Raw genomic sequence first — 56,545 nt, 5'->3', positions numbered from 1 at the left:
AGTCTACTTGGTGTGGTGTAGGGAAGTCTCCATTACCTGTAAAGTGCTTTGAGTGGAGTGTTCAGAAAAGCGCTATATAAGTGTAAACAATTATTATTATTACTTGGCATACTGGATATTCAGAACTCCCCCTATGAATAAATTCATAGACATAAATGCACAACAGTGTTGCTAATTAGGACTCCAGCCAACCACTGCACCACTGGCAAATATGAATTAGCTGTATCAAGGGTTTAATCAAGTAAAAGAATGCTCAAATGGAACATAAATCTGCAGACATGAAATTGATACTTGTCTTTAGCAAGGTTAGCCCAAACTGTGCTGAAGCCTGAAGACCATCTTTACTACTGGATAGACTGCCTCGGATGATTATTCCACACATCCACCTCAGTGAAATATAACGATATAAACTAAACTAATCAGCACAAGTTTTCACAGAACAAAGTACAACGTGGATTTAAAAAAAATGCAGAACGATTACGCTTAGAATTCATTATTTAAATAGATAAAATATCTAACTTCACAAAAACAAACATCAGTCAAAAGCAAATCTATTTATCTGAACTCATTGCATTGAAACCTGACGTCCCTCCCTAAACAAACTAAACTTGCCAGAATGAAATTGCAGGCACACCGGATGGACAGTCACTCAGCATGTGACACATACTGTATAGGCCGACTCTACAAGTCAACCTTTTTAAACCGTTGCAACATATACCATTTTTTCTTGTTTACTGTTGCAAAATAAGGTCAAAAAAAGGTCAGCTCACACACTGATGTAACAATAAAATGAAAGATTTGGTTATATAAAATGGTAAAACACATTTTAAAAAAATTTTAGCATGTTATGTTTATTTTAAAAATATAGTGCCAGAGCTGTGTAGGTTTTTTAGTAGCTGTCACGTCATTGCTTATAAGTCATGCTTGTCTGCACATATTGCTTTGTTTTGCCAATCACTATTTGTAATCAATTCGAATGGATATATTCTACTCATACAGTCTATGCCTGTTTTTCTTCAAAGTGTGTTAATGTAAGAAAGATTACAACCCCAAGGAAGCCCATCTAGTCCATTCAGTGGTGAGTACTGTAGGTGCGTGATCAGATATCCCTTCCGGTCATTTCTCGACAAGTAGTCAGGCAAACATGAAAAATGGTGTGGTCAGTGTAAAGTCAGCTTAATCAACGTTTTTTCTGCCAGTTGTATGTCTTCAGAAACTATATAACAGAGTAAGAATTTTAAAACCCTGGTAATTGAGTGAGCCCGTGATTAAGCTAATCATTTGTTAAATTAATATTTGCCATCATTTACTTTTGCCAGGGTAGCAAATATTAAATATTTAACCTGTTTAAGTGTAACTTCTGATTAAATGTGTACGTGTTCTCCCTGTGTTCCTGTGGCTTTCCTCCTCAGTCCAAAAAATATTGGTAAGTTAAAAGACTTCTGGGAAAATTGGCTCTAAGCGTGAATGTGTGTTTGTGTCAGCCCTTTGTGGACTGGTGTCCCATCCAGGGCATATACTGCTGTATCGCCAGTTAAATTTGAAAAGATTTCATAGAATTTACAGGGGAAACTTAATGAGTATAAGAATGTTTGGGGCCCATTAGTACTTGCATGGCACTGGATGTTAAGCATATTAGTAGGACGTTTTTGAATTATTTTTTTTTGTAAATGTAAGGTTTTTTTGTTTATGTCTAATAACAATGAGAGAGTGAAAAAAATTAAAATAAAGAAGTACTCCAAAGTTGGGGGGTGGGGGTGGAGGCGGGTTAAAAAAACTGTACTTTACACTTATTTTAAACTTCTGTGAAACACAGCCTGGGCCACAAAAAGTAACACAGGGTTTTATTTCCATGCCGGCTTGGCTTCTGATGATATTTGAGGCCCAGTTTAGAGCTCTCCTGACCTCCTTTTCTGTGTTGTTCATTGGCTCTCCTGGATTGTTGTTGGTGCTCTACAGGGCAGATGTAACCCGAAAAACCACCATTAAAAAACAAGTTACAACAAGCTACACAATAATACCAAAGGGTCTGATCTCATGGGGGCTTTCACTTTCACCTAGGGGTTCTTTATCTTTGCAGGCCTCCACCCAAGAGCAAATTTAGGGCGGTTGTTTAGTTCACACTTCAGCATGAAATCGCATGTGGTTTAGGGTGAAATACAAATATGCTAAATTACTATAACAGAGTCATATTAACAAAACATAAAATAATAGAAGTCTTACATTAGCATTTAGAAGTCTTACATTTATAGTAGAAACATTTTCAATATAAAATCAAAAATGCAAAAAACTGTAGATAGGAATGAAAACACTTTATTGTACATATCACAGAACAGACTAGAAACTGTAGAAATATACAGTGAAGGTTTCCTAAAATCATAGGTAACCACAGCAAACCTAAACACGTGCACAAATATTATTTTCATCTTTCATAAAGATATCTCTAATCCAAGTTCAGTGTGTCTGAAATTCTTGTATTTTTGTATTCTTCAAAATAATAATGTAAAGGCTTGGTTTTCTACTGAATGATTGGATTGAACTTAATTTTTAAATTATTTTTATCCATTTAGGTGTGGAAAATGGGGAACCATAAACCTGACACTCGGCTTGTGTCAGAACTGTCAACTTGCACATTAAATTCTGCAAGATACCACATTATAGTCTTGATAGAATTCACAAATGTTGCAGAAAATATCCAAATTAAACAGAATTTGATCGCATGTACTGTATACTGCATAAAACATGACAATATTGCATATGTTTTGCAACAGGAACAAGCCTTTCACAACAGGATGCACAAGTTTGCAAATACTACATTAGTAGGGAACTGTCTATAACAGCATTACAATGACAATAATAAAATAAAAAAGAATATACACTTTTTGTTAAATGGAAACTATACAGAATTTGGATGTAACTTATGACCCTAAGTTTATAATGATACAGTGCAGAAACTTTGATAATCCCTGTTACGCTACAGTACAATTCAGTTCCACAGACCAATTAACCATGTCCTAACAATCCTAAACCAGATTGGAAGGGAATTTTGACATGATATGTACCATGAAACCTTCAATGTACTTAGTGTTACCAGGATCTCAATTTAAAATACCATCTGAAAGACTGTCCCTACCATAACATGATGCCCTCTGTCATTGTACTGTGACATTAGTCTCAAAATCGGCTCCATTTGGAAGAGCCTTGTCCATCAAAATCACTTGTAAAACATGGAAAGTTTAGATTTCAAGGTGGAGCACAGTTATTTAACTGTAATTAACTTCGAAATATTGCCGGTACATGCGTCTGCGCCCATACCATTCAAATGTACATGGCCCAAGATGGAAGCCTGAAATATTCTAGAAACTAATTGGTATTATACAAAGCATATATCTATATCTTCAATATGATCTTGTTCCTGTCCTTAGAGTCCCAATAAACAACAAGAAAACTACATACCTTCAGAATGCACTGTTTGGAATCAGTTGTTCATATTCAATACTAAGTATTGCTAGGTATTTTTCTATAATTTATTTTTTTAAATACACATTTACCTGTTGGGTGAGTGGGCAGATTAACTAGCCCTGTTACATTGCCATGTGTGTTGCAGTCAAAGCAGGAAATCCTCTTTCTCTGAGGCCCACTGGGACTTGCAGAGCGTTTATAGTCATTGAGTTTTGTCTCTCTGAGCTGCTGCTGGGCAGAATGCTGTCATGAAGGAGCAATTTGATCTTAGCTGGTGGGTTGGAGTCCACAACACATTGACAAGTCACCCCGTTGCTGTTACACTGTCACACCGCTACACTGGCATGTCTGAAATGTAATGTGGAAGTAAAGTGAAGAACTGTGAGTGATGTGTGGAGCAAAATCAATTTAATTCTAATGTTTCACAGCACTACGCCCAAAGAAAATATATGCGTATTAATTTGATTAAAGCTTTCAAGCAAGAGAAAGCCTTCTATTTACTTTTGCCTTTTGCTCTACTTGCAATTTCTTAATTTGAGGATCTCATTAATCCCTGTCTTTACGTATCCCTTAATATTCCAACAACATGGAAAGGTGGTAGAGTAATGCACATTTTTCTAATGTAAGTACGAGAGAGGAAGAATGGGTTTGTGACCTCAAAATAGGTTGATTGTGATGTGGAAGAGGCCTTGTCCTGAAAGAAGAAAAAAACGTCTTATGTGGAAAATTTGGATTCAGGTGTGTGTGTAACTGGAAGGTGCCAGTACTTATATTCCACTTTTAAAATCACAGAGCTCTCTGATCGATTCCCTCCATGGTACTGAGCTTTGCATGAAAGAAGCATTTTGTGCTCCGGGGCTGTTGGTATGAAACGAAGGACTGAAGCCATAGCCCATATAGCTCTTGACACATTTATCTGTTGAAATGATGTAGCATTTGAGAGACTCCAGGTGATATTTGGAGGGTATTCTGGACATGTGTATGGAACTGAACAAACTGCAGTAATCTCAACTCCAGCCATTGATTTAGTAGGGATGGACAAATTAGGTTTTTCTGGTGTGCCTAGAAAAGCAGAAAAAATATCTATTTCATGATGAAGTATTATAAACTTGTAATGTAATTTATCAAGATTAAAAACAGCCCATTTAAACTGCTCAAGTAGGTAGCTGCGCCAGCATGCGTAGGCTAGAAAGGAACAAGTAAAGGTTAATTCCATATTGAAGAGAGAAGAACAGAAACAATGTTTCAGCTGTGGAGCTGTTTCACACTCGAAGAAGGCTCCACAGCCGAAACATCGTGTTTCTTTTCTTCTCTCTTCAGCATCCAAACTGTATTCACCGTGAAAACCTTTACAGTATTCCTGAAAGTGTTAGATATGTTAGACAGATTATGTACCTGTGCATGTACAGTATATACGACAGAATAAAATTTTATTATCATCATCGTCCAAGCTAGCAACCGGGAAGTTCCTCTTTAGTTTTACTTTAATTCAAGACTTTTTAATGTTCGTTTCTTCTTTTTCCACTAGAGGGCAATACCACATGATAAATTCCTATGCATTGGCCAACAGGCATGGAGGTTTTCTGCAGTAAGAGTAGAACTTTGTCCCCTGATCTTCTGCTCCCTGATTTAGGAAGTACTTAATTCAGAACAATAATACTTTTGGCGTATTTTATCATATTGCTAATACAAGAAAGGTTCTGGTAATTTTACTACATTTACCTCAAACAAGAAATGCAACCTTGTTTTTTATATAGCAGTTTTTCATGTCTTTTGCCTCAAGTCTGAGATACTATGCATTTTGGTCCTCATGCTGAAGGTTTGAAATCTGCAGAGTGCAATTTCTCTTGATATCATCTCCAATTAAGCTTGTTCTTCCTACAAATCTTGACAGTACATTTGATCCACGAGAGTGGTAAATGGCTTCATGTTGGATGTTTCACCATATAATGGTCACTTCACGTTATTTTTGCCATTCATTGGGTTAGTCAAAATCACAGGGTATAATCACACATGATCCCCTGTGTGCTTTTTTCCAATGTGGGATCCCTTTCACAGTCCATTTAGCACAGAAAATACTACTGTACTATACAAACCTGAACAATGACAATGAAAAAGACTTTTCTTAGCAGGACAGGTGTGCTTTATGAGTAGCAATCAATTTCAATGTGAAATCATTTGTATTTTATTGTATTTAAAATTAGATAATGCTGGTAAAAATATAATATTCAGAAGGACATAAACACATCTTACACATCTTAAGCTCTAATAATGCAAGATGCAAATGAATGACTTTTAATGTATAAGGTGATAGGATAAAATATGAATAAGTCAACCAGGCACTCTGAGATAACGGGCTTATATACAGACATACTTTCCCTATCAAGTTTTACTGAGCAGAGAAAATATTTTATAGAGAGATATTCAGTTCATTGAAGCATTGGAAGAAAAGTCTAATACTCTCATAATATGTAATAAAAATTACAGCATGTGTATTTGGTTTAAAATATAATATAATAATATAATCTAGTTTGATTCTTGAAGGTTTTTAATTATTTTTAATATATCATCTCACTTCTACACTTACTATACTCTAAGGATTGAGCAATAGTTTTTGTCAGATTGTTACATGTGTCTCAATCACTTACATGTCTTGCATTTCTTTATTAAATTAGGGTAGAATTAAATCTAATTTATGCCCGAGGGAAATGTTTGTAAAAATAACAAAACGACTTTCACTTTACTCTTAAATGCTGCTATGACAAATCATTACTATTATTTTTAGTGCAATGTAGTTTCCAAATTATTGATTTCCTTTATTTATTTACAAACAGTGAATCTATAAAGAAATAGCTTTGAAAAATGCAAAATGTACAGTATCAGAAGATAAAATAATTAAACGTAATAACCAAAACAAAAAAAGGAACAAAATTATCACAATACTAAGTTCTAAAGATTGGTGTGAAGGGCACTGCTTAAAAATACATTGCACTTACTTAAAAACATCACGCAATTAATTTTGAATTTCAAAATATGCTGAAATACATCTTCAGTCGTTAGTATGCAGAAAAGTCATTGTTACAGCACATTCACTATTCAAGATTAGCATAGAAAATGTTTTTTATTATACATATTGAATGATTTTAGGTTCAAGAAAAGAATGATACCTTTGAGTAATAAAGTAATAAAGTAATAAAGCAAGAACAGTCTTTCTTTTCCCAGCATGATCATTGACTTGCACTGCATCTTTGTCACTCTACAGAAATACTGTAAGAGAGTAATGATACAAGTTATTTATGACTAATATCAAACAGATCCCAGAGGTATACAGTATGTCCCTAAAACATCTTATATGTTTGAAATAAATATATGTAATATATATATATAATACACACACCTGAAGAAGGCTCCAAGGCCGAAACGTTGTGTTTTCTTTCTTCTCTTTTCAGCATGGATAAAACCTATTACTTGTTCCTATGTAATATATATATACTGGCAATTATATTAGCAGAAGTCAAATGGGGCACACACAGTAAATCATGCATTCATGTACAGTATTTAGGTTTATGGTTGTGCTGTACCGGATTGAAATACAAACTTTCAATATACAGTATACAGTACTGTAACTTTCAGTAATGTTTGATAATGCCTTTTGAGTGGTATAAATTAACATTAAATTTACAGAGACGTTATGTTCATATCAAAATTTGGTTTCCTACTATGGACTATAATGTAACATAGATAATTCAACTCAATATTCCCTTAACAAACAATTTGGGATGTTTAATATTTTAGCCTCTTCACACATAAAAGGAAATAAAAATGATAGCACACATCAAAGCACTAAGACTAATTAGGATACACATATAACATTAGAAGCCAATCAAGAACACTATTACCTGTACGTTTAGTAAATGAGATAACAGTAGTGTTATTTCTTGTGCAAAAGTAGATCTTCCTATTATTTTACTTTCTGGGTATCAACATTAATGACCATTTTAAGGGTCCTTTTTGGGGGAACATAATTTTGACTTAAGCATTACATTTCAGTATCATTTACTTTTAAAGAATACAAAAAAAAACTAGATCAAAAATTAAAAAATACAAAGAATGTGAGTTCAGACCCTAAATAAATATAAGGGAACACATTTACTAAATAAAAATGTATTTGACCACACTGTCGCAGTTTTGCACTGGCAAAATGTAGCCTACCCTTCCTTCTTTGAAAGAAAATATGCAAATGAGCAAACCCACATGAAAGCTATCTTAATCTGCAGCCAAACCTTATTTTGTTTTACTAGCAGTGGTTAGACCCAAAAGTCATGGTTTCTGAAGACTGATGATAATTTGAGAGTCACCTCTCAGGACCACTCAAGCAGCGAGCTTGCCAGTGAGCAGTCGGGGGGTTGCCAACACTATCACAGCAGTTACATCTGTAACAGGAGCTGGTCCAGGCTCCCGCAAAACATAGTTCAGGACCCTATGCAGATGGTATAATCCGGAAGTAAGTGGAGAAGGACATCAGGGGAGGAGACGAAGAGGATCAGGACAGGCTGACAGACAGGGGTGTGTGACTACGGTGATCAGGGTGCGTGGCGTTGGCAAACAACTTCAGGGAAGTGCAAAAGGGGGAAACTGGGGTGCTGTCCAAAGTCCAAAACCGGGGAATCCAACCAAGATGAAACAGACACAGTTAAAAACCGGAATGGGATCCGGAACAGGGACAGGGAATAACACCAGAGTGACGAGGCCAGGCACTCCGAGCCCTGGACTCAGATGGTCAGGACGCTGTGATGAAGCCTATGCTGTCTGGTCTCTCCTGGACCAACTGGTAGGCAGGCTTCCAGGCATCAATCTCCCAATGCTGAGCCAACCGCAATGCTTAAATAGTGGGACAAAACAAGAGGCAGCTGCACATAATCAACTAAAATACAAAAAGGTCAGAGCACCCTTTAAGAGGAGGGATGCCCATTGTGACAACATCAGAGAGAGCACAGTTCTGTTTCCAAAAAATGCTCTATTAGAGAACACTCTGTATATGTATCTACTGTGGGTACCTGAGGTACAGGATACAGTACATCCATACCAGCCTCTGTGAGAGGGCCAGAAACAATCTTCATCTGAAACTGCTAGTATGATTTTGTGTATAATCTAATTGCAACAAAAGTGAATTAGATGTTTAATTAGGTGTTAATTAGCTTAACAGCTAATTAGCTGTGCACTTAATTAGCTAATAAATGAACAGAAAGCGTGTCATTCTGCACTCCAATCACTATCCAGCATGACAAAGTCTTTATCCTACATACTGTGTAGTAGAGTTGGAGAAACTTCATATAGGAAAAATCAGTAAGTGAGTAACTGTGGGTTCAGAACCTGAAATGTTTGAAAAAACATTGTAATTAAACATGTGACCAAAACCATTATCATTCCTTGTTTTTTTGTGTATATCCTAGTGATTTTATTATCACTCTCTATCTGTTTTATTGCAGAACTTGAGTGGTGGTCTTTACTGTCTGCCTTAATTTCTTAGAAACTTCAAACATCCAACAACAAATATCCGTGTTCAGCATTCTTATAGAATTACACAGCTGTTATTAACTACCTAGAGTTTTCTATCTGAGTATGAGTAGGTTAACATTATGAGAAAACAACTGCTATGGAGTTCCCACTATTGAAAGATTTGAGAGCCTCTTTCCTTGAGAGTCAGTGTCTTTACAGTCCTTAGTGACATGGAATTCTTCATAAACATCATCGTCATCCTCTTTGCAACGTCCATGCATTTCCATATAAATATTATCGGCATCCACCTAGAGGGTGGCACAATAAAAAAAAAACTTACAGAATTAGATATTACAGAAAATATATTGTATATGCTACAATTAGAATCAGATTACTAGAGTAGGGAACAAAAAAAATCCAACACAGCTGACAATACCTCAATTAACTTATATATTATCTCTTTAACAATGTGATGCAGATGTCATAACAATAACAATCAATACAGCCATTATCTAACAGTCATGTGCTATAACAAGGTTACAAAAGGATTGTGATCTTGTACATTTTCCCTAGATGGAAATTCAGGCGAACAGAGTGAAATGGGCACTTCAGAAAAGATAATCAAACTTGTCCATTAGACCTTTGCTGGGTGAAGAAAACAGTAGCACTTGGGGAAAAAAAAATCATATTAATAATATGAATCCCTGCAAATTGCACACAGAGGACAAAGCAGCTTGGAATCAAGACTCAACATAACACTAGTGCTGTCACGTTTTGCCACACCACCAGACTTTTAAAAAGGTACTGTAATCATTTGAAAATCTTGAAGATTATGAGGAAAACAAAAACACTTTCTCGAAAACAATTATAAGCTAGAAGTGGAAATAAAATAAAAGTGGACATTAAAAAGAAGTGTTCAAAGTCAGGGTACACATTTATAATTGTTATATATACAGTATACTGTATACATTTTCCCACCTCCTCACTGGACTGACTCTGTGTGTTGTGAGTCATTCTCCTTTCACATTTAGATGTCCTTTTTTCTTGTTCTTCATCGTCCTCCTTTAAATGAAATGAAATCAGAGACTAAGAAGTAAGAACAAACCTTATTTAAAAAGATAAAACTCACAATCATCCAATCCTGGGCAACCAAGGTAATGCAACCTAAACACAAATGTATTCCTGTTAGTTTATGTTGCCTAAGCAAGATTGATTGCCATACCTTCTGCCAAACAATGCCGATAGTTGCGGGTCGACTTTGAAATAACTCCTCTCCAGCTGAGTTGCTGTGGAAGGTCTCCCTGGCAGAAACACTGATGCATGTTGGGGGTGGAGACACTCTTGTCATTGCAGGCTTCATGATTGGAGGATGACTTATTTCATCTTGCTCAGACACCAGAGCTCTCACCTTCCTGAATTAAGTGACAGCATAGAAATGTTGAATGCTATTAACATTTTCAAACAGTTACTGTACCTTAGAGGCATTGGATTTATACCTAATTGCAACACACTTTTTTTTTCCATAGCAAAGAAAATCAGTTACTCAGGAATGTAGGTTTAAAAACCGTGAAACAGAACTTTGGATAGTTTATAAGGTAGTGCTTAAATTGGATTCTGATCTTTTACTCACGCTTTCCAGCAGCCCCCTACAGTTACACATTAGTGGGCCTCTGACTACTCTGCCATATTTGAGCATATCAACAAATGAAATATTACAAACAAAAGCTGGCTATTTAGCCAATATGGCAGTATTTTGCTCGAACTGGTGCCGTTGAGCGGTTCCGCATACTGTACCTCCCGGCGCTGTCAGGAAACGCTCAGGCGAATTTTCACAGCTGTCTTCTAATTAGTTTATTGTTTCACTAATTATTTCATTATCAGTTCCAGTTGCTTTAAATATTTCCCTCGACCTTCACTCAAGGCTCTGTCATTAGTAGGTTTTCCACCAGTTGTCTTTCTCCCTATTTTTTTTTTGCGGTTGCTGTGTTGTTTCAGCGCTTCCCCCCTGTTCCTACCCGCTACCGCTTTTCAGCCGCCCTGAGTATTGGGTTTATTTTGCGTAGTTTTATTTTTTTTCCCACTTCGTTGACTCAACCTCCGTGTGAGCTCTCAGTCAGACTGTTTTTCATCTCGCCGCGTCATTAACAAAGAGTTTATTGATTCAAGGATCTCATCCAGCCGTTTCTTAAAGGAAGCCGAAGTATCGGCTTCAACCACATGGGGGTAGCATATACTGTACAGAAGTCAAATTGAAACCAAAAATGAAACGCTGCCAGTTGCGTCTTAATCTTACCAGTTGTGAATTCTTCTCCATGTGAATGCTAGGACAGCAGTCAAAGCAAGCACAATAACAAGTGTTACCAGTGCAGCTATCCACCATTGCACTGACTGCTCATCTCCACTCCGACCTGAAATAGTATGAAAACAAGTGCAAAAAACTTATTTGAAAGTAGTAGAATTAGAAATTGACATTCAAAGGCAAAACCTTATGTTTTTATTAGCATGCGGTATAATTATGCCGTTGACTTAAACTCAAATGGCGTCACAGTGTCATTATTATTTACAACAATGCTTTTCAAAATCAAAGATCTTTCTGTAACCTGGGAAATAAAAAAATGCTTCATATTAAAAGAAAAATCTGTCCCGTTTCCAAATTGCTGGTATTTTTTTTTACCAGCATTTGATTGTATATCCAGTTCATATCATTTACTGTACAATGATATGCAATGGTGAACCATTGACATACAGTATATGAACATACAATAGGACACATAGGGAAGAAACAGTTTACCTTTAAATACAGTGAGGAAGTAAGAAACATTTCCAAACTGGTTAGCGGAGGAACAGGAGATATTATCCTCAATTCCTGTTCTCCCTATGAGGAATCCTCTAATTTGATGATCATGAATTGCACTGCTGTGGTTGAACTCTGCCAAAATGCGGTTTGCTCCTACATCCCACTCAAAATCCACTGGAGAGCTTGAAACCCCCCAACACTCACATCTCACCATGTCCCCATACACAGTGCAACTAGAGTTAGGAAATATACGGGGCTTATCTAAAACAGAAGACATAAGAATTATCCAAAATTTGTTTAACTTTATTTTAAAACACAGTTATTATCCGATTATCTTCATTGAGAATGTAACATTGTCCATTTGTGATTAGGTGACATATTGTTTACCCACATAGCATCATACAGTCATTCACTTATTATACAGTAGTTACAAAACAAGTAAACGTATTTTACTGTACATGAATGCTTAAATTGAGCAGCAGGAGTACAAATAATTAAAACACTATACTGTACTACCACTTCTGTCCCATGGAATCAGTATTTTTGTTTTGCAGTCTATCAGAGAAGTAAAAATCACTATGAGCAAGATACAGACTTAAAATCTTTCAACTGTCTGACAACCACAAAATGACATGACAATGAACTGGCCATTGTGAATTTGGTATGTATGAAACATAAATGCCAGTTCCAGACTATTTAAAACAAAAATAAACCAGCCTTTTTGACATTAAGTCTCAATTTTAAGTTTTTGATCCTGACATAATCTTACGTTCACATCTGCAAATTGGATAGATTCAGTGCTATTTAATCCTCTGTCCTATAGAAGCCACCTGAAACATTATCAACTTGAAGACAATTGAGAATTAACCTTGAAAATCAAGCGTTTTGGAAAACAAACCAGATATATGTCCGTCATACACTTGTATTAAATGTGGTGACTCCCTGTTTAATTTTAGGGATACTATTCTAAAATTTTGCACTTCCGTATAATCATTTTTCATCTGTCACATTACTCAAGATAAAATATCAGCCTCAGTCTGCGTGTGTACTGTACCTCCATTTACAGTATATCATACTCACATTCAACAGTCAAGTCAATGGCTGCTGATGCATTCTTTCCTGCATGATGAGTAGCGACACATTGCAGTTTTTTTCTGTGGTCACTGAAGGATGGGATGAAGGTTAGAGTTGCCGTCTTCTCCCAAATGCCTGAAGATAATTCCTTGTGGTGGACACTGACCATACTGTGAGAGATCCATTGCAGGGAAGGTGGAGAGGTAGGACAACCATGAACCACACTGCAGATGATGGTACTGGGGACACCTTCCCTTAAACCTGCTGTTGTAGATATCCTGGGTACACCTATTCCATCTTTAGAAATGAACACATAAAACCATTATAGCGGCTTTATCTCTCTATTGCCAAGAGTAACGGTTAGGATTAGGGAGGGAGTGTGAGTTTCACTGGGTTAACATGACAGTATGCCTGGGTTGGGAACACAAAGAAATTCAGTCAGTGTCTTCGAAGTGATGTTATACTAGCATAAAATTATTGTAGATTGCAGTTTTTCCTTTTATGCAGTGACACACAGAAGTGTCCATGAACATAAAAAATATATATTCTTTTTCTTCATTCTTAAATGGAGCTGTCTTTGATTTCTGAATAACAACCAAATATTTTTTTATATTTATTACCATTAGGAAAGAGATAACATTCCCATTACATAACAAATCCCCAACATTTAGACCCCACATCTGTGATTACCTGAAACATATAGCGTTGAGCTCTTCATGGTAATGTTTTGTATGTCATCTAACCATATCAAAATGGAAAACCTTTTTAGATGATCCGAGGGTGTCGTTTTATCAATTCTCAAAGTGCAGTTATTTTGGGTCAAGGTCCCAAGGAAATGGATTCGGCCTTTGAAGTGGGAGCTCACTGCTTCTGTGTTCCTGCTGTCATACACCTTCTCCCGCTCTGCTGTGTACCACACCACACTGGTAATTGTTCTTCTGGGACCAGAGTAGTAAAATTGACAGGGGATGACAACACAGGAGCCTTCCACAGCAAAGACTTTCTCTGGCATAGTGATGTGCCATGTTTGACAAAAGGCACATAGAGACAAGCCTAAAACAAATGAAAAGAGTAAACAAATACACATACTCTACCAAACAGGAAGCCACTGAAAAGTACCCTGAAGATGTCAAGTGGATAAATTATAAGAATTGCAACTACTGTATAGGGTTCCTGGTTCAATATTCAAATTTGTGAGCAAAGACAGAAATGGAAACCATTGGTTTGCAAACCACTTCTGCCTTTGTGTGTGCTCAAAACTCAATTTTAGGAACAGTTGAAAATATTAAGGATCATCAGGAGACAAAAGGAAATTAACGTGGAGGTTAGGGATTTTGAGTAGCAAGTAAAGCCAAATTTGCGTATTGTTAATTTGTACCCTATATCCCTTATACAAACTCCTACAGTAACACAATATATTATATATAAGTATAGAAATAGTAAATAAGATGAGTGTATAGGCTCATTAACTAGCTCCCGTAGGTGTGCTTGACATTTGTTTCGTAGAATAAAGCAGGTTTTTTTAAACATTTTTTTTTTCGGATCTGACTGCATAAAGCTGTGACCGCATAAGTTGAGAACACGTACTGTAAGTTGTGAATCTACTGTATTTACAGTTCCTGGCAGCCCTCTGTGGAGGGAGGCAGTATTACATCCCTTAATTTCTTTGTGCAGTATTGAATACAGCTTGCCACCCCTGTATCAACACTTAACAATCATGCATGATTGTAATGCTACTGTAATTTGACTTGCTTTTACAATCCCTGTACAGTGCATTATGGCTATATACTATGTTTTACCACGGCATACCCGAGTAAGCTTTTATATGGAAAACATTCTTTATTAATTATTATTTCATTTTAATAGAATTCTATTGGGATATTTTTTGTATTATAAATTTGAACATACTTCCACCTTCCATGAACAGATCTCCTTTAATTAAATCATTTGCTTAATTGACCATTTATTTTTCAAATGTTCCCAGTGTTCAGACACAGGTGATTTGGGGCTGAAATATTAAACTCACTGAATTTAATTAAGCTTTCCAGGAACAGGGTCGGAGACGTCCAAGTCAAAGTATAACATTTTATTCCAGGAATAGGCACCTTCAGTCCCTAAGAGTCCTGCAGGCTTTATTGGGACTTTCAAATTAGGATTGTAATCCAATTTAGGATTTTAAAGCCTTAAATGGAGAGGAGTCCATTTAGATCCCTCATTTAGATCACAACTGGAATGAAAAGCAGAAGATCAAAAAGCAGTCCCATTCAATTGAATATTTCTATGTAATATGTAATATCTTCATTTAAGCAGAGCTACATTGTATTGACCCAGAGTGAGAACTCTGAAGTTATCAACCTGTTTAAATAATGGTGTGACTCGCTTGTTTTAAACTACTGCTGAAATCCCACTGACAGGGAAGTGGTCAGTGGTCTTGTTTACCCTGCTTAGGAAGTACAAGTGTGACCTTACCATATGAATAAAACATGGATAACATACAAACTCAAGATTGAATAACTTACATTTATTCATTTTGCAGATGCTTTTATCCAAAGCGACTAACAATTACATCCGTTGAAGATGAAAAGAGTATATATATATATAACTGCATATCAAAACAAAAGACCCTTGAAAATAGTAAGCACAACATTAAGTTGCTTAGACTTGCTTATTCAGATAGAACTTATTGCTCATTACAAACAGGAGCAAGAGCACAAGGAACAATTTAGAAACATCATTTAGTTTAGCCAGAATGGCTTTGGAAAGCAGAGGGAATCTGGAATACAAGGAAAAGATGCAAACTCTACACACAGCACCTCAATATGAAATTGATCATACTGTAGGACCCAAGCGCTGTAAAGCGGCAGTGCTCATTGGCATTCAATTTAACCTCAGACACCCAATTTTTTCTAGTTCCAGTGTAAAGATTTGACATCAGGTTTTAACAATGTAATATGTATTTATTAACAAAAAAGATCTCTTTCATTGCATATGGATGATGTTGTACGTTTCTCATCTGTTAAACATTTACTGTAAGTACTAGATAATTATGCTATTTAGAACAAATTATTACTTTTTTATATGTACTCAAAAGCAAAGTTGTTAAATGTTCGAGTTACAGTAGAACATATACTGTATAATGTTTTAGGTTTTTTAGAAAAATTACCTGTTAGAAGAAAAGACACTGCTGAAATCCTTGTGGCTTGATCCATAGCTGATTCACAAGAGCAAAGATACTGTATGAAGAGGAACCTAATTTCTGTAGCAGAAATGACTTGTGAAACAGCAAGCATTTCTGACTGGTCTCTTGAACCATCATCCCTACCCCACTCACTCTGGTGTTTATCACTCTCAGGATGTTATTCTCACATGGTTTTAAAGTAGTAACCATTTTCTTCTTGGTACAATCCTAGTGATGTCCACGTTCTCAGTGGAGACCAGTTTATTTTAAAATAGCCAAATTGTGAAATGGTGCCTGTTTCAGTTACAAAGACAATAAAAGGGCTTTGAAATAAGAAGTGTCAACATAAAGGAATCTAACAAAAAACACAAATGATAACCTAGATGCAGACTTGATTTTGTACATCTTCATTAAAATAAAACAAAATGTTCCTCTGCAATACGTTAAGGAAACCATATTTCCATTGAAGAATTTTCTGATACCACTCATCCAGAAGACATTAGGATGTCTGGAAACAGCATGTAAGGCAGATTTTTTTTTTCATTTATTAAAACTGTAGTACAGTTGACATTCAGGATATGTAAGTGTGAGAATCTGAGAACTGTATAATTATGATACTGTACGTGGGCAGTGTTTCCTCCTTCTGAAGTAAAGGAGAAGAGGGATTGTCGATGCCAACTGATTTGTTCCACTTTCAGGGCCAGTGGTTACAGAAGTAATAAATACCTGCCGCCAGGAAGGTGTTGCTGCTATGATAAGGCTTCTTGTAAAAGCAAAACTTTCAAAAGGAAAGAAAAACCCTTATTCTTTCCTATTGATGTTCACAATGATATTTGATGTTTACAAATATTTTATGTATTAAAGCTGGGTTATCTTTTACCTAATGGTCTTAGATGAGCCAAATGACCATGACCACCACTTCTTTGTAACTGTTCTCATGATCTGTATTGGTGGTCCTTTTGTGTGATGCTGAATATGGCACTGATCTGCTGAACCGTCACAGAGATGATAAAAAAATAAAACAAGGGATCCAGTTCAACATATGTACTGTACGAAGGTAGTGTCTGCAGATACTGAAGAGTACTGTACATGCATACCATTCTGCACAGCAGGAAAGAGGAAGTTCTGTAGTTAATCTCTGCTTCAACAACTTTTCTACAGGTCTTCTTTTGTGTGTGATCTCTGGTGGCACTGATACGGTTGAAGATATAAAAAGAAGCGAATGTGAAATGAAACCCAAGGTTTATGTAGTGCAATTAGTTGTCTCATCTCTCGCATTTGAAGTCAGCAGAGACTGTGTGTCTCGGAGGAAGGGAACCACATTTAATCCCACAATCTAATTAAACAGAGCAGGGGGTGCAGGTCATTATTTTTAACAAGAGTTATCTGTGCATCCTTTCTTTGCTCAACAAGAGCTACTTTAGCATTTTGTTCATATTGTGTTATGAAAAGAACAACAGCAAGACCTTTCTATCTCAGATAGCATTGCCTGTGTCAGAGATTACAAACATTTATAGCCCAGAAGGCTCAAAAACAAAATTCCCAATAAATTGCAGCGTAAAATCAAGTGCATTGTGGATATTACAACAGCTACTACAGTTAGGCTGTAGTATGTAGAGTTTTTTTTTTAGATTAGCTTTTTCTTTTTACGTGAGGCAGATAGTCTAGGAGGGAAAAGGGAAAGTCAAAAGGTAATAAAGAAGCTTAATTCACTCAAAGCTTGCCCACATACAGCTAGGCTTTTACAGTTGTTTTTTTCCTAGCTCTTAAAATATATCAGTGTGCAATAGTCATGTGCTCCCTGTGTTCACATGTTATTGTTTATCTTTTGAGTTCTCCAGTTTTCTCCCAACCTTTTTTGAGCTTATATGTTAATACCTTTGTACTAAATACTGCTTGCTCACCTTCAAGGGCAACTGACTTAATCAACAAGCCAATACTTAGCAGAAAAGTTTGTTTGCACTCTGATCTTCTTTTAGTTCATAATATAAGGTTTCAAACATGGGAGATGCTGCTCTCAGAGACTATAGCAGGTCTTGCAAGTCAGTCACTTTCAAATCTTGTCTTAAAATACCATTTTTACTTCTGTTTAATTTACTGTCTTTGCTGTTTCTTTGTATGTGTTTGTTTTGTTTGTAAAGTGTCACAAGATGATGCATCATGTGCTATTTGTAAATAAAGTCTATTATTCTTTCTATTAGATGACCACTTCCATGACATTAATTTCTGTTAGAAATCCCTCCTACCAAAACACCTGAAAGTTATATACTGTATTTCAATATTTTGTTTCTTCAGAAACAAATAAAATCTACAGTATGTATACTTATCACACTGAAACCAACATTTAGGTTGTAGTTTTGCAAATGTATACTGTTTTACAGACGTTTGTACTGTAAATGTTAGGACCTCTTAGGTTCATGAGAAATTTAGTAATCCTTGATTGATCAAAAAATCAAATAAATAATCAATCTATAAACAAAAGATAGTTAAGTTGTTTGAAATTCACTAGATAAAAGTGCGTTGGACATTTTTAAAATGCTGTGTGTCTGATTTTCAGTTTCAGAATTATTACAGACCAATATACTGTACATATCATCTCTCTTCCATAGTTAAAAGATCTCACCATTACAAAAATGCGCTTTTTTATTGAAACCAAGACCTGAAATTATATTTACAAGTGAGTAAAAGTAAATGCGTGTTGCAGTTTATTATTTACACATTACGTTGTCATTGTTTGTCTGAACCGGCCTGCCGGTTACTAGAGTAACTATTCACAAGGTTTAATGAAAAAGGTGTGAGATCAATGTTTCATTAGTATACAGTAAAAAGTAGATTAAAAAAGTAAAAATACAAAATTCTTAAAGGTTTTCTGAATCCCAGATAAGGGTCAACATCGGGACGATTGGCTAATTTTGTCATTTAACCATAATGAGGCCCATGTTGATTCACAGATGAGAGTTCTGCATCTGTAACACACCAGAATTGTACGAGTGAATTTGTGATATTGGCAGGATAATTCTTTGGTTGTGTTACATTGCAGGCAGGTTATTTGGACTGGTTGTTGTTTCCCTCAGATGACTTCCAGGTACACGGGAATTTCGCTGGTTGTGTGCTGGTCTTCCCTCACTTCTCTGAAAGCCCAGACAGCTCTCCTCTGCTGCTGAAAAACCAACAGCAAGAATAATGAAAGCACTCCAATTAGAACAGGTCTTGGACAAACATGTCACACAACTTAATTATTATTGGTTGGTGGATCAAAGCATAATATGTTTCATTTGTGGTCGCTGGATTCCCATCCATAAAAGGATGCAACACTCTCTTTGAATGCATGGCAGATGTACAGTACTGTAGCTCTTCTCTGCCTCTACTCAGATTTGATCATTTGATCACTCGTGGGTTCAGAGCATAGACAGAGCCACCCATGGACAAACTCTTCTGTGTTAAAAGGTCAGGTGTTCTGCTACTGGAGAATTATATACTGTACTGTCTGGGTGTCAAGTGTCACCTTCTCAATCAGGCCCTATGCCATTGAGTCCTTGCCCTTTCTCTCTCTCTAAACTCCTGCTTGGCACGTTTTGGGACTGATAAACATGCATGAGTAAGCTCTGAGTCATGGCCTCCCATGAGATGGGTGCAGCCCTGCTCTGGCCCTGGTTAGTGGTTTCAAGTACCATTGAGGTCTGGATCTGTAGGGAACACTATATTGAGTACATGCCTTTGTGAATTCCAAATTGAATCAAAATAGATTCTTATTATTTTTAGTAATAAATGTATTTTTTTAATATGAGATTTTAACTGCTGAATCTAAATGAGTTAAAGAATGTCCAGTAATGCACTTCCTGAAAAGAAAGCCTTGATTGCACAATTGTACCAGCCAGTAGGCAGCAATGTTTTTAAAAAGCGAAGAAGGCTCCGCAGCCATAACATTGTGTTTTCTTTTCCTCTCTTTTCAGCATGGAATAAACCTTTACACGTTTTTTAAAAGTTCAAATTCCTCCATGAAAACCTGAAATAGTTATATCTGTGGCAAATTTTATTTGCATCCTGAAAAGTTATTTGTATTTTTCTAATAGATTATTACCAGCTCCGGACAATCTGAATTCAAATATTTCCTGTCTCAAGTTTTTTGATTATAGTGTGCTGTTTCTCAAGGTGAACTAAATAAAATGAGAGGAATAAACAAGTCCCCAAAACACTGCTATAGACTAGACCTCCCTTCCACAGGGGGCACTGTGTTCTCTTAGTCCTCTTAATTCTTTGGAAGCAAATACAATCACTGGCCTGTTGAGCCTCTTGACTCATTTATGGGCTTTACTCTTTAGTTAAAATGCTTGTGAATGTTCAGGTTTTGGTGAAAAATGAATTATGTGTTATGTGATCTAATCGTGATTGTACCTGCTTGGTGCGTACAAAGCACGGAGTGCAGTTTTCATAGAGCATCTGGTAGCTTCCATTGGTATAGATGTTATCTGCCAGGTTGTAGTTCATGTAGAGAGGAGTGCTTTCCCGGTAAATATCTAGGTTTCTTGGAATGTAAGGTCTGTGATAGTTGAGTACATGCCTGGAATAAACAGACAACAGTTTTCTCTAAGTAAGACTTAAAAAAAAATTCAAATATGCTAAAAACCTCAGTTTTCAAATGTAATATCCTACAGCAGAAAACACTCATTTAAGCAATATTCAAATATGGTACCCTATCTAACAAAAGTACATTTCCATTTGAGACCTACATAAAAGAGAAGATCTTTGACTTTACTGTTCAATACATCAAGGGGTCATTATCAGCGTGCATTTTCTTAACAACTTTATTCAATTCAGGTTCGCAAGGGGAGCCAATTCCTACCTCTTGGCAAGCAGTGGGGATACATAGCGGTAAACCCTGGTCAGGACAGCAGTCCATTGCAGGGCAGACACAGTTAAAAGACAGAAGTTTCAAGGATGTCAGAAGGGCATGCCATGGAATGATAAGGAGAGCAGTAGAGGCCCTATGCGTAGCGGCAAAAGGGGCAACATGGAGGTTAGCCCGGGCTCAGGGGGTCAGACGATGTCAGTATAGAAACCTATGCCCTCAGGCCATGGACGTGACGCGACCTGGTACTAGGCGGGTCTCACGACATCCGTACCCTCAATGCTGAGCCAGGAGCAGAGCAGACACAGGAAGTAAATAGGCAACACAACAATACACACCAGAAAGACATGAATAATCACAGGGAACTAGGAACAGGACAGAAGAGCAGCACCCTCTAGGTGTAGAGGGCGTGACAAGAAGACATGGAAACAGACACGCACACACTCACACCAGGGCCAGTTTTTCCAGAGTCTGGGGTTCAACCGTGTATGGAACAATTGAAGAAGACGACAAGGCTGCCTGGATCATTATTTCCCATTGAGAACATGGGAACATTGAGAACTTGCTTCTCAGTGGTCTGTACTGGCTTGGGGACTGCACTAGTGCCTCTCTACATACGAATAACCTGATAGTTTCATTTTCACCTCACACATCCAGAGCAACATGTTGTGTTCCTTACCTCCTCCTTCTTTTCTTGCAGCGCCACATCACAATAAGGATGGAGAGAGCGGATAAGCATATCAAGACAACAACAGCTGGGAGAATCTTCCACAGGAGACCAGCTGCCAAAACAACAACACAGATGAAAGATAGAGATAGAAACATGTTTGTATAGAAACATGTTTATACTTAGTTTTATACCTAAAGATCTACTAGCTCACCCTGGTCCATGATTTTCACGGACCTTCAACCCATGGCTAATATTACGAACATCAGAAGGAGTGAAGCCAGCTCTGCTGCAATAGGGGTTGACAACAAGGTTGGAATGCAATTCAGAAGAAACTATTGCTCTGTTCCATAGATGATTATGTCATAAGGACAGTGCTTCCAAGCACAATGCCAAAGAGATTTATAAAGATTTTCAGACTCTCTGGAATAACAGCCATTCCAACACGAGATGCACAGTTGATGATAAATAGGAAGGACTTGGATCCTACAGAAGAAAATCTTCACACTGGATTGTTCCTGATGATCTCACCATTTGTCTGATATGGCAGGACATATGAGTCATCGCCATGCTTGTTCCACGCTGTGCAGGCGATGCTGACCTTGGCCTGCAATGGCCCAGTTAGTGTTGCAGTGGCCTTGTGAGAATGGCTGGAGAACGTGAAATTAAAGGTGTCATCGGGGGTGCTTCCATTTACACTCCAGGTGATCTTGGCTGCAGGGTTGGAGTCCACCACACAGTGACACTGCACCAAAGCTCCACTGAGGATGCACGCTGACTCGGCAGTGACATGCGGTTTGTCTGCAATGCAGAATTGTAGGTGTACAGTGTGATCAGAGTTTTACTGAAATAAATTGAGAGTCGTAATCACTGGCCCATTTTTCAGCACTTCCTTATGAAATTTTACCACTTTAAAAAAAACACAAAAATTGTATTATCACACAATAGTTGCTGTGGTTTTTCTATAGTGGTAAGTTACCTTCCCTATGCTTTATTACACTAAACCACTTCTATTGGAAACATTCTGAAAAAATCATACTCAACGGCCAAAACATTGAATTGGATAGATTTAAAAAAAGTGATTGTCTTAATCTACTTGTACACAGGATGGATTTTCTGTAATAAATCTACATGTCCATTTATTTACTTCTTTTTGTAAAGTTATTATTTCACTTATTCTGAACATGAACCCGAAATTATTTTGCCGAGAATTTAAAATTTTTACACAGCCTTGAGACATTTGCAAGGAAATCACTAAATAAAACGTATTGGTGGGGGATTATGTGGATAAATGGTTTTTGGAAACTTACATTCTACACTGAGATACATTGGAATAGACTGGCTTCTTCCCAGCTGGTTTTCTGCTATACAATAGAATTGCATGTCTCGTGTCACATTGTAGACTTTGGTGCTCTCTGTGTATCGTTCCAGGTTGGTGGTTTTTCCTCCCTTCAGATAGAACCACTCATACCTTGAAACTGGGGGATCAGCCTTGCAGTTACAAGACAGGAGGACTGGAGATCCTTCTATTATACTCACTGTAAGGACCTCAATATGTACATCTCGAGGAGCAACTGCAAAAAATGAGAAAAGACGCTTGAATGGTTGAATGTCGTATCCATATCTTACTCTGCTGCTGTGTGCTTTGATCGACCGAACCCTCTGGTCACAGACAAAGGGGCTCACCAATGCATATTTTTCAGTAAAAAGTGCCTTCACCCCATTATCTAGTGGAGTAAAATGATGTGTCAGCATAAACCTAAACCTTTTTCACAGGTACCTTTCTAAAGTTCAACATCTCCCATCTTAAGTTTAGAGCTGATGTTTTACCAATAATAACTGTCTCAAATATTAGATTTTTTTTCTCAATTTCTGTATTTTCTCTCAATATAAACCATACTATATAAACCAGCACTTACACTTCACATACAGAAGTCTTTCTCTTGTAGCACTCTTCCCTCCCACATGTTTTACTTTACAGCTGATCCTGCAGTCTAGATAGGAAGGTGTGAAAGTAATGGAGGAACTGTAGGTCCAAACCCCCTGGTGTCCAATTGTGTGGAAATCACTGATGGTGCCATTGACTCCACTCCATTCCAGGACAGGAGGTTGAATGGGGCAGCTGTGTTTGACAGTGCAGTTCATGGTAACAGGCCATGCTTCTCTTAGGTTGCCAGGGTCACTGATCACAGGTCTTTCTGCATTTTCTTAAAGGCCAAGAAAGATGGTAAATGAATAGGTTTGTCATGCATTGGAAACATTTAATAAATTCTTGAATTGTGTGGTAGAAAAATTTTAAATTAACATGATTTGTCATGAGTGTAGGGGTATATACAGATAGCCCACATATCTTCATATCCCACCAAAAAACCTACTCTAGATTCAACACCATTAATTTTCCCTCTTGAACAGTACCATTATAGTTTCTGGTATACCCCACCACCACCAAATCACATTCTTGTTGTGTATAATTTCTTTAAATATGATCTTGGCGATCAATCTCTGAAGATCACCAGAGACTGGGCATAGCAAGATAGGGAAGGAAGAGACATTAAATGAAATTCCATCTACATACATCAACAAACTGAACTTCAGGAAGATGACAAATCCATTTTCAGTCAAGGCCTACAGTATATTATTAAATATCATACCATATCATACTGCATGACTGTTTTTCAAGACCAATTTGTGTTCCGTATTGCATTGCCAACATATTAAGAACATTAACCCATATGGTTACAAAATTTGTCCCATCTAACCCTTTGGTTGTTAGTAGCTTATTGATCTTTGCAACGCATCCAGCTATTTCTTGAAAGAAGCAATTGTGTCAACTTCAAGAACATGACTGGGTTGATTTCACCCTCCTACAACCCTTAGCACCTCCTGTTCCCCGATATGAATGCACGTCCACAACGTTTCCACTTGTGACATCTCTGTTGATTGTTGTTAATATAGTGTACTGTTTACTTGGTCAGACCTCTGAAGGATTTTGAATACTTGGGCCAGGTCCCCTCATAATGTTCTGTATTTGAAACAAAACTGTGGAGGACATTTATCCTGTCATCTTAGACAATTTCCTTAAACCTTGGAATGTATCTGGTTTCTCTTCTCCACACTGAAACCTGTTTATCAATATCTTTTTTATATAAAAAATCTTTAATGAATTAAAAATCTTAGATGGGGTAGTGATCTGTATATATGTACTGTATACGTACTTATTTTACATTTGACAATGATGTAACTTAAACCGCTTTCTGTTCTATTGAATGGATATCTTACTGGGATTTTCATCCAGCATTTAAGTTACAATTTCTCACCTAAAATATTAAGGCTGACGTCCTTCTGCAAGTTGTTCCAATTCTTCTGTCCATTTACCTTTAGGGAGACATAGTAAACTTTTGTGTCTTCTGTTTTAACATGATCTATCTTCAGGGAGCAGTTCCCCTGACTCATGTCCCCCACTAGGGATGTCCGTCCCTGGAAATGCCTTTGATTCTTCTCTGGCTCTTCACTATCAAATAAAACTTTCCAGGTTGAAAAAAAAATCTTATGGTTCTGGTATTGGACAGTTACATGGGTCTTTCCTATATCGCTTGGATATGTAGCTGTGCAGGGAATAATTACACAAGAGCCTTCCACTGCAGATATGCTCCCTGGGACCCAGAGTGACCATGTTGTGTGGTTTCCTTCACTGGATATTCCTGAGATAAGAACATAAGTAGAATATTAAATTAGTAATGCATGAATGTGAAGATGAAAACAATTTCTTGCTTTTCAAAGACAAAGAAAGAGCTACTTAGTGTGTAAAAGGATAAAGTTACATCACAATTGTTTCTCTGTTTACTTTTACTTATGTTCTTTTCAGTTATATTAACCCAATCTGATATCATACCACTGGGACCCAGTTGTCTAACTGGTTTGAATGCAAGAAAACATGCCATTGCTGTTATGAAGATTTGCAACAGAGAGTCAAGAAAGTCACAAAAACAGAAGTCGAACAGATTTTACACCACTGCTCTACATGGATTGCCTTTTTTTCTTCACTGGCTACTGCTCTGTCTAAGGTAATGTGACAATGGAGAATATTTCACAAGATTTCTAAATTAAGAAAAAAGGAAGAAATGGAACAGCTCTTGCCCATATGTTTTTGCCCTTAATGTCACTGTGATGGCCATGCATATACAGTCCTATATTGGGGAAGTGCAAGAGATGCTGACGTACAAAATAGTCCATCAGATGAAGAACCATGTGCACATAGTTCCAGTGGTTTTTATTAACTAAGAAAACACTTTAATACCAAAGGCAAAAGCCTGTTTATTGATATCCCCATTTCAGCAAGAATGGCCCTGATGTCTCCATCTGTCATCCTTTCACGGGAGTTTCAGGACGCCTATTGCAGAAAGACATCAAAAACCAAAGATATTCTTAATCTGGGTTCCCATTCTTTCAACAGCAGACTCATCTCCTTCTAAATCCCCTCCGTTCATTGGCAGAGTTTGGCTTTACACACCACTCGTCCTCCAGAGTTTGGTCACTCACTCTTGCCTGCTCTATGCCCATTTCCCACTGCTCCCCACCCCTTCTCACCTACCCTGTCCTTTGTTCTCTTTCTGCCCCTCGAAACTTTCCCCCTCTCCCTCACACCCTAAGCTGAAACATTGTGTTGGTTTTCTTTACCTTTCAGCATGGAATTAACCTTTACCAGGTCATGTACAGACAGGCCCCAAGTTCCACACCACCTTACGGAAGGAAGGTGCAGACTGCAGCAGTGGTGTATCTTTCACTGATGATGACACACATTCAACTTGGCAAATGAAGTATTGAAAACTCAGGTGTACTCTAGGACCAGAATTGAGAACCACTGAAATACTGGTTTATCTATAGATGTGGTAAACCTAGTAATTACCTGTCTCCTTACATTGCAACTGAATACATTTCACTCATTAATATGATTAAAATGATCTTTTATTTTGATTATCTGAACTACTGAATTGTAATGATCAAACTATCCCAAATGGCTTTGATCAGAAGTTCTGGCCATGTTCAGAATTGTAAGGGATAACTTCTGTAAATGCAGAAAATACTGTACATCATATTTCATATGTAGGAAAATTGTGTATTTTACTGTATTGTGCCTGTTTTAGTTCCTCATAAAGGAGTTTGAAAGGAGGTATTAGCTGTGCTGTTCCACAATGTGGTTTTCCTATGTTGCCATAAGATGGTGATGTCAGCTATTGGTCTATATCATTGTAGTGCAGGCAGTGTGAAATTTGGCTATTTCATATACAAGAAAAAAGTAATAAAATAGTCAGTTTGGCCCATATGGCTCATTTGTTTTTGTTTTTTTAACTAATTGATCGAAGGATCTCATTCTTGTCATTATGTCTTGATTTGCTCTGGGCTGATTATTTTGAAACATCAGCACAGATTTTCCCTCTAATACATTAAATAACTCTGAAGTCTAAAACTTTGATTTATGACAAGTGCAAGTGCAATCAGATATCCTGAAAAGTTATGCAAAAATGATGATTGTGTAATTATAGCAGGTTAGTGTTTGCTTAACCCTACATTCAGTTCTTCAGAAGAAGAAAAACATTATGATATATGTTGTGGTCTGTATTACCATGTGCTGTTTGAAATGTCTTTATATTTTTTTCTTATTATAGAAGTAATAAGCTATTATTAGGGTTATTATGTCCAGAATTACTAAATTAATTCAATGTATAATACATTATTAAATGATATTTACAACTCCTAATCTAAAGTGTTTATATGAAACCTTTGCATATAAAGGTCTAATATTCCTAATTAGCTTCCATGTGCTTCTCCACGTTTTTACAGAATATTAGGTAATGTACAATTGTTATCCTGTATCACATTTAATGGCATACATAAGCAAATGAACAAAATACGCTCCTTCATAACCACAAGTATACAGTAAGTTCATGTGCAGGTTCACCTCAGTTTTGTATGTCTGAGCTGTCACCGATTACCTCCCCAAATTTAAATTTAGCACAGAAACACACTACTATGAAAATATAAAGACAAGAAAGACTCACCTTGTATAAGAGCCCAGAAACTGAAGAGCATATGGCTGAATCCCATTACAGCAAACAGATCCCCAAGCCAGACATTCACCAGAGTGCTTGAGGGGAGTTTTTAGGAAGCTTACAGCTATCATTGCCTGTCACCCAGAAGCAACAGCAGTCCTGATGACTCAAAGTGCTGTTAAGTCATTTCATCACTGCACCACAAAGTCTTCCTCATTTCTTAATTAAGCTCTTCTTCCCACTGCTTAAAAGACCATAAAACAGGGAAGAACACCGCTATTCCAAAAGTCCCTTTTTTCTAAAATACATTCGCTTATGTATTCAGTGCATTTAATGAACAATATTGCCCTGAGCAAAAACTGCTGGAAAAACTCCTTCCAATTAGTGTCGTACATGACAGTGCCATATGTATTAATTTAATGAAACTAGTTTGAGCAGGTACTGTAGGCTGCAACAGGAACTGGGAAAGGATTATTCCATGCTGAAAGGCAAAGAAAAGAGACACATTTCAGCTGTGAAGCTTTTCTTCAGGTGTCTTCAGGTGACACATAAAACTAGTTGCTTTTGTTCCATTTATATAACTTTCTGTACCCAGTATTGCCAGTGCGCCCAGGGTTATGGGTGCTCCGAAGATTTCTGTTGTAAGTTAACACTATAATATATAGAAATATATGTACAGCTGTTACACTATAATGGAGCCTGTGGCCTGATGAGCCTCTATGGCTTGTATAAAGAAATAATCCATCCTTCCACTGCTTCACCCAGTTCAGGATCATAGGGGACCCAGAGCCTGAAACAACAGGCGCAACGCAGGATGCACCTTAAACACGATGCCTGTCCATCACAGTATAGGAACGTTGTGGACTATATTTTAAAAGCATCAGTCATATGTCAAACCACAGAGGCAATGTTAAAATGAATGTTTGAATCCTAAATGAACATTGAATCAAGCAAAGCAATTGTTCAGAAATGAAATTCTTCAACCTGTGACATACCGTATAACACAGGACACACAAAGAATAATTCATTCTCCTTATACCCTATAACAAAATAAATAGCAAATGGATCCAGGTCTATCTGTGATTACAGGTGCAATTACAATATTATGTCCACAGACATAGGGGATGAGTCAGTGGTCTCCACCAAAAATACAAAATCTGTTATTTGTTCCTTTGGTTCATCAGTTTCTTGTTTCTTATTTATTTTCTTTATCAACAAGCATGCCATTTGTGAAGTCACTTACATCACCACTGCATTCCATAGCACAGCAAACTAAGAAGAGTCAGGTCTTTTACTGTCTGATCTATTCCCCTTAAACTGAATAGGATTATGCACTCCAATAAAAATAAAACAACACTCTCTAATAGTTTGCCAAGATTTTTTTAGTTTTTAATAGTTTTTTTCAAAATGTGTTGATAAAATCTTTGTGCATCCCTAAAATACACACCCAACACCAACTTCAGTCTGTCCCTGCTTGTTTTTTTCAGACTATATTAGGTAACCAGAGATTGACTTCACATTTTCCAACACAAGTCATTTCCTTATCTGAGTTCAGATTATTTCTCAACGCAAGCTATATTTCAAACATAAACACAGTTGTTACATTCTTTTCAACACAATATACAGTATATAAAACACAGCAGCTGTTTTTATTAACAAATGATATGATCATCCTGAAACACACTGGGCATATCAAATGTTTCAATGCCAAAATGAAACATCTGTAACACCTGTGTGTTAGTTTGTCAGAATTATATACTATTTAGTTTAGAAGGCAGCTTTTTGTTATTTGTTCTTTGTAGGAGTAATGAGTTTGAATACTGGGAAACCTTGGGGTTCTTCTGGGTGGTTAGGACAGTGGGCCTCTGGAACTTGTCTGTAAACCTGTACGTAGGGTAACTTGTACAGTATGTGGTATGTTTATGTTGTGTGTGGTATAGTGTGTTCATTGTCACTGTTAATAAATGTTTAACCTACTGTGCCTGAATTAATCCTCTTTTCACCAAAGCTGTGCCAGAGAATAAAGAACTCAAGCACCTCTAACTATGCTTACTGCTCAGGTATATTCTTGGCAGAAATCTTTACAAGTCGGGGGTTATGTTTACTTATTTTACTTATTGATTTCCATAGCTGTCAATTTCCTGCTCATTCTCAATTTTGTAACCACCCGTAAGACCAGTGGTGGGTGAGTCACATTCATGTTAGACTGTTTCCTGAAATTCTCTTCGTAGGCTTTCTCATCTTAATCACAGAATCTCAAAAACCACAAGGCAGGACTCAAGAAACACAGGAAACAGGCGTGATGCCTGCTTCTTGGACAGAAGACTGTCTTTATTTTACAGCTTATTTCCATTTAATTAATCAAGAATCAGATATGATCAGCACTTTACCTACTATTAGCGTACATTTTATAATTGTTTTGAAAAAGAAGTGGCTGTTCATCAGGTCTAGCCTGCTTTAAATTGTCATGTCAGGTCATTTACCAAACTGCTTTATATCATACAGTGTCACAAGATGCCGGACCCTACCCAGCAAGCATCGAGCGCAAGGCAGGGTACACCCTGGACAGGACGCCAGTCCATCGCAGGGCAAGCGCAAGCCAGTCATACAGTACATGGGGACAATTTGGAGGCCATGGTAAAGGCCAGGGGTGAAATTTGATGCGGACACTGGGATATCTCCCTACTCTTATCAAGAAAATGCCTGTGGATCTTTAATGACCACTGAGAGTCAAGACCTCGGTTTAACGTCTCATCCGAAAGACGGTGCTTTAAATTGATTCTAGGTATTCTTTGTCTCGGAAGCTCAGATATCTTTCTTTACAAACTGTTGGCTGTCACTGAATATGAGAGCAGGCGATTGCTGGGATCTGGGTTTTGCCTCTGGATACCCTCTGGATATTCCGATGAACCTTATGTGAATGTTGAGATAAATATTAACTATAAACACTTACATACTTCAAAGATATGATTCTTGCAAAAAACATTTTAATTTAGAGAATTTCACTGCAGCAATGAATTTATTTGCATGGGAAAGACTGCTGTGGTTAACAACTTATAAGTGAAAAAGATCTGTAATTAAAAATTCCTGACCAAAAATGTCAGTGTTGTTGTATGTGTCAAAAAATGGTGGAAAGTTTTATTATATACCCTTATGGTATATATCAATAACATTTTATGGGTTTATTTCCGATCAAAGTTAACTTTGAATCTGGACTATAGACTTTCCATTATTTACTTCTACTATCTCACTGCCTAACCACACCTCTCTTCTGTATCGGACTGTGCCTGCTACAAACTAAGACAAGCAAAAGTGTAAAGAATTTTATAATTTAGTAGTCCCAGTGTCGGTTGCTACATTTAATAAAGAACTACGAAAATTCCTTAATTCTTACAGTACCATCAGTGGATATTTTCTATCAAAACCTGCAGAATTTCTGTCTGTGTACCTCAGAATCTCCATGGGTAAGCACTAAGGATCTGAACATGATCTTCACATTACCTTTATTTTACTGTATTTATCTATGTGCGATATTAATCAATAATCTAAAATCACACTATTCATTGTTAAACATGAAATATGCTTTTAAATGTGCATGAAAGTTTGATTTTCTCTTTAAATGTTTTCTGCCTTTGCACTGGCACTTTAGATAATACAGCACAAGATCTTATACTGTAGATATTAGAAGTTAATATTATACTTACAGTACATATTGCTAAACTTACATTTGCCTGACCTGAATGCTGACAGTATCGGATGTATTAGTTCAAAGAGCTTCAAATTTAAACTTTTTTAACAAACATATAGGATACATTATTCACAGAAAGGTACAATCTAGTAATTAACATTTATTGTTATTGATAAATTAGCGCATAACCTTGTTTCAAATGTAGGGTGCAGACTTCAGTCTGCATTACTAGCACTGAAATGAATCTAGATCAAAGGGTGATTTAAATATAAATATCCTCACCTGTTTTCAGATATTATCCGTTTTTATTATTTGCTTTTTAAGATGTATTATTTTTGAAAATCTGGAAACAGTTGTAGTTGAAACAGAGTAGTTACTCCCTTTGCAGGTCTCCACTGAGCTTGAAAAACACATAGAAGGAAGATTATGCTGGCAGGGTTGCTTATAATGGCGTTTCAGGACTGTGTGTGAGCCTGTCTGCTATGTTCATCATATCTACATACGATCACAGTGGTGCAAGATAGGTCTTCACATGGGCTAAGTGTTTGACCTGATATGGTTGTACCCCACACTAAAGAGAAGACGGCCTGAGAGTATAGACAGAAAATAAGATCTTGTGGGAGGTCTTATTGCATACTATATGTTACTACAGTACATACTACTGCAATGCACTGTATATTCTACTTTACATTATTTGTAGAGAGATGTAAAGTATGCAACATACCGTATTAGTTTATTGTGCCACTGGATGTTTTATGAACTGCTTCAAAAAATGAGGCCATTACCCCTGAAACAGAAACCTATTCTCTGGCAGTTATGAATGTGAGTTTCTATCATGGCATAGACATGCAATTTTGTGGGAAAACCAGGCAAGAAACCATTTTTAAATAAATGTTGCATCTTGAGTTGGGACGTGCACCTGCGAAGGTTTATTATATATTTTTTCATCTTTCAGCCTTTTATTCTTCTTTTGCTTATTCTTCTTCTTGTTCATTTAGCATAAGCTTACAATCTGTAAAACCTTGCTTTATGAAACAGGAGTAGTGCTGTGAAAATGCTAAATTGCTTGTGAATTATAGTTTATTTGTAGCAGCAGACTAAAGATCTTTCTCTCAAGCAATTAGTTAAAAATTCACAGCTCTGTTTAAACTTTACATACTCTGGGAGTATTGTGTCATGGCAGTTCAAAGATTCTGCTCTTCGTAATCTACTGTGTTTGACATCTGTGTTCGACACGTGAGCTGAGATTTTGACCAAACTCTGGTCTTTGTTGAATGGCATTTTAACAATAGGAGCTCGTTTTCCTTTGTCCTTTCGCCTGAGGTCTCTCAGGTTATGAATTTAAAATATTCATGTACAGTTCTTCCTGCTGCTCTCTCTAGGTGAGGGGAAATGGACTACAAGTACCTTGTGGTGAAGCACAAAGAATCATTGCTGGAATGGACCAAAGAGAACCCAGCTCCTTTGCTGCGCTGGCTGTTTGATGAAAATGTCCTCTCAGAGACTGCCTACCATGGCTTACTAGAGAAAACACAGAGCAACCGCATCATTGGGATGCTGGAAATGATCTGGAAGGATGACAGCGGTTGTAGGAAATTCATGAAGGTACTGAGAGAAGTGCAGGATTATTATCCACCTGAGCTAGAGGCCTGGCTTAATGAGCATTACAGAGAGCCAGAGAAACCAGCTCCTGCCAAGCCAAATGGTAAGACGTTCAAAGCTCCATTTTAAAGGTGGTTTACAGTCATTCAGTCAGTTCTGTAACTCAGGGTTAATGGAACATATGATCCATGAAGCTGGCTATTAGTGCCTTGAAAAATGTGGATCAGCGCGACCTATAATGAATTTAGTTTCCTCAATTGATGATTAATCAATTATGCAGAATGAAAAATGTTGTGATTAATAATACCCTCAAAGCAATTTTGTAGTTGCAAAATGGGATATTGGTGGTAGGAAATATGGTCCTATCTAGGAAAATGCTTTATTGCATGGACAGGGACCTTGAATTGGAAAATTATTTCGAATATGGGATCCCCTGGAAATGATTCAAGACAAGATAGTAGGAAAATGATTTAATGGAGGGAACCTAGAAACTGAAGGGAACTTCCTAACATGATTTTTGACTCTTACTGGTGGTAACAGACACTACACAGTGTAGCACAGACAGGTCAGAGCATAAACCACCCAAACTGTAAAATATGGTTTCTTTCCTCGTCTTCCTTCTTCTTTTCAGAAGAGAAGAAACCGAAATGTTCATTGCTCAGTATCTTAAAACCCAAGGTCAAGAAGTACAGCCTACCCCAGGCATCTAAAGGTATGACAGCTTTTGGCTCAATCTAGAAGTCATGGAAATAAGTCAATTTTTCCTCTAAAAACAGGGCTATGTCGGATTTATGTATGTCTGATAACACTGGGGACTTTTTCCTTTGTATCATTTTCAGCACATGTTTAAATATAAAATTATGTTGGTCTTTTATTATTTTGATTTTTTTTGTTGCATAGCACTAATTTAGTTTTTTTGAGTAGCATTAAATCATTGTAGAAACAAAACAATGCTGAAACAGTACATACCTTATAAAGAAACTATTTTGTTTTTATTTTATTTTAATTTTTTATTTTTGTTTAGATTTATTTTAGATTAATCAAATGCTTAATTACAGAATGTACTTTTAGTGACTGTATTGTCTTGAATTTATTAACAGTTGACTTTTTGAGCTTTTTAACAATTCTGGACAATTTATAATACAACCAATTTTCTTAGTTCATTTATTTGGATGATTCCAGAGAGGCAAATTGTATTATTTTGTGTTTGAAAAGACCATACTATATTAGTACTGTACATTATATGGTTTAAACTGCAAGAGAACAGGAGATTCACAGAGATCAAATATTCCTTTAATACATTAGAAACTGGAAAAACGTCTAAAGTACTGTATTAAATGAGTATTTAACTTAGGTGTATACCAAGCAAAAAATAGACAATATTCTTGAGTCTGAGAAAAAACTAAGTTCTAAATTAAATATTAGCTAAGGAAACAGGTGCTAGGAGAACTTAAGATAAACATAGTGTCAGGGCCTGATGTAATTCTACCAGTTATAGTTAAGAAAACAAGCAATATTATTCATTGGAACAAGTAATAGGTTATTCAATGCAAAAAAAAGAAGTTGTGAAGCCTTCTTCAGGTGTGGCAGACAGCGTGACTTGAGTAAATTGTGTAGAAACGTACAGTATAGTGAAAAAGGTCCTCTTAATACAGGTGCTGTAATATTAGTAAAGTGCAATATGGATAACGTTTTGTAATGATCTTGACAACAACAATAGAAAATGTTGAATGGGAGATTTTTAAGTATACTGTACATTCCTTACACAAGAAATTTGACTTTCATTACCTGTGCTCTTTTAGATGAAGATTCAAAAGTAGCAGGAACCCCCAGACAAGCTCAGTTTAAAGGTAAGATGATGAAAACATGCAAAATACTGATTACTTAATTGAGTTTGAACTTTTTACTTTTACTTTAATTCAAGTAGTAATTTGGATAAAGCATATTATTGAACATGCAAATATTTTCTTGCATACAAATAGGGTTTTCCATACTCACAGGTTATTCTCCAGTTATTTCCCCATTAATTCATTTATTTTATTTGTTTTGGGTGCAGTAGTTCACTATAAAAGTGGCCCTTAAGTGTGGAATGAAGCACATAGAAACTAAACTGAATAATAACCAATAATGTAAATTAGCATTACAATTCTTGTTATTTTGATATTAAGAAATTAAACATTAAATAAAATAGGGCCTACCTATACTTATATTTATTTTTTTTGTTTTCAACCAACACTAAATCATTAAACAACATTATAACCACACTTAGAAAATGTTAGAATTACTTAGCAATGTTTTATTGGGGTGGAAGGATTCCTGGAATAATGTTACATTTTATTTTTTCTTCATCGTATTATAGTACCACTTATCACACACAAGAAAAACATACTGAAAAGAACAGAAAAGATTGTAGACCATGTGGATGATGAGCAATCCCGGACCCACATTGAGATCCGCTACACAGACCTCTTTGTGACCGAAGAAGATGACAAGACTGAAGTCAACCAGCATGAATACTTCTCTCTGGCCAACAGGCGAGCACGTATCTACAACCACCAAAAGTTCCAGCGCATCCAACCCCAAGAGCTTCTCTCTGCTGATCCACTCACACGCAAAATCCCCAAGAGGGTGAAGGTTAAGGGCATTGCAGGAATTGGGAAAAGCATTGCCATGCAGAGAGTGATCCACGAGTGGGCACTGGGAATATCTATGAGGAACTTTACTTGTGTCTTTGATTTCACTTTCCGAGAGCTCAACCTGATCACCAGTAAAGTAAGCCTCCTGGACCTCTTGAGCAGCAGGTTTGATCACCTCAAGGGTATCCTACCTGACCTGCTGAAAGCACCAAAGTCTGTTCTTTTTCTGCTGGATGGCCTTGACGAATTCAAGTACAGACTTAACTTTGAAGATCAGGAGAAGCTCATCAACGTCGACACAAAGGTGCCTGTGCAGGAGCTGGTGGTTTCTCTTATTAAGGCAAGCCTGTTGCCAGAAGCATCCGTCATTATCACCACACGTCCATCTACCAATATCCCAAAGAAGTTTTTTCAGAAAAGTGCCATTATCCTTGGTTTTGAGAAGAAACAAGTTGAAGAATACTGCTCTAAATTCTACAAAGACAGTCAAGTGGCTCAAAGAGTATGTAATTACATTATTGAAAATGACAACCTCTTCGGTTTATCATTTATTCCGCTGTACTGCTACATCATCTGTATGGCACTTAGTAATATATTCAATAGCCTTAACAACCCTAAAAAACCCTTCGAGCTTAGTCCACCGAAGACTGTAAGTGAGGTCTATTATTGCTATCTATACACCGTGATCAGGCACCATGCTCTTAAAGATGAGAAGAAAGATGCCTCTAAAAAACATATCTTCTCAATGGTCAAAATGGAGCTCATGAATCTGGGAAAACTTGCCTATCACAACCTGTTGAGTAGTAAAATCCTCTTTGACAAGAAAGACTTAGAAACCTTTGGTATTAAGCCGAAGAACCTGCACAGTACTTTCTTGAGTCAGATACTTATAAGGGTGAAAGAGGAACAAGTGGAAATGTTTTCCTTTTTCCACATGACAATCCAAGAGCATCTTGCAGCTCTTTACTGTGTGGTAAATCTGGGGGAGGAAGACATTCTTGAAGGCTTGGATCTCTGGTTCTTTGGTACCTCTCCCAATAACACCACCAAAGAAATCCTCTGTGACTCCACTCGACTTTTAGACAGGGACAAACTGGAAAACCTTCAAATGTTTACTCGGTTCTTCATGGGGTTAGTTAAAGCCAGACTGGAGGGAAATTTAACTGGCTTGGCGGAGATCTTGAGCAACACTATTCTAAACTCACTCAGCCAATGGTTCAAGTGTCAGTTTTCTAAGGAAGTGCCCAACCCTAAAACTCTGAACCTTCTTCACTGTCTAATGGAGCTCCAACAAGACAGTGTGGCGAAAGAAGTGTCTCCAGAAATTAAAAGACTAAACCTGTTCAAAATGACACTCAACATTGTTGACTGTGCAGCTCTGTATTACATTCTCCAGTATTCACCCAACAAACTAGAAGAGCTTAACCTGGGCTATGCCAACATAGGGTACCAAGGACTGAGAAGGCTGAGGCCCATCCTACACAAATGTGAAAGTCTCTTGTAAGTATGATTTAGTGAACCTCTAGGGCACTTGTTTTATCTACTCTTGTTTTATTTTATTGTTGTATGCTAGTTGTTTTCTAAAGCATTGTAATGACTCGTGTAATTACGGCCAACCATACAGTATTATTTCCTCATTTTCTTCAGTGTGGCAGCACTTTGTTGATTTTTCTTTACAAACATATTGAAATTAGACCACACTTTCAGTGTTTTCTACATTACCTTTAATTAGATCTTAGGTAGAAATACTGGGTTTCAATAATTGCAATCAGATAAGTGGTTGCAGTTTTTAAAATCTGTGCTTGTCACTTACTGTAATTACTGGCAACTTTGTTAGCAATTATGTAGCTTTTTGAAGGCTTTCACTTCTGATTATAGTATGGTTATTGTTTATAGTTTGGTTATTGTACTAGCATAGTAGATTCACACAAGATGTATAATAGCCACAGGAAAATGAGCACTACAAATGGATAAAAACGAAGGAATGCCGAAGGATCGTTAGGGAACTGTGGAGCTGATCCAGAGAGTTAAAATAGTTGAGTGCAATGAAGTGGCAGGGCTAAAGGGCTTGTTAGCAGTCTCAGAGACCAATGGAAATGGCCACACTAGATATGGAGATGTGGAGAGTGCAGCTGGCTATGGTTCTAGAGTAGCTTTGTATATATAATCACAAGTTTTAGAATGCACCTTACAATTAAAAAAAACATATGCATGACATCTTTATAGCTTTGTTTACTGTTTGAATATTAAATTGTGTTGTCAGCTACACTGAGCACATATTGTACATCCTTGGCAATTAAACAGCAATATCGGCCTTTATTTTTTTTAAAACAAAACAAATTGATTTTATAAAGATTTTCAGCTATCAGTATATGATAAAAATGGGTTGAAGAATGGTGCCATTTCTGTTGCACTTTTGACAAAAGCTCCTGTATTAATAACGTAAGTGTGGGATTTACAGTAATTGTATTGTGATAGCTTCATCAAGTATTGTTTTCTGCTTCTTATTTGCACAGTTTGCGCTACAACTGCCTTGACAAGGAAGCAGCCATCTTGGAATCCAGTATTTTGAGATCCCCAGATTGTTGTGTGAAGAAGCTGTTGTAAGTTAACCTGTGAAAGCATTGCTTATGAAACTAGTAACTCATAATACAATCAATTCCCAGAGCATAAGGAAAATCAAGTAAAAAATGAATAGGCTCTTCCGGTGGCAGGCAATTTGTAGCTCCCTTGAAGAGCATCAGTTTCCGGATCAGAACAAGATTTCAATCCTAATGATACCTTCAGAGGAATATTCATCTTAATTCCACACACCATTTCCCTCCTTCCAAATCTGAAATGAATGCAGCCCTTCTAGAAGAATAAGATGGGGTTGAGCTGTACATATTTCAAAACTTTGTGAATTATGCAGTTCAAATTGTTCTTGAGGATTTTAGAGAGTCACAGCAAGTCATTTCAGTGGGGATAGTAGTTCAAGTAGGTGGCTGCGTCAGCATGCGTAGGCTGCAAAGGAAGAAGTAAAGGTTTATTCCATGCTGAAAAGAGAAGAAAAGAAACTGTGTCACACCCAAAGAAGGCCCCACAGCCGAAACGTGTTTCTTTTCCTTTACTTGTTCCATTTCAGAGGGGACGTCTGCTATCTATGTAGTTGTGTCCACTTTACAAGAAATCATAAGTAATATAATAGCTTTCTAATATAATAATAAATAATATTATAAAGTACTATGTAAGTATGGAAGATTATGGAAGAAACCGTGATAAGAAACAAGTTAGAAAGAAAGATACAATGGACAAATACAGCTGCTCTAACCTAAAATTAATGTATTATATAAAGAAATGTTGTACCTTTTGTAGAGCACATGGTAACAGTTAGGTTTAGGGCCTGGAAATTCCATTTTATAAATATAAATCCACCACAAAAGTCAGATTATCTCATATAAAAGTGACTTATTAATACATTCTTTACTATTAATAACTTTGTTTCGTTTATAAACCACTATTCGCAGTCCCCAAAAATAAAACATCAAAGTAATCTCCTCTGATGCTTGCCGGGAGAGGGAGGATGGATGGATGTAACATCTTCTGTTTCACAGCATGTGTGGAAATAACATTGGCTCAGAAGGTGTCCTGGAGCTGTGGACAGCTCTGGAAAAAAACAACACAGTGGAGGAGCTCTACCTGGACATCACAGGCTTCACAGAGAAAGGCACAGAGAACATCGTCAGCTGCCTGAGCCAGAACAGGACACTGAAGACATTGACGTAAGATACACCTCCTCTGTCCTCCTTGTCTTCGGGCAAGCTCACTACAACATGGCAGTATTTGACAGCAAAAGAACTACTGCAGAAACCTTTACACAATAACATTTGATCTAACCAAATGTGTGATGATTCAGGCAAACACCGTGTCAATAATAATAAATAATAATAATAAAATAATGAGAGGTAAGAGAGGTATACCACACTGTCACCTAGTGGTAAGAAATTACATAAGCAGGCAGTATTAGATATGATAAGTGACATTTAACATTATTTGTTATCTTGTAACATATTACCAAAATCTTGAATACACAAATTATATCCGATCTAAGGTCTGGAGGCTTGAAATGTTTGTTAGGATATAATCCCATTTCTGTTGGTATTAATTTAGCTAGATTTTATAATACAGAAACAGTTCTCATGTAGATTTGTTATTAGTTTGTGCTATTTGTGCTCTTGTTGTGCCTGCAAAGAATAAAACTGTATAATGGTATAGAAAGTGTAACATTCGAAAAGCAAGTTACTTTATGGCAAAGACATTATGAAGAGCTATAGTTTATGCAGACTTTGTAAAGGATGTTAAAAAATTTAGAATTTGTGATCACAATATGTGCATAATACTAAGATAATAGTTCTTTGTTTCTGTGTATACTGTGTATTTAATCACGGGCAAGCATAGAAGTCGTAACTTGTTGTTTAATTAAAACAAATATTAAAATCAGATGATGTAATTCAATCTTCCTCATTTGGCTGATACTGTAGTTTGCTTCAATCCAAGAATTTCTTCTGCTTTTTAATACGTTACCCAGCTTTAGGACCATGAGTGCACATTTTTTTTTACAGATGCCCATAACCTTTTGGTTAAATAAGTTTAGCCTTATTTCATTACTAAACACACTCGCATAACAACAATTGTGTGTGGCTTCCTCCTTAAGCCCAAACACGGATCCGAAGCACATGTAAATCCTGCAAGTAGCATATATTCAGACAACTCGAAAGCAATTACAATCACCATACAATCTTTAGGAGGGGTTTCAATGATACAAAAAAAAGACAAAAGCCAACAATACAGTTAGGTAAGCAACTTATTTGGAAGAACAAGATGTACTGTAAGTAGGTTGATGATTCACAAAATGATGAATGTGTGTAGATTTGGAGAATTTGCATAGGTAAAAATATCTTTGATTATATATATCCTTTCAGTGCAGTTTGTTTTTCTTATAGCATTGTAGGAAATGACATCGGAGAGCAAGGAAAGCAGAGGATGAGGGATCTAAGCAAACGGCGCTCCAGTCTAAAGATCATCGGGAACTTTGTGGATGACATGGGGCTGCTCGATGCCTACCTTGGCTGGGTTGAAGAACTGAAGGTGGATCGTGACCAGATGGACTCTGTGAAAAATGTCGACGCGCTGCAGTCAGTCCTACAGGGTCTGAGCCTTCCTGCACAGGGGAAAGCTGAAAACATGGAGAAGGCCAAGGAACTGAAGCAGAAAATCCAAGAACTTCTGAATGCTCCAAAAATTCCAGTGAAAAAAATATGAACTACGAAAACAATAAGTTAGACTTGTATTGTTTTCTTAAGATCTGTTGGACAGACAAGTGAAGTTTTAAGGCATACAAGCTGACAGGTCCATTATGGAAAGAAAGGGGTGTATAGAACAGTTTTTAAGAACAAGTGAGTGATGAGCATGAACATATTTTGTAAGAGTACAGAAGTCTAGGAAGCTCATACAATGGTTTGGGTAATTTGTTTCAGAAAACATGTAAATAATGTGTGGTTGAAATCAATCTGGTGCTACTTTACACAAAGCTCGTTTGTTGTTTTCATAACACTTCACAATATGTAGTGGAATGCTCAGACAAAATTATTTCTATAATTGATAGAAATAAAAATTTCATTAGGCATTTGAATCAATCAAAACAGGAGAATATAAATGACTGGAGGCCTGTTGGCCTTTCTTCCTCCTTTGGTTGCTAATAGAGGTATTTTGAAATTAGAAGGTTTCCTAACAAGTACATTGTTTAGAATTACTATTACTGCAGTCTGTAATTTGGTAAGCTTTGGAAAGCTGTATTAATACATCCTTCTGTAATAACCAGCAACATACACGTATATTACATTCTTCACAAACTACCCCTTTATGTTATTGACATAATGTACAGTAATATTGCTTAATGTTTACCGTACCCACGTTTTCAAGTTTTTCCTTTCATGCCGTGATCTCTGAGATCAGAACTGAATCAATTCTCTCTGCTGAATAACTTGGCTTTTCCTCTCACTAAATTGAATGGCTTAATGAATCAAAGGATGGACTCATCCACAGAATCTTGAATCAATTATTTTGATTAATTGAAATGATCAACATGGAAACATTTGAACAGATAGCAGCTATAGTTGGGGAGTCAGTTCAGTTTGGTTGGGAAATGCCTGCAGTCGTTGAAGCTGCAAGATTGAAATATATAATGTAATGTTTCTAATGTAGCAGGACAGTAGTGCTATTGAGCTTTGGGTTGTTGGTTTTTGGAAGATTTATGTTCTGAGAACATTCTGTTTTTTAATTACTGCAAAGATGTTTATGCTGGAGTGACAGTTTTTTTCCTGTACTTCTTGGAAAATTTCGCCTGGAGAACAATGCACTGCTTTTTAAAGTTGTACAAATTGCATTTTTTTTGCTATCACTGCAAATGGAACACTGTGAACTGTTAAATCACAAACATTTCGATTAAAAGGGTTTGTTAAACATATGGACAACCTCCTACTTGTTCCAAACTTTTACTTAGTGAACTAAGAGTAAACTTAGAGTTTACTTTGGTGAACAGCTGGAAACGAATTTACCAAAAATGGAGGTATCAGTTCTAGTTGTGCTTCCCTTTCTCTAGACACTGTTTGATTTTAATCAGAGAAGTAAGAGTAATGTACAACGATAACAGGTCACATTGACAAAGACTATCTCCAAGAACAGCATAAGGGCAGCATGCACAATATTGACTCTCCTGGGAGAGATGAAAAAATAAGATGCTAAATCCTTCCACTGGTGATAGTGTCTTTTACTTCTGCAGAAAGACACTACTCCCATCCTGAACAGCTGTTGACTTCTTCACTTACCCTAGATCCAAAGTCTTGCTGGGCTGTGACAACTATTTGACAACTATAAAAACATTATTTGAAAAGTAACACAGTTTCTCTTCAAACTGAGACAAACTGTTACCATTCACAACCCCTCTGTGGCTAGTTCTGTTGAACTCCAACTTGTTAAGAACAGATAATGCTGTGTTAGCAGTTCACAATGTGCTAATTTTCAAAAAAACAAATAAAATACACATGCGCTATGTACTGCATATGTTTTTTTAAACACGCCTCTGAAAGGAGCTTCATTAGGGCATGCTAAAAATAAGACAATGGGTCACTTGTGTAAGTATCATCTTGAAAGCAGAAGTGAACAATAAGTTTGTAAAAAAAACGACAAAGAATTACACACGTCTTATGGTGGGGATAAATGCCACAGAGTACAAATAAAAGCCAAAGCATCATCCAGATAAAAAAAATAAATTAATAAAATATATACAAAATGAGGCAATGAGGGAGGTGTTCTTATAGTCAAAAACCATTTTTCAACTTCCAGTTAGATTCTGCCCAGTGAATTTATATGATCAAATTGTTCCCTCTAATTTGCACACCAAACCTCAGCTTCCTCCCTGGTTGTGTCCATTCTTTGAACGGGCAATACTGGGGATTTTAATACTGTACATCTTAATTTCCTATTATGATTAACTTAAGGCAGTGATGTATTTGCATAGAATATATGTTATATATGGTTAAATGTCTAATTTTAAATTGTCAGAGCATTAATTTGTACTTCCTGTACATACAAAGTTATTTTTATTCATAAGGGAAAATATCAATTGTATTAACAGTAGCAGGAGCAGTAGGCGTAATAGTAGTTATGCATAACTTATAGAGCATCTGGTGGTCAGTACATTAACAGTTACAGAACAGAGGGGGTGATTTGGCCTATCTAGATCATTTGGTTGTCAATATCTAATTATAAATTAAATTATAAGCACCAGAGGATGTATTGAAACTGTCCTGATCCACGACTCCACAAGAGGTTGTGGCCTTGAGCACAGCATGTTTGACTTCTCATTCATCCTAACAGATGCAGTTCTGTTAAGTTCTTATTATTCTCTATGACAGTAGCAGTAGTCAGTAGTAGTCATAGTAATTATAGTAAGAGCACTTATTGTAGTATGTGTCATAGGTTGTAATACTAATACTGAAAAAAACTTTCCACCTGGTTCTTGATAAGTGCCTTCCTTTTATACTAACTTTCCATTTTATCTCAACAGTCATGTAGAAGTAGTAGTAGAGGAACTTCTGTATATCTAGCAATCATTTTGGCACTAGTAGTCATAAAGTTAGCTTTGCTGTCAAAAAAGATGTTATATAAAAAGAATCAGAATTAGGCCTATTACATTCTCTCACAACAAAACATTGCACAAGAAAATACAAATGTCTTCGACTTAGACGGCTGATGGTCAAAATGTTCTGAAGGCCTCAACTGAGTAAGCAGCTTTTCTTTTTTTTTTGTATTTGCTATTTGAAGAATTGCTACATACTGTATATTTTTCAAACGTATTGGTGGGTTGTTGTGGCTTTAGACCACTGAAGAAGTTAAAAGTAAAAACAAATTGGAAGGTCCAGAAGCCCTGAGCTACTGCAAATAATATACTGCCTTTCAGTACTTCCTGCTGTCACTTGTGTGGAACAAAAATAAGAAAACGGATCAGCACATCAACAGCAGATATCTACGTTCTCTTGACTGTGTGAAGAAACCTTACACAGGCACGTAGGAAATAATTAAACAAAAGATGTACTGTAAGTACAAATGTTTCTGCTTCTACAAATCTCGATTTCACTCTATAATATATATATATATGATTTACGTTTTATGATGTGTCATAAGTTTCTGTTCCAGTGTAACGTCAAAAGTACAAATGGTACATTTTGCAAACTAAACTTAAAAGTTCGGTGTTTTTCAAGAACTATTGTTTATAAAAACCTCTTAGCTGTGCTATTGCTTTAATTCTTCTCATAAGATGGAAAATTAAAACTTCAAATTTGTTTGTCTTTTGCAAATTTTATGATTTACAATATTTACTGTATATGCTAGCCTGGTGAGCAATTAATTATTGGTCCTGAGCTTGTAATATTGTTGAATGGATAACCATTAGAAAGAGCAGAATATATACTGTATGAGTACCTAATCTAGAATCAAGTCATGTGTAAAGGTGATTTCTTTCATGTTGTTACTGAATGATTTAAAGAATGCAAATGAAATAATACTTTAATTATTGTAGGTTACCTGTTCATGCATCATATCTTGATGATTGTGCTTCCAAGAAAATAAGTCTCTATTTGTGTGAAGGTGATCTCATCCAGAGTTAGGCATTGCTTTTATTTAGCTTTTCCACTAATTGCTAAGGTAAATACTCCTGTTACAAAAATTATCAAAACCAACAGCAAAACAGTGAACATATCCACAGTACAAATCAGTTTACAAATTTGACTCATTAACACACAATGGACAATCTTTGAAACCATCTACTAAATAGAAGTACCACACGTGAAAACCCACTTGTGACTTTTGAAAAAAAAAATGCTTGGTAATTATGAATAAGGAAATGAAGTTAGCATAAAATAACTTTATATGGATTTATTTTGTAGCATATATGATGTGATTCAACAGTTTAACATCCAATTTCAACCATGTGATTAAATATCTATTCAAGTTTAAAGAAAAAAAGAGAAAATCTAAGTTATGTCATTTGTGTAAATGTATCAAACTCAGAACTGTTATTAAGGTATACTAAAATTCTGTAATAAATTTAATAAACAACTAAGAAGTTACATAATTAATAACCAAAAGAACTAATGTTTTTGCAAATAGCATTTCTGTGTTAGTTCATATGTGTTTATTTTTATTGGTTTATTTTTTTTTCCAATTGTGTGTCAATTTGGAATTGAGGCTGTTTTACCAAAGTACAACATATGTTGCCAATTCAAAGCAATTAGAATTATATGGGGGTTTGTAAAATTTAGCTTTGTTTGTATTAACTGTTAAACTGAAGAAAGAAGTTTCTATTTCTTTATTAAATGTATTTGGTGGTAATCCTGCAGTTTGTGACACATATCACACATAGTTAGAGGAGTATGTGACCCGCAGATACAGTATGTGTCAAAAGTCACCTGATGGCAGGTCAGGAGGAAATACAGTATAAAGATAGGTGAAGAGTTATGCATGAAATACTGGCACTAACAATAAGCAATGACCAGTTCAGTAAGCAAAATAATCATCAGTAGTCGTAATTCCTTTAGCATTTATAATTTATATTAATTTCTCAAAGAGAAAGGAACTCTGTGTAAGTTGTCTTAAAGTTGAAATTACTCAACTCCCACCAACATGCAAAAGGGGAAATATACAAATTCTGTATGTCAGCTTTGCCTGACATTTGGTGTTGTTCACTATCTGAAACCACTTCCATGCTTTGAGCATTAAACAATAGTAAAACAGTTGCATTTCTTTAAAACCAAGTACAGCCAATTTCTGCTATTTCCTTGTTCTCTGGTGTATTCCCAACTACTCAAATGTGAAATGTTTTATTTGTTTTTTCTGTCAATTTACTTTTTAATTTCTTCTAGAAAACTGTAATAATGAAAGTCTTCTTGAAGATCAAATTGTGATCAATTGTTATTTGACACTAAACAAATAAACAGCAAATCCTTTTTGAAAATGAACAAACTTTGTTTTAAAATAGCAATTTATGTTATTGTACAGTAGGAGCTGCCCTGCTTAGGTAATAGACAATTAAAGGGAATGTAGCCACCATACAGTTCCAATTTAAACTTAACTGAAGCTAAGATCCTTGGTGATTTTTTTCTCATACATGTACTTTTATACATATTATTTTTACTTATTATTTATTTCAATGCATTAATTCCATAAACAGTTTCAATATGTACACTATGTATCCTTTTCTACATTTTCTGATTTCTTAGTCTGTGACCCAATTGATATGCTTTTAATTTTTTTTCAGTAAAGACAATGAGTCTACTAATGAGACCTCTTCTCCATGTCAGCATTTTTCAAGGTAATTATTCATTTTCCCTGCATGAGATTGGTTGATTCTCATTTAATTCTGTCAAGCTCTTTTAGAGATACATCCCGGTCAAATGAAATAAATTAGTATTTTTTTAAATCTAATTTGAAGTAGAAGCTCCAAAAGAGAGAGAAACAAACACGATGGAAGAAAACTGTCAAAGATAAAACATCAGATGCTGATTTACACTGAACAGTTTTACTATGTCTCAGTCCAGTTTTAGAAATGGTTATCATACACATTTTTCCTAAATCTTCAAGGGTTTATTGCATAAAGTTAATCCAGCTCATAACATGATATATGACGATTCAGGCTTTTTTAGTCTAGGTGATAGAGCTTACTCTTGACCACCATCAGGTCTGTGGAATGCATTTCTCACATCCTGTAGAAACACTGACAGTTTCTTAAAGTTTTTTTTAAAATAAACAAGACAATTCGGTGACTTCTATTTGAGCAGGAGAAAATGAAAGTCAGCTCTAACTTTCACACCAAACCAGTGCAATTTTAGAGGAATGATGTGCGGGTGCAGAATTATTTAGCTAGCACACAAGCTTCAGGTTCTCAGGATGAATTGAGATGCATCGTCAAAAGGAACCATTGGCAGCACTGATCCAAGACTTGGCAGATTTGAAAGTGACTGGATAGACCATGCAGGGTTGCTGTTGTGTCTGATCACCGCTGATTTCTCAACGTTAGTTCGGGTTTGTCGTGCACAAAATAGCAGTCTTTGGTAAATTATACACTTCCTCACTTACTCTGCCACATCAAACGTTCTGTGATTCAAAGAGAACAGTGTGGCTGCCACAGACACAATTTCTTGTATTTTGGGCTGTTCAACTGATTGTTGAAACAGAGCACAAATTCTCACAAACAGGTGGCATTCAGTCATGCTGATAACAATGATTATCTTCATTATTCCAATGTATTATGATTTTTTTCCCCAGGTATTCTGCTGGCAGCAATGTGCAATGCGTGGAAAGTCAGACTTCCACAGAGGGTTCATGCACTAGAAAGTTCCTGTGTAGTCATTCCTTGCCGGGCCATTCCTTATGATTCTGCTAACTGGTATCTGTATGACAGCATAAAGTATCTTAAGGTATATGACAAGAATGATCCAGGAGGAGTTATCGATCAGTTCAAAAGTCGCACATCGTTAGTGGGGAACAAAACTGCTGGCGACTGCTCTCTGAGGATCAGTAATATAAAACAGTCAGATAATTCATTACGGCTTTATGTGTGGATCTACCCAGATAAAGATCACGATGGAAAGTTCTATCACACAACTGTACAGCTTAGTGTTACAGGTAAGAGATTCAACACAAACATTTCACTTAAGATTAACATTACTATACAAGATTGTCTTTATTGATTGTTCTTAATACGTCTTGAATGAACAGCTTGAAGGTACAGTGTTTAGTGTTGCTGCCAACAATTCAGAATTTGAGTGCTTTGCTGTGTGATGTGTGAGCATCTTAAACTGCAATGTCAGAAGGCAGACAGTCAGGTGATTTAGGCATGGGTGCTATCCCATTTGTTGTGACCAATGTTACTGTTTTCTGAATAAGATGAATAGCCATGAACCAATGGCCCCAGTGGTGGAAGACAGAGGTATGTCAACATCCAGGCAGAAGGACTACAAAATAGTGTAGACTGTATATTCTATGCAAATGATTATATGCAACCTGTAACGGGAGCCGGTCTTGACTCCCGTGAAGTGCGTAGTTTAGGACCCTGTGCAGATGGTATGATCCGGAAGAGACTGGATAAGGACTACAGTGAAAACGCGGTGAGGAATGGAAGGGATGGTGAACAGGGGGGCGGTGCCGACAGTGATCCAGGTGCATTGGGGAGCACAGGCAAACAAGTCCAAAACAGTCCAAGTAGGAAGTCCGGGGCACAGTCCAAAATCCAAAATCCAAAATCAGGTGATCCATCCAGGACAAGACGATTAGAAACAGGAACAGGGTCATGGAACTAGGAAATTAAAAACGGAATGACGAGGCCAGGCGGGGGATGTACAGTAGGGCGACTTGATGCTAGGCAGGCTTCCGGGCATCCGTCTTCCAATGCAGAGCCCCAAACTTCAGAGGGACGAGGTTTAAATAATATACGGTGAAATCAGGGACAGGTGTAAGTGATAATGAAACCAAAACACAAAAAGGGTCAGAGCGCCCTCTAGAGGAGGGATGACGATTGTGACACAACCATAATGATATTGACTCTTTGTCTCTATGAATTGGGTTTTAGGCTTCCCAAATATCCCAAGGATAGATCGAAGTGGTCCATTGATTGAAGGCAACATCAGTCTAAAGTGTGAAGTGAATCACACCTGTCCGTCTGTCCCTCCAATGTTCAAATGGAAACACAGCAAGGATCTACGTCTGATACCAGAGCCTCCCACACAAGTGGAAGTGGAAGAAGGCAAATGGAGATCTGCTTCAGTCCTTCATCTGACAAATACTTACTCAGACAATGGTGCTGACATCACCTGTGAAGCTACATATTCAGAGGTCAAGAAAGTAAAAAAATATATAAAATTAAATGTTCAATGTAAGCCATCTTTTATAATGCACCCTTATGACACAGAACACTGTATTATACAAATCACTGTGCACAATGTTATTCGAAACATACACATTTATGCACTGCATTGATAATAATGCGTCATTAATAGGATTTGATTAACTATTTATTAATTTTATTCAAAATGGTGATGTTAGTGTAGTGCAGATTTGCACTAACAATTTAACATTTTGCTATCATTTACAGTATATTAACTGTATAACCCTTCCTCTTCTTAGTTGAAGGTTGCTTTTTGACAGCATCAGGATCTGGGGCTCAGTCCCCATCGTCTTCAATGATGATGGCTTCAACGACGGGTTCAAAGTAACATTGAAAGTGCTATAATTGTCAAAATTCACAATGCATTACACAAAGAAAATGTAATAAGCTGTGACACTTTCTATTCTGCAGTGCAGGAAATAACATGATATAGAATGCAATGTGAGAAAACAATAAGTACAATGCAAATGAAAACATGGCAAAACATTTAAGAGTAATATGATATGGTTTTACTGGGAGGATATAATTAATTGTTATTGTATATAATTATACAGAATATAATTAATCAGACTTGACTATGAACATGCTGCCAAGGATTTAATAATTATTATTTAATTAATAATTAATTTAATTTAATATTTTAATAATATAATATTAGTTTTCATTTAAAATGACATATTTCCAGATTAATTTCAGAGTAAAATAATATAGGTTGACACCATGGCATTGTGGTTAGCTGGAAGGGTTAACTGGTGTCAAATTGTCCAGGGGATGTGTGTACCCTGTTTCAGAATGGCATCCTGGCCAGAGTGCAGTTCCGCTTTGTGCCCTGTGCTTCTTAGATTGACTCTGAGTTGTCTCTTCCTTTACCAGGAATAAACATCTACCCTATAATGAACAGATGACAGAAATAGCATGACCTTAGCATGACAAATAATATTAATATGTAAATACTTGTTTTACAGATGGACCCAGGGATGTCAATGTCTCTCTTTCAGGCCAACGTGCAAAAGAGGGAGACAGAGCTAAGCTGAGTTGTGTAAGCGATGGAAACCCAGCACCACACATATTTCAGTGGTACCGGGTTAATGGCAACCGGATATATGACTTAAACCATCACGGCCAGTATATAGAGTTAAACCTAAGCAGAACTGACATCTATACCTGCACAGCGCAAAACAGCCTAGGGAATGCAACATCTAAGGCTCTTCCCATTCCCATTGAATGTAAGTAAAACCACCCACCACCACTCTCTGAAAAACCATTTCTATTTCCGGTTCTCCTACTGAGCAGAGAAAAAGAAAATGATGGTTTCACAGGAAGTAGAGAAACTTTAATTGAAAATCAGAAATGTTTGCAGGCTCACATTTGTGTCACACTCCAAAGAGGAGCAACGCTGGTAAAGCATTCAATTTCTCAATAATTTTGTAGCTAGCAGTTTTCAGCGGGGATACACTGCTTCCATCACAAAGACATCTAAGACTGGTTCTGATCCACTCTGTCCCTCATGCAGTCACTATAATATCACAAATTTGGACTGTTTGGACTGCCTGGTATCTAGATCATTTGGTCGCTTGCAGATAGTTGTTCAGAGGATCTAATCCAGTTATTAAGTGAATGAAGTCAATTTGCTATATTCAACACCATGGCTGGAGTAACTTGATCCAAACTCCCACATACTGTAATAATGTACTTTTTGTGCAAAACAGTGCTTTTTATTTTCACCTCTAAATTTACTTCCAAATAATTTGCTCTTTTTTCTCTAGTTCAAGTGAAAATAATGCATTGACTGTTATAAGGAAAGGATGTCTCATAGTTATAAATGAAAGTTTTGAGTTATGTTATTGGCATGATTTGACCCAAAAGGTCAAAATAACTGTTTCAGCCTGTTAAGTAGTACTGTAGCATTTTTGCTCTCTTAAAAAAGAAAAGTTATGGTTTCTCCACATTACTGTGTCTTTGATTCTCAGCTTTCCAGAAAAGCGTTCTAATTTTAGTCCAATCTGAGATTTACATAGCTTTTTGTGTATGAGGAGTAACAACAATGTCTATCTGAAAGTTTTATTTGTGCAGCCTGATATGAAGCTCATACATAGATTTTTTCTATTAGCATCTGCACAAGTCAAGGAAAGACAAGGAATTGACCTGTCCAGTGTTACCTCCAAGTAGCTGAAAGTTTTGGGAGCGATTTCGGAAATATACAGAAATATTTTGGACTGAATCACTGCAATCTTTTCCTATATTCTATCTCACGTTTAAGCCACCACACTCTCCCATCTCTACTGTAGATGCCCCAGACATACTGCCTGAGTCCTACTGCACCCTCAGTGGAGGAATGGTCATGTGTCTTTGTGTCGTTGATGCTAATCCTTCAAGTGACATCATCTGGAACATCAGTAGAAAATCGAACACTGAAGGTTTCAACATCTCCCAAACAGAGCAAGACAACATAGTGTCAGTGAAACTGACCGGAGGCATGATGACACAGGACAACATTTTCTGCATTGCCTTCAACCCACATGGAAGGATATCACGTCAGCTACCATTTACAGGCAAGGGCCTTTAAATAGCCCAAGGCAAGGCAGCAATGCTAACCGCTGCACCACCTTGGCCCTCTACCAATCCATCCTTAATACTAATCTGTCCAGATCAAATGAAGTGTAAAACTGTTGTTTTGCCCACCATCTAAATTTAACACAAGACAAAACCTGCATTAATTACATAACAAAGTGAGTCTGTGGATTCCTATCTAAAAATGTGTTTTACTACAGTTGAAAAGATGGTTTTGAACAATAAATGTGTTGTAAAAAAGATCTTCATATATTTCCAATTAACATTGCTTTTATATTACTTACAGGAAGCATAGAGACAAAGATGAACATAGTTTTTGGGGGCACGGCGGCATTTGCTGCCATAATAATCATTGGTTTGGGACTTATTGTTTTCAAGAAAATCCAAAATATGTAAGTATAGCATATTTCTTAACACAAAGGAAAGAGTTAGCAGATTCCTTCAGTGGAAAACATACCGTAGTGTTGCTGAGAATCTTTCTGGGTTCAACTCTGTATCAATCTGAAAGGAACTGATGTTTTTGCCCAGTGACAGAAAAATAATGGACATATGAAATAATATTCATATTGTCATATTGTTTAATGTGTCTTCGGAAGGTGAGAGGAAACCAGAGCACCTGGTGAACACCTACACAAACACGGGGACTCTACACACTAATCACCCCTGTCTGGAGCCAAACTCAAGAGCTCTCAGCAACAGTACTATTATTTTAGACGTCATCTGTAACTCATCCATCCATTTTCTAACCGTTTTATCCAGCACAGGGTCACAAGGGGAGCCAGCAAACAATAGGTGCAAGGATACACCCTGGGTGGGACACCAGGCTATCGCAGGGCACACAGAAACACATACTCATACCAGGGTCAATTTTCCCAGAAGCCAATTAATCTACCAGTTTAACAATTACAACTGTGGAAGGAAACACCTGGAGAAAAACCCACACAAAGAATGTCCAAACTCCATGGTGATGGCACCCTAGCGCCAAAATTGAATCCAGGGCCCTCTCGCTGAGAGGCAGCAGTGCCAACCGCTGTATCACCCCGCCACCTCTTATTAACTCATCCTAATTTATTGTTGTACTATGTATTTAGGAAAAAAGGAAATGGCCAGAAAAACAAAACGTTCAGCCTCTCAGAGATCCGACAAGATGGAACACAGAGGGAGGGGGGATCTGAATATGTCGACTCTACAGGATTGAACCGCAGACTCAAGGAGAAAAACCCAGAGGATGAAGTGATGAAGGGTTCTGACTGGAAGACTGACAACAACGAGGACGAGCAGGAGGAGGAGTCTGTCTACCTTGAACCCGACTGCTGTCGAGATGTTTATGAAAATGACACGTGCTTTAGAAGGGACTGAAATACGGAAATGAAATATCTCCCTGTGGTCAAACTTTTGGGAAACTTTCCACCTTAAAAAAAATTGGATGCACAACATTTTCCCAATTTGTCTACAGGGCATCTCAGGTCCTAAAGTCTCACATTCCTAGAAATGTGAGAAGTAGAGTTGAGTTGAGTTTTTCTTGGCCTTAACAATGTATATAGAATTCTAAAATGTATATAAAGTTAGGAACTACATTAGGAACCACACACTGCCCCTCTAACAATGAAAAAGTGTAATCAGTCTTGTTTAGAAAATTCACACAGATTGTTATTAAATGAAAAATCTGTATTATAAAATGCATACACAATAAACAGGAAAGGAACAGCATACATATTGGACATGCCTAAAGTGCAATGAATATAAAATATGGTGAAAAGCTGACAGGATGATTTTAGAAGCTTCTTTGTTTTTGCTTTAGAATCCACTTTCTTCCTCATCTCTTGATTGTAATTAAAGCATTAAAGGTGGATCATTCCCTTATACCATAGCTTCATGAAAAACAAAGTATAGATGCATATTTTAAGTACGGTAATTTAAAACCTTAGAAACCACCAGCCTTTTCACTGTCCATTTTCGCCTGGAAAGGATGTGACTTTAAACATCTGGTATTATCTTGGAAAGTATAGACAGTACAGGCCTGGTTCAGGGCTTGAATTCAAGTTAAAATATGTTTCACCGAAGTCAATTCAATGCTGTGTCATTATTACCAGGTTCTTTTAATTACACTTAATATTCAACAGTATTAAATTGTCACAATGGGACAGTTGTGAAAGATGGGGGGTTTTGTTAGTTCATTACACACAACATACTGTATGCTGCTAATTAAAAAACAGTGGGAAAGCAACAAAAAGAATTGAGTGAATGTAATTAAACATACAGAATTATATACTATATAGAGTATGTGATTATATATGCAGAGTAACATAGCAATGACTTACAATGATATGCAACATAAAGCAAATTTTACTTAAAATGTATTTATTTTTTTCTGAATATACAGTACAGTAAGACTAATGAAAATAACATTTATTTCAATGATTTAATCAAATGTATTTCTTGTACTTGTTTGTTGCACCTTATTCATTATATTATCAATATTGTATGTAAATATAAATATACATAATATTTATATGCTGTAGCGGCGAGGCTTAATAATAAGGCAGAATTAAGTGTTTCTGAGCTTCCCAAATGAGGCCCCATTTCTCTGTTCATCTCTGTGGTGCAGCCACAGAGAGACCATTAGTGCAGGGTGATTTAAGGTCCTAGGACAGCTCCCAAAGGGGGATGCACTTAGCTAAGTCTGGCTATCATGATCAATGGTCATCCATTGGCGCCTATCTGTCTAGGGAGTGCCAGATGGACATCTGGACTGCATTACTAAGTGTCAGGACTAAGTGAATCATATCTCAAATTGATCAACCAATCAGGGACTGGTAGGGCTGAGTAACCCACGTGGGACTCTGATGCCCATGGAACTTTCAGCCAATGAATGAGCTGAAGTTCCTCCAGGTAAAAACAGGCAACACAGAGATTCAGACGAAGAGATTCAGTGAGACTTCTGTGGACTTTTCTAAAGGGAATTCAAAGGAGAATTCCAGTGCAGGACAGCCCAGGAGCAGAAGGCTCCCAAGGGCAGGACATTCTCGCAGCGCGCCTCCTGACCATCCTGAGACTCAGCCCGGACAACCACGGAACGGCCAGTGTGTCCGAGTGCCAGAACTTTCCTTTGTTCTAAGAGTCTAGAATGGAGGTTGCCAGAGAGTAACCAGCAGCAGGCCTCATGAACAGGTCGGAACTGTGGACAGCTGAATCACTATTCAGAACTAGCTCTTCATCAGGAACGAACCGGTCCTCTTCCTGACTTGCTGGGACCCACAGTCATCTTTTCTCCTGTGCACAAACTTTGCTAGTTAAAGCCAACACTAACTAGCCGGACAGTGAGCATCAGCAACGCACCGTCGCAAGCCGCACAGCACAGCCTGGCACGGAGCCAGAGAGCGCGGATTGGACAGCAACAGCCTGCAACTGTTTCTTTGTGCCCGCAGGAGATCTGAATCCCCAGAAATTGGATGAGTATTCAACTTCAATGCATTACAGCTCGAGAATTCAATTGCTATCCCAACCAGTTGATATCAATTTAATTCCTAAAAGTTTTGTACTTGTTTTGAGTATCTAATGTAGAAGTTATAACCAAGTTCATTTATGAAACGGTCTTAATGAATGATATACTGAACGTATGTCCTCTTGATATGTGTAACTCTTCGTAACTGATTGAATATATATCTTTTGTATTCTGATAACCCTCTCGATAAGATCTGTTAGGTTTATATGCATATTCTATGTATTAATAAATGTATCCTCGTGTATTCGTACCTGTGTGTGCGCGTTGTTTGAGTTATGTCGCATGGTTGGATTCTAAAGCCATCAAAAGAATCAACTTTGTGATTTACTGCTACAATTGATAATTGTCTCAGTAAATGCCCAAACCCTACAGAACTGGTGCCTTCAGAGAGCCACTACATTACATTTTGGCTATGGCTATGATTACATATTTGGCGTCCCTGAACGGCTATGAAACACTACAATGCAGATTAATTAATAAAAAATAGTGATTCTTAAGAGACTGAGAGTCTTAAATCCACTGTCACAAACCCCTTTACTTATGAGGAATAAACCAGGGAGGCAGCTGCAAGGGTATGGTTTGTGTTGATGGAGAGATTTGAGAAGATATGTGCACAGGCAACCACCAGTATTTATTTAACACAGTACGTAAGAGAGCATAAGTATAAGATTAGAATTTGACATTCTGAAAATCTGTTTAACAGCACCAATAATGCAAGTAACATGATTCCAGTGACCAAAATACCATATTACCTCTATAATGTAAATACACAAACTAATCCTAGCAGTTTATCCTTATACAGTATGTGAAGATTTTCTGACTTCTGAAATTCCTGTCTTGTTTCACTAAGATCTTACAGTATATGCCTAACGTTTAGTAAATAATTTGGAAATGCAGTGCATTTGTGATTGTGTACTTAAAGAAAAGTTCACAATCAGTTTCGCGACTGCAGCAGCTCTTCCTTTGTGAGTTAAAACTCTGTCCTAAAATACAATGTTTCAATCTTGTGTATTGTGTCAAGTATTTCCTGTTCAAACCACAAAATAGCGCACATCTCTGAATTAGCCAACATCTTATGAGACGCAGAAAAACAGATAGCTTTTTTCCGAGCAGAACATAAAGGTAAGACATTACTCACATTTTAATTCAATTCAACTTTATTGTCATTATACTTACACAGGTGCATAGTATAATGAAAAAGTGTTTCTCATTAGTCACTCAGGTGCAGTATATAAATAGGACAGAAGATAAGACAATAGACAGTAACACAATAGCAATAACAGTAACGTGTAATAACATAACATAAATAACATGTTATGTTATTACACCTTTAACAGCACCAAATGCACAACAATTTTACTACAACAACGTGTGTTTTACATGTTCTTACTCTGAAAATGTTCTTGGGTAGTCTACTTTCTTAAATTCTCAGTTCACTTAGAACACTTCAAAAAGTTATACATATTAGTTTTTTAGAATCTCTATAA

General features: G+C 36.8%; 4 protein-coding genes across 6 annotated transcripts; 2 read left to right on the top strand and 2 right to left on the bottom strand.

The window, feature by feature from the left end:
* Positions 1-6,564: 6,564 nt before the first annotated feature.
* LOC148815097 (sialic acid-binding Ig-like lectin 6) lies at positions 6,565-16,122 on the bottom strand. The gene is made up of 8 exons (XM_088904996.1): positions 15,996-16,122; positions 13,523-13,885; positions 12,839-13,129; positions 11,753-12,019; positions 11,255-11,369; positions 10,184-10,373; positions 9,940-10,023; positions 6,565-9,269 (listed from the first exon to the last, which is right to left on the bottom strand). The coding sequence occupies exons 1-8, from the start codon at positions 16,120-16,122 to the stop codon at positions 9,117-9,119; spliced, it is 1,590 nt and encodes a 529-aa protein (XP_088761122.1). The 3' UTR covers positions 6,565-9,116.
* Positions 16,123-18,710: 2,588 nt separating this feature from the next.
* Positions 18,711-27,681, bottom strand: psg4 (pregnancy specific beta-1-glycoprotein 4). Of its 2 annotated transcripts, none has more exons than XM_088904977.1 (8): positions 27,586-27,681; positions 24,844-25,227; positions 23,446-23,733; positions 22,837-23,100; positions 22,058-22,327; positions 21,539-21,641; positions 20,406-20,571; positions 18,711-19,170 (listed from the first exon to the last, which is right to left on the bottom strand). In XM_088904977.1, exons 1-8 carry the CDS (start codon positions 27,629-27,631, stop codon positions 19,081-19,083), a joined length of 1,611 nt encoding a protein of 536 aa, XP_088761103.1. In that variant the 5' UTR covers positions 27,632-27,681; the 3' UTR covers positions 18,711-19,080. The 2 variants fall into 2 exon arrangements, with proteins under 2 accessions (XP_088761103.1, XP_088761104.1); XM_088904978.1 differs by having other exon boundaries at positions 18,711-19,167.
* A 3,208-nt stretch (positions 27,682-30,889) lies between these two features.
* On the top strand, positions 30,890-42,583 carry LOC148815095 (NLR family CARD domain-containing protein 3-like). 2 transcript variants are annotated; one of them, XM_088904971.1, is made up of 8 exons: positions 30,890-31,040; positions 32,647-32,969; positions 33,501-33,578; positions 34,669-34,716; positions 35,226-37,002; positions 38,019-38,105; positions 39,096-39,263; positions 40,485-42,583. In XM_088904971.1, the coding sequence occupies exons 2-8, from the start codon at positions 32,657-32,659 to the stop codon at positions 40,801-40,803; spliced, it is 2,790 nt and encodes a 929-aa protein (XP_088761097.1). In that variant the 5' UTR covers positions 30,890-31,040; positions 32,647-32,656; the 3' UTR covers positions 40,804-42,583. The 2 variants fall into 2 exon arrangements, with proteins under 2 accessions (XP_088761097.1, XP_088761095.1); XM_088904969.1 differs by having other exon boundaries at positions 33,498-33,578.
* A 1,133-nt stretch (positions 42,584-43,716) lies between these two features.
* On the top strand, positions 43,717-53,846 carry LOC148815094 (myelin-associated glycoprotein-like). Its single transcript, XM_088904976.1, has 8 exons — positions 43,717-44,138; positions 46,358-46,411; positions 47,365-47,724; positions 48,668-48,970; positions 49,948-50,208; positions 51,271-51,534; positions 51,840-51,945; positions 52,645-53,846. The coding sequence occupies exons 1-8, from the start codon at positions 44,132-44,134 to the stop codon at positions 52,910-52,912; spliced, it is 1,623 nt and encodes a 540-aa protein (XP_088761102.1). The 5' UTR covers positions 43,717-44,131; the 3' UTR covers positions 52,913-53,846.
* Positions 53,847-56,545: the final 2,699 nt, after the last annotated feature.

The sequence above is a fragment of the Atractosteus spatula genome, chromosome 25 (genome assembly GCF_055471065.1).
Source record: "Atractosteus spatula isolate fAtrSpa1 chromosome 25, fAtrSpa1.hap1, whole genome shotgun sequence".
Lineage (NCBI taxonomy): Eukaryota > Metazoa > Chordata > Actinopteri > Semionotiformes > Lepisosteidae > Atractosteus > Atractosteus spatula.
This window is presented reverse-complemented; position numbering and strand designations above follow the sequence as displayed.

Coding starts and splice junctions, on each gene's coding strand:
- LOC148815097 (XM_088904996.1), bottom strand. CDS start 16,122: ATGCTTGCTGTTTCACAAGTCATTTCTGCTACAGAAATTAGGTTCCTC. Junction 13,130..13,522: donor CTCAACGCTATATGTTTCAG/GTAATCACAGAT, acceptor TCATTTCTAAAG/ATGGAATAGGTGTACCCAGG. Junction 10,374..11,254: donor TGGAGAAGAATTCACAACTG/GTAAGATTAAGA, acceptor CACTTAATTCAG/GAAGGTGAGAGCTCTGGTGT.
- LOC148815094 (XM_088904976.1), top strand. Junction 48,971..49,947: donor TATAAAATTAAATGTTCAAT/GTAAGCCATCTT, acceptor CTTGTTTTACAG/ATGGACCCAGGGATGTCAAT. Junction 51,535..51,839: donor ACGTCAGCTACCATTTACAG/GCAAGGGCCTTT, acceptor TATTACTTACAG/GAAGCATAGAGACAAAGATG.
- LOC148815095 (XM_088904969.1), top strand. CDS start 32,657: ATGGACTACAAGTACCTTGTGGTGAAGCACAAAGAATCATTGCTGGAA. Junction 33,579..34,668: donor CCTACCCCAGGCATCTAAAG/GTATGACAGCTT, acceptor GTGCTCTTTTAG/ATGAAGATTCAAAAGTAGCA. Junction 37,003..38,018: donor CACAAATGTGAAAGTCTCTT/GTAAGTATGATT, acceptor TTATTTGCACAG/TTTGCGCTACAACTGCCTTG.
- psg4 (XM_088904977.1), bottom strand. CDS start 27,631: ATGGGATTCAGCCATATGCTCTTCAGTTTCTGGGCTCTTATACAAG. Junction 21,642..22,057: donor CCTGCCATATCAGACAAATG/GTGAGATCATCA, acceptor TTGTTTTGGCAG/CTGGTCTCCTGTGGAAGATT. Junction 20,572..21,538: donor TGCAAGAAAAGAAGGAGGAG/GTAAGGAACACA, acceptor TGTTTATTCCAG/GCATGTACTCAACTATCACA.